Here is a 72089-nt window from a genome sequence, read left to right as displayed (position 1 = left end):
TATATTGTCCAGAATCCTCCAGCCTATTGGAGTTATGTGAATGGGAATCATATTAGAAAGGGAATTGCTTCAGATTCTCTAAATATTTTCATAGCACAGCCACTAGTACTTCCGTGACCAATTCAATTCTGAGCTGTAACTTATTTAAGTTATATTTTCTTTGTAACCCAATTACACAGTTAACAATAATGTCTTGCCATTTAATGAGATTATATAACTGAACCATAATGTTGTGATTCTTTTCAACCTGTTCCAGTCAGGCAGAGCCAGCGATCTGAAACTGACCACAGATGTGTTCCCTCAGAAACCTTTAAAGCATTGCTTTATAATTCACAATGTACGGACATTTTGAACATTACGAACTCAATCAACATCCAGCAGAGTATTTCTTTTCTCAAGCTCTTATGTGAACTGATCTTTTCCTTCTCACCACTAAGCAAATGGGTGGAAACTGGATGTCTCCAGGGAGAGTAAAATGATTATAGTAGAGGGCCGTCCTTTAATCTGTACTAAGTAACTTCCTCTGGAGAGATGGTACTGGGTAGTGAACAAAGAACAGAAGCCTGGGTCATAAATGGCCAGCACTGTTGTCCATATCTACATTAAAGGGCAAAGAGATAACAAGTGGAGTCAGAGGCTCCTGGGTTACCCTTTAGATGTAAGCTCTTTTTTCATTGTTGTTGTTGTTGTTGTTGTAATTTTATTGTTGAGTAAATTTAAAGGGATTTAAAGAAACAAATTCAGTAAATTTTTTAGTGAATCAAAATGTTACTGAATCATATTAGATATATACACATAGCTTTTATTTAATCATAATTCAGAATTTGATCCTTAACCAAAACCAAATCTCCCATTGCATACCTGAAGACCATCAGCAAACCAGATGCACTACCGTGATGCAAAGAGAGACTAGAAGTTCATGACAGCTTGTCTGACTTTTTTTGAGATGGAAGAGCTTGTTTGTTTTGGCTAGACTTAAAACAGAGTTGGTCTGGCAGCACTAGAGCTTCACGAAGCTGAGATTGTGGGTAGAGAGATATTTTTGCTTTAGATTAACAGTGGTCTTGAGGACAAAAACTCATCTTGTGGATTTGTTTTTTGTTTTTTTCGAGAGAAGATAATTAGTAATCACACCTTATGAACAGACTAATCATTAAGGAGCAAGCCATGCAACAGAGTTGGTCACAGTTGTTGTTGTTTTTTCAAACTAAAAACAAGTCAAGACAGGACTGATAGGACACAAGAGATGTTTAGTCATCTCAAAAAATAGATTATTTGATTTTTGAGAGTGTTTTGACAGTCTGTAATTGATGGTTGAGCTTCAGAAAATCAGTAATGAGATGCTTTGACAGTTACATATTTGAAAAACAAAAAGGCGGGAAACCCTAAACAAACACCAATAACAATTTGAACATAAGGATTTTTTTTCTAACATAACGATTTGGTTCTAAAATAGAATTGTCAATACCTATAATAAATAAATAAATACAACTTTAAAGAGTCATCTTTCTAAACGTGTTTCATTTACTGAGAAAGAAGGCAAGTTCAGTTAAACTGAAATGCTTTCCAGTAACTCCATAGCGAGGTCATGAGTTCAGTTCCCGGGGAAATTAACTTTTTTTTCGTAACTGATTACAAAATAAGTCAAAAATTGGTAAACAACTACTGTATGTGCCAAATGTGTCCACCTTCACAGGTTCCAGCAACAGAAGACAACAGATAAAAACGGTCACAGTAAGGTTTCTTTAGGTAATTTACTAACATGAACTAATTATGGACAATACTTGGACATCATTTAATAATCATAGATGAACATTCACTAATGCATTGATAACATCTAAAATTATACTTGGCAACATTACGTCACCTTGGAATTATAAGGTTCTATCTGCGTTCTGAATTATTTTGAGATATTGAGCTTCAAAGTTTTTGCAGTCCATTGCAAACAGTATGTGTGTAACATTTGTTTTTTAAATAAAAAGTCTTAAAATATAAACAACTTATAAAAAAACATCCCATAATGTAAATAAGTTGTCATTTAATAAGAATATGTCAATAACTAAATTTTGGCAAAAATGTCAGATAGAACCTTATAATTCTAAGTGGACGATTAGTTAATGCACCATGAGTTAACGAACTAACAATGAACAACCTTATTTTCATTAACTAACGTTAGCTAACATGAACAAATACTGTAAAAAATATATTGTTCATTGTTTGTTCATGTTAGTGTATGTGTTAACTCAACGTGTTTCTCAACCACGTTCCTGGAGAACCACCAGCTCAACACATTTTCCCTGTCTCCTTATCCAAACACACCTCATTTACCTCATTAGCAGAGACTGAAAGACCTGTAAGTGGTGTGACAGAGGAAGGAGACATCCAAAACATGCAGTGTTGGTGGTCCTCCTTTTATAAAAATTTAAACCGGTGGCTCAGTGGTTAGCACTGTCGCCTCACAGCAAGAAGATCACAGGTTCAAGTCCCGGCTAGGTCAGTTGGCATTTCTGTGTAATCATTGAAACATTGAAATCTTTTATCTGTTAGCAAGCGTAGATAAATATCGTTTCAACCACAACAAGGGCTTCTGGGTAAACAAAAAGTATCGTACATTTACAGCAATCTTTTATAAACAGTGCAATTAGACTGTTTCCCCCTGACCGGTCTTTGTTTAGACTTTAATATGCTGTGGCAGAAATCATAAACAGAGATTTTTTGGACTAAAAAAACACTTGAGCTCCTTTGTCACTAGACAAACTCCAGATGCAGAAGATGCTACAGGCTAAAAGGTAAATGCCTCTCAAACCGAAAGCACGCCACTGGTTAATCAAAACATGCCTCATGACAGATATTCCATTACGCCGTGTCTTATGATTTCATGTGTGTATCTCTGGATAATATTTCAGCAGGAGACATTACTCACCTTTATCAGACAGCAATGTATAGCTAGCGTGAAGCACTGCAGGTGTCGAATGAAATAAAGTATTTTTATGTGGTCAGCAGCACAGACTCTTTTTAAACAAACACTTTCTTCGTGTCTGTATCAAAATGCTTCTCTGTTATTAAGATGATTGATTTTTTCGGTATGTTAGTAGTAAGACATAATTGTTTAGTAAAAAAACGTACACTAATTATTTGCTATACAAAAAATGTATCGAACAACGAGTATATAATACTGATACGTTGTTTTAGTAAAATTACATAGGTGAATAATTCATAATTCATTTTCCTTCAGCTTAGTGCCTTGTTTATCAGGGGTCGCCACAGTGGAATGAACCACCAACTATTTCAGCACATGTTTTACGCAGTAGATGCCCCTCCAGCCGCAACCGAGTACTAGGAAACACCACACTCTCATTCACACACATACTCATACATTATCGCCAATTTTTTTAAACCCAATTCTCTTATAGCGCATGTCTTTGGATCGTGGGGGAAACTGGAGCATCCTGAGGAAACTCCCAACATGCAAGGGAGAACATGGAAACACCACACAGAAATGCCAACTGGCCCAGCCAGGGCTCAAACCAGCGACCTTCTTGCTGTGAGGCAACAGTGCTTACCACTTATAACAATTATTTAATAATATTGTATAGGGGCAACACAGTGGCTCAGTGGTTAGCACTGTCACCTCACAGCAAGAAAGGGACAGAAGGTGGACCAGTTGGCATTCCTGTGTGGAGTTTGCATGTTCTCCCTTGCATGTTGGCGTGGGTTTCCTCAGAATGCTCTAGTTTTCCCCACAATCCAAAGGCATGCAGTATAGGTGAATTGAATAAACTAAATTGACCGTTGTGTGTGTGTGTGTGTGCGTGCGTGCGTGCATGCATGAGTGCGTGAGTGAGTGAGTGTTGTATGGTTGTTTACCAGTACTGGGTTGTGGCTGGAACTGCATCCACTGCGTAAATAATGCTGGAATAGTTAAGGGGCTAAGCCGAAGAAAAATGAATGAATGAATTCATTTATGACCTATGACAACAAAATCTTTGCATGGCTTAATTTTTGACAATATAAATGGATCAAAACTATTTATTAGAATATCATCAAATCATTAGACATATATATAAGATATAATATTTTGTCAGTTTCCTACTCTAAATTTATCAAAACCTCAATCAAAAATAAGTTCTTAAAGCCTTAAGAACTTATTTTGTACAAATTTAAATGTGATTATCAGTATTTTTATTTATTTATTTTGAACCCTCGAATTTCTGATTAGATATCCATGACATTTTAGTCTGTTATTTATTTAACTTATGTATTGTTTTAGATTATGTATAAATCTTAATTTCCAAAATATTACACTCACTCAAAAAATCATTTAGTTATTTTGCTATTTCAAATCTTTATATTTCTTAAAATACGTAATATTTAAGAACTTAAAATTTCATGTTTAATATACTTATACATGCAAACTTCTTTAGATTTAAAAAAAAAAGAGTAAACAATTCTTGTATCTTTTTTTTATATCACTTTGGACTTTAACAAATGAATTGCAAATAAAAATGTGTATTTTAGTATGTCATTCATTCATTCATTCATTTTCTTTTCGACTTAGTCACTTTATTAATCTGGGGTCGCCATAGCAGAATGAACCGCCAACTTATCCAGCACATGTTTTATGCCGCGGATGCCCTTCCAGCCGCAACCCATCTTTGGGAAACACCCACACACACTCATTCACACACTTATACTACGGACAATTTAGCCTACCCAATTCACCTGTACCGCATGTCTTTGGACTGTGGGGGAAACCAGAGCACCCAGAGGAAACCCACGCAAACGCAGGGAGAACATGCAAACTCCACACAGAAACGCCAACTGACCCAGCCGAGGCTTGAACCAGTGACCTTCTTGCTGTGAGGCGACAGCACTACCTACTGCGCCACTGCATCACTATTTTAGTATGTTCTACAAGAAAATACTATTTCAGTCTTTCATACTTAATTTAATGTGTTGTTGGCTGTTTTTTTAGTCATTAATGAGAAATGTAACCAGAAATTCGTGAGTGAAAATTGATTGTACGCTCTAAAAAATGCTGGGTTCCACATATCATTCATGTTTTCCCAACACACTTCGATTAAGTTAATGTAACAAATTCAAGTGAACTGAACATATAACAATTAAGTTTTTCAAAAAAAAAATCCAGAATTGTGTTGTTTCAGCTCATTTTAAATAAGTAGTTTGAACAAGCAGCAAATATAATTTTTTGAGTGTACATCATTTAATTTTAAGTAAAAAATAAAAACTGGCTATACACTACCTGACAAAAGTCTTGTTGTTAATTCCAGTTGTAAGAGCTACAAATAATAACTTGACTTTTAGTTGGTCATTTGGAAAATTGGCAGAAGGTAGATTATGAATCATCTGTTGAACTGCGTCCCAATCATCACAAATACTGCAGAAGACCTATTGGAACTTGCATAGACTCAAGATTCTCACAGAAATCAGTCAAGTTTGGTGAAGGAAAAAACAGGGTTTGGTGTTACATTTAGTATGGGGTGAGCAAGAGATCTGCAGAGTGGATGGCAACATCAACAGCCTGCGGGATCAAGACATTTGTGCTGCCCATCACATTACAAACCACAGGAAAGAGCAAATTCTTCAGCAGGATAGCGCTCCTTCTCATACTTCAGCCTCCACATTAAAGTTCCTGAAAGCAAAAAAGGTCAAGGTGCTCCAGGATTGGCCTGCCCAGTCACCAGACATGAACATTATTGAGCATTTCTGGGGTAAAATGAAGGAGGAGGCATTGAAGATGAATCCAAAAAATCTTGATGAACTCTGTGAGTCCTGCAAGAACGCTTTCTTTGCCATTCCAGATGACTTTATTAATAAGTTATTTGAGTCATTGCAGAGATGTATGGATGCAGTCCTCCAAGCTCATGGGAGTCATACACAATACTAATTCTTTTTTCACTGCACCATGACTTTATATTCTATACTGTACATTACTTCTGTCAAGTGACAAGACTTTTGTCTGAGCAAAAACCTTACTGTCCGAATTAAGTAATTAAAAATCAAGGCATGATCATGTTTTTTGGGTAAAATAAGCAAAATGTAGAGGCCTTTGCCTTTCATTTAAGCCACTTCTGATGCCAAATGATCAACTAGACCTTAAGTTATTATTTGTTGTTCCTAAAACTTGAATAGGCAACAAGACTTTTGTCAGGTAGTGTAAATTAGAATCCCTGTTAATCCACAATACATCACTCTATAATGCTCAATGTAGAAATAGGCACTCATGAGCCAGGACTTGTGTGTATGTGTGGCGTTCCATCTCTCTAATGTGTTTATCCTCTGTTAAGTTACTACTTAAAGCCTCCACTTGTTTAGCTCTCGGCTCGCTGCAGCCACAGTTTTCACAGCACATAAATCAGATGGCAGCATTATCTGTTGGCAGCGGCTGATGGAGGGAGAGCCAGAAAGCGGCTCCTGAAACCAGCAGTGTTTATGAGGACCCTTTGCTACATGTAATTCACCATACACTTCAAGACAAGCAAACAATATGGTGAATTTTTCGATCCTCAAAACTGGAATATGGATGGACGAACCCATTGAACTTTGCTGTTCTGCTTTGTTGGCCCTCTCGCGGGCCTCTTCATACTGTGTGTCTGCTTTAAGAAGATCAGCCAGAAGCTCCTCCACTGGTTTCATAGCGAGAGACAGGAAAACATCTATCTGTAATCCTGAGAGCCAGGAGCAAGAGAGCCATCTGAGAAACCAAGGAAACGCATATTATAAAAACCTGGCTAAGTCAAGCCAAGTTAGTATAGGTTTACCAGGATTCATAGCTTATAGCTTGGGATTGTTTGCTTTGTGGATTTACTTTTGTGTAATGTAATTGCAATTTTGCTGCTTGTTCCATTTATACAATTCTTGACAATGTCATCACAATTTCATTACACTGAGCACTTGTACAAAGCAGAAATTAAAATTGAGAGAACTAATAGAATTTTTTGAATGAACATGAGCTAAAGTCAATGGATTTTGTTTGAATTCCATTAGTTTCTCTGCAGGTTCATTTTCTCATTAACTTCAATGCAGTTTTAGTTCAGCAAAAAGCACTAAGTGTAGACCAGACCCGGTAAGCACGACCCGTACCATAATTAAAACACACAAAACTTTGTGTTTTTCACATTCACTTATGAATCAAATACAATATGGCTTTATGGTGGAATATAGACCCAGTGCATAACACATAACATTTCATTAATATTTTTTCAGGTTTTATGTTGTAACCACAAAAGGCATTCCAAGAATGCTGCAAGGTGGTCATTTAAAAAATACAGAAAAGCATGAAATAATAACAATAATTAAATGTATTAAATTGGGTGGCACGGTGGCGCAGTGGGTAGCACTGTTGCCTCACAGCAAGAAGGTCACTGGTTCAGGTCTCGGCTGGGTCAGTTGGCATTTCTGTGTGGAGTTTGCATGTTCTCCCCGTGTTTGCATAGGTTTCCCCCACAAGTCCAAAGACATGCGCTATAGGTGAACTGGGTAAGCTTATTGTCCGTAGTGTCTGAGTGAAAGAGAATGTATTGCAGCTGAGAGGGCATCCGCTGCATAAAACATGTGCTGGATAAGTTGGCAGTTCATTCTGCTGTGGCGACCCCTGATTAATAAAGGGACTAAACTGAAAAAAAAATGAATGAATTCATAAAATTTATATAGCGTTTTTCTGGACATTCAAATTGTTTTACAGATTTTGGGGAATCCTCAACCATCACCAGTGAAGCAACTTCCTTCCCTTTTTACTTCTTTTTTTCTTTCTCTTTTTGGTGAATATTCTTGCAATGTTCCCAGAATGTTGCAGACTTATTTAATAACTTTCCTTCATGTTTTTTTTAGTTAATTATTTTTGCAACTATAAAATAACACTGCAGAACACTGCTAGATGGTTATTTTATAAACAACCTAAATAAAGCTTAGACGAAATATACACGCATGACTCTTTTTGCAACCAAATGAACATTCCCAGAATATTACAGGGTGTTTTTTTTATCAACCTGATTCATTATATTATTTAAAGTATATACTACAACTAACTTATTTTTAGCTAATTCAATGTTCTCTATATAGTTGTTACTTTATAACAGGTGTTTTTATCACATATCTCAGCAAACTCATTAGTTTTTGGTTGTTTTTAAAGACACAAAGAAAAATGTTATAGGATAGTGTTCTTTTTAGGTTTTGTAAATCACAAACTAATGTTCCCAGTGTGTGCTGGGCAGCACCAAAAATTGTTAACAGAGAATACAGAGGACACAATGTGATCTCACTCCAATTTGAAGTTTTTCATTTAATGGCTAATTTGTATATTCATTGGACCTAATTTAAACGTTTGTGTTTAAGATCTCTTGAACCTATTAATGGGATAGTTGAACAACCCAAAAATGACAATTCTGTCATTATTGACTCACTTTTCACTTGATGCAAACCTGTTTGAGGTTCTTTCTGCTGCTGAACACACACTAAAAAGCTATTTTAAAAAATCTTTAAAACTGATCACCATTGACTTCCATAGTAATGTATTTTCCTAGTCGTCAGTGGTTAAAGGTTTCTAACATTCTTCAAAGTATCTTCTTTTGTGTTCAACATTTTAAAAGCATAACGTAAACACAAAGGTTTGCAACTTCCTTGTGGATGTAAAATAGTGAGGACTTTTTCATTTTGGGCTGGATCAAAATTAAATGAATTATCCTATCATATATACACGGTGAGTTTGACATTTTTGTAAAAATGACTTCATGCTAATTTTGTACAAATTAGCCACAGATTGTCAAAAAGTAAAGCAGTTTCACTTTCCTGTGAAATGGGGATGGATGATGCACTGTTAAAAAAATCTGTTAGTTAACAGCTTCTGTATTTTGTGATTCACAAGTGTTTTCCATTTATTTACGGTTGTGAATTGCATTATGGGACATTGGTCTCTACTCTGTTGGCTTTAATGTTGAAAATTCAACTCTGTTTAAGAGTGTTTTTATTGCCTTTTCATTAGAAATAATATAGAGAGAAATTAGTTTGTATATAATAACAGAAAATGTACTTATAGTTTATTATAAGGCTTTTGTACCATAATATATAGCACCAACCCAGACAATATATCACTTTATACTATTAATAATAGTAATAAAAGTCACTTTTTCTAATTTTTCATGGTTAAAAGTTGTTGTAAGAAAGCATAAATAAATGGTCAAAACAATTAAAATAAATATGTAAAAAAATATATAACAAAATATGTAAAATTGCTAATTTACTAAAAAAAATTACAGTTTTACAGCATTTGCACATGTTGACCAGTAACATTCAACAGTCTGATTCAAATATTAAAAAATAAACAAATAAAAATCACCCTCTGGCTTTTTCCTTCAAAAGCCATTTCAATCAAACCACCGAATGCCACTGGACGTCAGAGGAAATCAACGATTCTATAAACAAAGGTTTCAGCTTCTGTAAAGACTTACGATATTCAGTCATGAGAATGCGAATAAGTGACGTATTTTATTTCATTAAACAACAAAGTATGCAAACAGTCATTTCCATTCCCACGACAGGCCCCTGAAATAAAACGTAAATAGTAAACGCAAGGTCAGACTCTGTTCATTTGTCTACATGCTTTCGCAGAAAAGAGCAAGTGTTTGTGTCTTTAGTCTGTTAGTGTTTTGCCAGTAGTCAAATGCTGCCAGTAGAGTATTTAACTTGATGCCGAAATGAGCTGTTTAGCCTAAATCCTGCTTTAAGTATAGCTTTATCTGCACTTCCCTTTGCTGATGAGAATAATTGATAGCATTTGTTCTTTTAAAAGGACAAACTGCAAACAATTCCTTTTTTTTCCAGCTTTAATCTTGTATCATTTAGCAGTGACTCAGCTATAATTTGATGAAGCTGTAGGCCGTGAACAGCTGACTGACTGCTGAAGCAGGCTTTTATATCACACGCTTGTGCTTTACAGATGTTAACAAGTCTTTGATTGTAGAAGTTTTCATGCTGCGTTGTATGTTCCAAGCACATGTGTTAACAAAAATGAACAACTGTTATTTAGTGCTACTGATTATTACTTCTGTCTCTATGGGTGCTGCTTGTCTGTTCATGTCATTTCTGTTGTTTTGCAGTTAAAGTTGATTATGGATAGCAGTTTATATCTCATTTTTGATTTTAGTATACTGAACTTAATTATGTTTACTTTAAAATATATATAAATTTGACTTTATTTCAGATATAGTTGACAAAGATCTCTCATAGGTGACATGGTGGCTCAGTGGTTAGCACTGTCGCCTCACAGCAAAAATGTTGCTGGTTCGAGTATGGGTCAGTTGGCAGTTCTGTGTGGAGTTTGCATGTTCTCCCCATGTTCGCGTTGGTTTCCTCCACAGGTGCTCCGGTTTCCCCCACAGTCCAAAGACTTGCGACATAGGTGAATTGAATAAACTAAATTATCCGTATATGTGTGTGAATAACTGTGGATGGATGTTTCCCAGTAATGGGTTGGTGGGTATTGGGTTGCAGCTGGAAGGGTATCCGGTGCGTAAAATATATGCTGGATAAATTGGCAATTCATTCTGCTGTGGTGACCCCTGATGAATAAAGGGACTAAGGAAATTTTTATGTTGGTTTTATGTTGTTGAACTTGGAAAAAAAAACACAAAAAAGTAAATAAAAGATTTAAAGAAATTAAAATTCAGCAGGTTGATTTAGACATATTTGACAGTTGATCAAAAATGTGTATGTGCTAAACTAGATTTTAAACATACTTAATATATAATATATTGTCAAACCTTTTTTGGACATTTTGTGTATTTTCTTGGAAATACACCTTTCAAAACTATATTAAAGTTGATATATTACAGAACAAAAGATATATTTTATATATTTTATAATATTAAAATATTAATAAACAATTTGTATAATGCAGTTCTTTCATATCATTCTTTAATTAAAATAATAGATACCTCAGATCTTCATCCACCATTTGTTGGAAATGTGTTTTTTTTAAACCATGAAACACATTTTAGAATATTTTTTGCATATAAAATGTTCAAATTAAATATATTTTCAATTTTAAAAGTATAATTTACTGACCTTCACAGCTGCAATATATATATATATATATATATATATATATATATATATATATATATATATATATATATATATATATATATATATATATATATATATATATATATATATATATATATATATATATATATATATATATATATATATATATATATATATTTTTTTTTTTTTTTTTTTTTTTTTTTTCCCAAATGGTGTTTAACAGATCAAGGACATTGTATGAATTCACAATATGTCTGATGATATTTTTTTCTTCTGGAGAAAGTCTTATTTGTTTTATTTCGGCTAGAATAAATTCAGTTTTTAATTTTTTATGAACCATTTTAAGGTCAAAATTGTAAGACCCCTTTAGGCTTTATTTTTTCTTTTTTTATTTTTAGTCTCAAACTGTAGTTGAAAATAATCATCTTTAAAATTATAATTCAATTTGATCATATACATTTCAGGAGGTTCATTCAGCTGTGGCGACCCCAGATTAATAAAGGGACTAAGCCGAAAAGAAAATGAATGAATGAATGAATTTACATTTCACCTATAAACTCATATTGATTTGATTGCATGTATACCTACAAATATAGCCCTGACTCTCAATTTCAGCATTAGAAAGAGGAAAATCAAAGAGCTGTTATTGCCATAAGAACATTATGAGTTATTGATCTCAGTCTGTGTCCCCCTGTATGATAAAGCTAATGCAGGCCCTGAACAAATAGGCTGTATCGAGCACTTCCAGATCCAGCACTACACTCACAGGCTACACTCTCAATCCATCACTGCACTTTTACTGGCAGCGCCGAGAGCAGATTAACTGAATACCGAGAGGAATATCATGACCCGGCAACTTTACCTAATCTTGACGGAAAAATCAAACAAGCAATTTCTCTCCGCCTGACTAAAGTGTAGTGGAGCGATCAGAGCGCCATCTTTACAAATACCGCTGGCTCTGGCATCAGCTGGTAAAGCACACCTGTTTACAACTGCTTTTCTATTGCTCAATAAAACATATAATGCACGAAGAGTCCTTTATTTCAGTACAGTGTTGCGCAATGTCTGCCATGATTTGAGGAGAGTTAATTCAACCTGGACTCTTTTTTTCAGTGTTTATGAAACTCTGGTGTCCTCGTTTGACTTTTAGTGTAAGAAAAAAAGATTCACTATTCTAGTAGATACATTCTGTTTGTTATATGATAACTGACATTTTTAACCCTGAGGTGTATTTATTCCTATGTCATTTCAATCGTAGTTTTTCTTAAATGTATTTTATCATCTGTTATTCCAGATAGTCATTAAATAAGTTGTTTTTGATTTCCACGAATCATTTATTTATATCATTTATCTTACTTTATGAATAAAAACTTTTTATTTTGTATTCAATCAAAGCACATTTGTATTTAAACATTGTTTTGCACACACTGTAAAAGGAGTTTAGTTGACTTTACTAAAAGTGAGTAAACCCTTATTAAGTAAATTAAATAAGTGCATAATTTAAAAAATGAGTTAAGTGAACTTAACAGTTCTAAGTTACAACAGAATTACGTACTTTTTTAAGCAACCTGTCACTTTTAAAGCAATGGATTTACTCATATTTTTTATTAATTATGGTGGCTTGAGAAAAACAACATACTGTTATACTACATAAACTTATTATTCTTCTTCCGTCTTCTTCTTCTTCCTCTTCCTCTTCTACTTAGACTATTTTAAGAACGCATCTCCCCCTAGAACATTCATGCCACAACCACCAAACTAGCTCCAAACCTCCAAACTATACAGAATTAAGTTTCTATATCTTTTCCAATTGATCCGACTTACGGTTTTCAGAAAACTGTCCCAGAAAAGTCCCATAGACATAACATTGGACCAAAGTTTGTGACCTCATAACTTTGCGCCAGACTGTCATACAGACGTAAAGTTGGGCTCATTTAGCTCAGACTACCAATCTGCTAATCACTGATGAACTTTCAACTAATTACCCACACCCTTGCAACCACTTACAGCCCCCTAGCAACTGTCCATTAGACTTCCATTGTAAAAAAAAAAACTGCCATTGACTATACATTGGACATTCTAACAACATACCAATCCATACTAACAAACATACTAATCATACTAGCCACTAGTCTACAGAACAATCCATCATTATACAATAACTTGCCTAATGGGGTATATTCCAAAGCATGCTAATAGGACTTATTTGCCAGTAACCTGGGTTAATCGTTTCCGTTGAATTGTATGCCAATGCAAATTCGGCGCGTTTAAGGTCTGTTTTCTTTAAAAATCAGCGTTCTCCAGCGATATAAAGTGGGTCTCAGATTGTACAAGAAGCACTGCATTAAATTAAGTTTTTCCAGCCACGTCTTTATAAGATGAGCATTTATTTTACCCCAGAATAATCAATATAGCTTCTGCGCTAGCCTGCTGATTTTGACGGGCGTGTGCGAACAAATGGCTTCTTGTCTCGTTTTACGCTTGAGCAACTAAATGAATGCCAAAGACTGTTTAACTGATTGTATTTGAATTACATTACAACATCGATGCTGTAATAATACCATATAATATGGAAAAAACTCACAATAACAGGTCACCGGAAGTTTATCAGTATGGGAAAAACACTAGCTCGGCATATACCCTATTACCCTAACCTGCCTAGTTAACCTAATAAACCTAGTTAAGCATTTAAATGTCACTAAGCTACATAGAAGTATCTTGAAAAATATATAGTCAAATATTATTTACTGTCATCATGGCAAAGATAAAATATATCAGTTATTAGAAATGAATTATTAAAACTATTATGTTTAGAAATGTGTTGAAAAAATAAACAGGGTGGCTAATAATTCAACTGACTTCAACTGTATATATCTTTTTTGTTACTATATACTATATATGAGAGAAGCCATCTGCAGTAAATGATGATGCATTTCAGTTTGAATTTGATCCAGTTTTGAAAAGTACAGTTTTATGTTGGCTTATATTAAGCAATTATAGAAACGAGTGAGCAAAAAAACACACACAGTCTGGAGCTTTTATAAAAGCATTGGAAAGAAAATATAGAATTTCATGCAACCGCAACTCCATTCTTAATACTCTTTTGGAGAACGTCCTCTGAAAAATATGTCTTAGGAAATCTTGATGATTACCTTCTATTTTATATGATGTCAGCCTGTTGTTTAAGATGAGCTGGATGTCACAGAAATGCAGCTCTTAGGGGGGTATTAAATCTTAAAATAAGTTTAAGTTCATATTTCTCTCAATAAATATTAAAATTAAGTTGCGCAAAAATTATTCAAAAAAATAATAAAACCTATGAATTTCAGAATAAATTATAATTTTGCTTATTGTGATGAAATAAAGATAGCACAAACAGTACAGAAATTTGTATATGAAAGCTATCTTTACAGATCTTTGAGCTCACAGAAACATTTATATTTTAAACACCTGTTAGTGCTTGAATATTTAAAGAAATCCTAGCTAATTAATTTCACATGATTAAAATATACAAAAAGGTAATATATATTTAATTAAAAACATATATAATTAATTTAAAAACATAAACATAAATATATTTTCAACCAAAACCTATTTTGTCAATTTCTTGTATATATTTTTTATATTTAAGTTACTTTAATCAACATTACAATTCTAAAAAAATATTTTACATACTGGAACTAAAGAAAATATTTATAAACATTTATAATAAACTAATAAATTTATACAAATCTTTGATCATACAGAAATGTCAAACTCTTAAAACTCATTTTGAGTGAGATTTGAAGAATATGTCTATAGAATACTGCAGTATTCTGCAAGGTAAGCCTGGTTCTCATTGACTGTGTGGGCCGAAGCCATTATCTACGCATTCCTCACAGGCTCTGTGCAGGTCTTAAGTTTACACGATACACCGGCTGACAATACAAACTCACTGCTGGTCTGAGCAGAAAACTCTACACAACATTTTCTTTAATTCCATTTAAAATCATTGCTCCATTTTCCGATTTGTTTTTAATCACCATGAGCAGAATGTAATCTTGTAGAGTAAAACTGCTCCATAAAAACAGGCATACATATCTTTTTTTTTTTTACCTTAAAATCAGTTTAAACGGTGTTCTTTGATTCATCAGGAAAAGTCCTGTGATGATTAAATGTAGCGAACAGACACTTTCTGAAGCTTGAAGATGTGGCTGAAGTAATGACTATCTCTGCATGCCCTCTTCTGGGTGAACAAAGACCTGCATGACTCAAATGTTATTTAATCAAATGCAAAGAAGAGTTTTCTAAATGAAATGTGTTTCTCTGGCCATTGAAAATGTGAGAGTCAAACTGTATTGATGCTTTGTTGGTGTAAAAAGTTTTTTTGTTAATAAATTAGCATACAGTGAGTGCTATATGCATTTATAGCTACTGGACAAAGGGTTTCTGCAGGTTTAAGGTCATTTAATAATAAGAAAAAGAAAGAAATACCACACTATAAAGAGCTTTATATCAGACTTCATTAGTGACAGCTCAAAATGCCTCCATTGTTTGTTTTTAATGTTTTGACAGAAGTAAAAGAAACTACTTTTTTTCTGATCGCAGTAAAAATATTGTGCTTTAAGTAGTGTACGGTGTGCCAAAAAGTGTACTGAAATAAACAAATCTCTTTTAGAATTTTTTTTTTATTATTCAGCAAAGAAGCAAAATCAAAAGGGACAGTAAATACACTAACAGTGTCAAACTATGTTTAACTCTTGTTTAAATTTACTACCCTTTTGTTATGTTCGTGATGAAAACATGCACTGAGTTAAACTGCTGCAAAAAAATGCATCAGCTAAATATTTATTTTGTGAATTTTTGTGCATCAATCTGTTAATCAACCTCAGTTCTGACCAAAAGTACTAAATTAGTTAGAAAATTACAGGATTTTAACTCTTTAATTTCCAAATTTATAAATGATGTCACTGATTTGGTAAAAAAAAAACACACACACACACAAAATGACATATTTTCTGGATTTCTTCACCTTTTAATACAGTCTTGAACATGTGAACAATTACTAACAACATTGGCTTAGATTAATTGATAGTTTTTCATTTTTTCTCTCTAATTTACTGTTGGTGGTGGTTTTTGCCCCATTGACTTCCATTATAACCACGTTTGGTGGTGCAGAAATACAAGTCTTTTTTACCCCATGTAGTTCTGAGAGCTGAGATTCATATTTTGGCTTTCTCAAACACATCAAGGTAAGCGCGCAAAGGTCACTCTCACACTTTAATACACACACTTTAATTTGCTGTTATACTCCATGTACAATCCAGAATTGAAAATTTTTGCACATGCCTATCTAAAGAGTTAATAGTGCCAACTGATGATCAACCATAAAAAAATGACAAATTTGACCTCTTTCCAACAGGGAAAAAGACCATCAATTAAAAATGCATGATTATATGGTGTCATAGCTTTGAAATCAAAAAGAATGTGGTTATAATGGAATACAATGGGGCAAAAACAGCCAACAGTAAATTAGGGAGAAAAAAATGAAAATTAATCAAAAACAATGCATCAAAGGCAGCGTTGTTTCACATGTCCAAGACTTTGATAAAAGGTTTTTTTTTTAATCCAGTCCACATGTACTTTTTATATTGAAAATATGTCATTTTGAAAATATGCCACAGTTGTAGGCCACATTAAGACTCCCCTACAGTACATAAATTAACTTTTAAATATAGCGTACATTAGTCTAATGAACGAACTTATTAATGAACGCTATCACATCTCAATGTAAAACTATATATTTCATCGAGATAAGCTTCTTGACAGTTTTCTTCTCAGTGGTGAGGGAGCAAACTCGTCGCTCGGTTGATGACGCATTTCCGGGTTCGTGTAGTTTATTGTAACACGTGGAAATCAACAGCGGACTGCAAGACAGCTTTATTTCTTTTTATTTACAGTAATACGAGGCTCCGGGAGTAATCGTTCAAAATGGTTAAGGCAAAATTCAAGGGGAAGAGCTCCATAAATACCTCAAACTCCAGTAGTAATCCCGGTAAGTTAACATAAACCGCTGGAATGTCTGTAAACTGCTAGTCGGCTAATGCTTTAGTTTATACTATGCCAACTCTAGTTAAGAAAAACCGAGAATCATTCTGTAACGTTAATGATATTCTTATGTTATGAATTAATTTGCTTCCCCTTGTGGGGGAAATGTTCAATTTAAACTAATTACTTAACTCGTACTGGATTGCCACAGCAATGTTTACCTCAACTTATTTTTTGAGAAATACTAATGTTATTGGTTGCAGGGAGAATGGAGAATCGTTTTTCCCACAAATGTATACGTAATTTTTAAAATTCTGTTAGATACAATGCAGGTTTTCTTTTTCAAGTCCTCATTTGAGAAGTTATGGCTGTTAAATTGTCAATATCTCTGTGATGTTATTGCTGTCATATATGTAAATTTGATACTTCAGATGTCATTTTGCTCTGAACCCTGATTGATTTCTTGCCATCTTAATCTCTTGCTCCTGTAGTGCACTTGTATTAAACAAAAGGCAGTCAATTACAATACAATTTGTGTTAATGATGCATGGTCAGACTACGTAGAATGTGTCTTTAAGAAGTAAATCATATATTAATTTTGGCAATGATGCATTCAACTGACCTAAAGTGGCAGTAAATAGATTTACAGTAGGGCTGAACTATATTAGAAGAAAAACTGATATTGCAATTATTTTATTTTTCTACGATGCATGTTGTGATATTAAATATAATTTCACCACATGTGAAATGAATAGCTCTATTTGGAAAGAATTCAGAATTTTAGTTACGTTGGGATGATTTTATAAGAGAAGGCGTCTGCATTAAAAATACAATAAATCAATCTTTATAATAAATCAATCTTTATTAAAAAAGATTTGATAAATACACCAGAGCAATGATACTTTACAAATAAAATGCCCAGTGCTTTATGATTTTCTAGATTCAGATGCTCAAATGTAATAATCAAATATAAAATAACATTGTAGTTTTCATCGTGTATATACTCAAATACCATTAATCTTTCTTAAATGTAGAAACGTCATTTCTTGTACTTTAAAATTTTTTTTTTAAAATGCTCAAAGGGTCACTGATCCTAAAAATACACATAGATAGTAAATGTTTTGGTAACTTTATGGTTAAACATTGCAATGACGAATCACAAGTGTTTTCAAATGTAACTCTTGGTCGATTATAATACCGGTTCGACAATGCAGATCCTTCGATTGTGACTATTGCGGACACGCACATTGCAATATCGATGCTGAAACAATATATTGTGCAACCCTAATTTATAGTATCAAAAAAATGTATAATCTGCTCTAACAAATAAATGCTGTTCCTTAGAGTTTCTATTCATCAATGAAACCTATCAAAATGTGTTCAACATCAACTGTGCAACATTTACAATAATAATCGTTTATTATTTTTATCACCTAATGATTATATTCAAATTATTTCTGAAGGTTAATGTTGACAATGTAATGCTATTTCCACTTAAAACATGCTTCAACTTCACTGGAATAATTAGCGTTTTTAAATTAAAAAGAAAAGGTTCATTTAAAATGTATTATAACTTCAAAATAGAGCTGCATGATATCAAACCATTAAACAGTGTTCAAGTACAAAAAAAATAATGAATAATTGAATAATGAAATGTAAAAAATAACACTGTATAGTCTTCATTGTATTAATTCAGTAAAATTATTCTTCACTAAAGTTACAAATGTACTTTTTTGTGCCTGAATGCTTTAAACTCCTTTGAAATGCCTTTAAAACACATGCAAATGATAAAGTTTCAGTCTGTCATCATGGCTGTGACTCCACAAATCTCGTGTATTCTCAACTGTTGTGCTAATCAGCTGTAAAGTTCCCAACTCAATATTGCATATCCTGCGATGTGACTATTGTGGACATGCACATTATGATATCGATGCTGAAACGATATATTGTGCAGCCTTTATAATAATGCCTAATGTTACTATGTAATTAAAATATTTTAATATCACACTATTAATATTTTCCTTTAAAAAAGGATATGCTTTGTGGGTAGACGAAAACAAAAACTTAAAAACATTCCTACTCTAAACCTTTGAACAGTTCGTTGTTGACGATTTGTCATATTGCATAAGACTAGCATGTACACAGAATATCTGATATTGATCATTTTACATAATTCATTTAACAAAACATTTAAAAACATAAAATTGTTCGTTGGCAAGTAGGTTTATATTTTAAAACTGACACAAGGTGCCTGTTTGTTAATCAAGACTCTTTAATTAACCAATCACAGTTATTCATTTTACCCAAAATGACTCTGCTTTACACATTTGCCATGCCACAGACCGAGTCAAGGGAGCTGGAGGAAACAACATGAGGGACCGAGCCACTATAAAGCGCCTGAATATGTACAGACAGAAGCAGAGATGGTAAATATTTGACCTGTTATTTACAGAAATACTAAATGTTGGAGATGGAGAACAGTATTGAACAATTATACATTATATCAAAGTAAAATGACGTGTTTTTTTTTTCATTCATCCACTCACAGTAACAGTCGAGGTAAAGTCATCAAGCCTTTGCAGTACCAGAACACAGTTGCTCCTGGAACTGTGGCAAGAGTTGAGCCCAACATCAAGTGGTTTGGTAAGAGCAGTGGATTTTAGAGGTTTGGCCCTTCGCCATCTTTTCCAGGTATGTTTAAGATCTGAATATATAATTATTTCTTTGTTTTTCTCATTTGCAGCCAACACACGAGTCATCAAGCAGTCGTCCTTGCAGAAGTTTCAGGAAGAAATGAATGCAGTGAAGAAAGATCCATACCGAGTGGTCATGAAACGGAGCAAACTTCCAATGTCCTTGCTGCATGACCGGATAAAGGCACACGTGAGTTTAAAGACACCTTTTGCTTATTTAAGTATACAGAAGTCATTCTTAAATATTTGTAAAGTGCCAATGTATAGTAAACTTACAATGTTTATTTTGCTAGCGCACATTGTTACACGTCAATTAAACCATTAATCCACGGAAAAGAAAAGTTTGTTATGGTAATCTTCAATCAAAGCCTGAATATTTATTTCTACGCTTCTCTTTGTTGACATCATTTTGACTGCTTCAGCCACATTATTCTTAACCTCTCCCCTCTTATGGTTTGCTATGAGGGAATGATGCACAAATAGAAAGCCCCGCCCCCTACTCAATATTTCGTTTTAGTTGGAAGTACGTCAAAATACTGTAATAATACTGAAAGTCTCAGCAACTTGGAATATTGGAAAAATTGGACATTGTGATATTTTAATTTGCTACAATATACATTGCGATTATAAATATAATAATAATAATAATATAGAATTTTAAAAAGTTTTCATGAATTTAGATTGACTGGGTTGATAGGGTGCTATGCAGCCATTGGCATAAAAAATACAGAGTAAAAATAAAAGGTAAATAAACAGCACTTTATGGTTTCTGGGGAGTCTTAACTGTACAAAAATTGAACAATCAAACAAAACAACATGGTCATCACATTATAATATAAACATAATATCTTTATTTTTTATCTTTAATAATTAGTCCAATCATGCGATGTGACTGTTGCGTTACACACGTTGCGATATCGATGCTCAAACGATATATTCAGGGTGTCCGCGAGGTCTTAAAAGGTCTTAAAATGTTTTAAATTTCAAAATCTAAATTTTAGGCCTTAAAAAGTTTTAAATTCTCTAAAATATTGTTGTAGGTCTGAAATAATTTTAAACTGGTTTAATTTTCCTATGTCCATGTAAAGCTACACAATCAGGCCGCCACTCATCCGATCATTATTAATCCATCTGAATAAAAGTTTTAACAAAAGTTTACTTCTTAACGAGGATGGTTTTTAATGTTTGTTGTTTAATGATTTATCTGGGCTATTAGAACAAATATTTAGCGTTAAACCTTGTGTAAGTCTGAAAAATCATTCATAATGGTCTTAAAAAAATCTTAAATTTGACTTGATGAAACCTGTACAAACCCTATATATTGTTCAGCCCTAAATTTCAGTATCAATTGGCACCGAACTAAATACTTTTCACAGCACTAATGCATGCTGTAATGTGATATGAAAATATGTAGATTTATAGGTGAAATAGTGTTTTTTTTATTTAGCATTATGGATATTCTTGTAAATTGAAATAATGTAATTATTCTGTCAATGTAATTTTGCACTTATAGTGGTCATTCTAAATTTAGTTTCATTTAAAATAATTAAAAAAAAGTCTCGAGTATTAATTAAAACCTAGTGGTTTGAAGAAATAGTGGCAAAATATAAATATTTAAAATGACTAGACTAGTAATGTTTTGTACCTGCACTGTAAGTGATTACTGTGAGTGATTAATCTGTTTTACAATTTATTGTTTTGATGCATAAACACTTTTTTTCTGACTGTAATGCTAGAAACTTTCACCCAAAACATCAAATTCTGTCATAATTTACACATCCTCTACTTGTTCCACACCCGTTTGAGATTCTTTCGTCTGTTGAACACAATAAATGATATTTTGAAGAAAGCTGAAAACTTAACCCTTGACTTCCATAGTATCTGTTTTTCCTACGATGGAATCAATAGTTACAGGTTTTCAGCTTTGTTCAAAATGTCTTCTTTTGTGTTCAACAATAAAGAAACTCAAACAGGTTTGGAACAAGTACAGGATGTGTAAATTATGACAGAATTTTCAGTTTTAGGTGAACTATCCCTTTGAGTTTCTAGCATTACTGTCAGACAAAAAGCGGTTATGCCTCCAAACAATAATCTGTATAGCAGGTTAAAGACACACTGAATCTTATTTAGCTTAACAACAGTTTATATATTGGGGCTGTGCGATTTGGGGAAAATATCTAATTGTGATTTAAAAAAAAAAAAGTTTTTTTATTTAACGATGTTGCGATTTCGATTTGATTTGCAATGTAATTTTGTAGTCAAGCTTCAGCTCAATATACTGTATCCTAGCTTCTTACTGCTAAAATGCAGTGAGTGTTAGTTAAAAAAGGAAAAAAAGGGTATTAACTTACTTTTATTCAAATTTGTTTATAAACATTCAGAAATTAAATACAAATGTTTCTCTAGAGTAAACGGTAGAATTATAGTGCTAGTTATCTCCTGGTGCTTTTGTGATGTTTTTTCATATGGTGTAACAGCTGCAAACAACTCTGAAATTGAACTTTGCTGTTGCTAGCTACTAGATTGAATGTCGCTAGCAACAGCTTTAGTTTACTTTTTAGCAGGACGCTTATATGTGGTGCTTTTAGGTGCTGGTTGTATTCCCTCGTGTTGTGGCAACAATTCTGCGACAGCACTTACAAATGAGCTCTTTTGTTTGGTGTCTGTGTGTTTGAAACCAAAATGTTCCCATATTACCAACATGCTGTTTTTCTTTGATATGAATTCATCTATTAATGCTTCTGAAGCGGCAGATGCCGTCATCCCGCTTGTCCACGCTTTCCTGTTTGTTTGTTTTATTGTGGTCGTTCTGCATATTTCAGTTGTGCAATTTTGATTAGGCAGAACGAAAGCGTGCTCACTCAATTGGATAGTAAGACTGGCACACACAAATCGCAGTCACGCATTTGCTCTGGGTGGCGGAAATTAAATAAAACATATATTTCATATCGCAGCCTTTTGCGATTAGCTAATTGCAACGTTTCAAATCGCGTTTTGATTTCGATTAATCGCACAGCCCTATTATATACCAAATAAATCTCAAATTTCAAACAGGAATCATTTACTGACTAATATTAAATTGAAATACTCTTAACGGTGCAGGTACAAAACATTACTTGTTTAGTCATTTTAAATATTTATATTTTGCCATTTTAGTTGAGGCATAGTAAATACATTTTTTGGTGAACTATCCCTTTAATATCTGTAAATATCTATAAAGCCTAAATCTTAATCTTAATTTATACTATCGTATCATTATTTAATAATCTCAGTTAGCTTTTCAAATTTAAGCTTTTGTAATATGTAATATTTTCGTTTGCTTTTATTATACTATTTCACTTGTCAGTTTTCATTATAAAATCATTTATTTCCATTAGTCCCCAAAACAGAATTTCTAGTCATGTTTTTCATATTATGCTAATCTTTTGTTGTGTTTTTATTGCAGGATTTAATTATACATTTAGTTCACAATAATACCTGACTCTCTACCTGTGTAGATTATTCCAAATTAGCCCCATAAACTCAAAAATATCCCTCACAATGAGCTCAATGGGAATAAAAATGCCTCCTCATGAAGCTCATTTCTGACTTGGAACAAGCTGCTGTTCATTTCTGGCAGACCCTCATCAACACTTCCCTTTGCTTATGTCTAATCTCGTGAGAAAGCAGTTTTTCGGCACATTTCTTGGCGTCTTGTGGACGTCATGTCATAGTAATGTGGATTACTATGATGAGAACAAAACAAGAAAGATAGTTATGTAATGTATACGCCGTGGTCTAGTGAGGGCACAGCTTGACTTGCAGTAGAACTCACTTTATTGGCACGCAATGGCTTGCTGTCTGCCAGTAGTAAAGAACAGAGTAAAAATGCAGTGTTTTACTCGGTTCTCCATGTTCCTTCTACAAATCTTGTTGACTCTCTTCAGCATCTAAACTGTTCCATGTGTGAGCGAAAACCTTTTAGTAGTTCAGTGTAATGAGCGTCCTCCTCTGCGTTTGGTCTGTGTCTCAAAACTGTGACACATTTTATTTTTTTGATGTATTTATTTATCCTTTGGCAGAATGCTCTCTTTCCATCCTCTTTTCTCTGATTTGTGATGTTTGAGCAGCTCCTGTTGCTGTAATGTCCATTGTTTGCACACATTTTTTGCTCCTTCTCAGAAATATTTTGAACATGTAGTGATGTGGTGGTTAGCCTCAAATCAGGTTGTTGGTTTTGTTTTTTTTATCATCCACGTCAGTTGTTCCGAAGAAACGCAGTCTTACCAGAAGTACATTTTCTTACGAGAAATGTTACTGGCTTTGACAAGATCTGTAAATTGCTTGTCGTTTTATTCCATCCTCTGTTGCTACAGTGGTATGGCGTTCCTTTTGTTTTGTTGTTGGGTCATTACAGATTTGGCCTAGTGCATGCAACTGTTAGGCATTTTGGTCATTATTCTTGTTTTTTATGTCATTTTTGTTTTGATGTTGACATTTTAATTAAGCTTAATAATGGTAATAGCAGCAGGACTGTTCTAAAGTTTGGGGTTATTATGATTTTTTTATTAAGTCTGTTCTTATCTTGAATTGATTTATTTGGTAAAATTAAAAAAGTCATATCCCAGGATATGCAATGTTGAGTTGGAATTATAATTGACTAGAAACCACAGGTCAAAACACTTGAGATTTGTGGAAATTAGTCATGGACCACTATAAGATTCTGACAGTATGATAACCTCGGATAAAAATATCACGGTTTCACGGTATTGTGATTATTGTTCTAAAATATATTCTTTTTAAATGTCTGAGTATAAAACAAAAACATTTTCCCCTTTTGAATACCATATATTTTAATTTGAAAAACATTTAAAATATTTTGGAGCAGAAAATGTATTAGATTAAATAATTGAAATAAATCATTGCCTTCTGCTCTCTTCATATGTTTTAAAAACACTGATATATTTACTATTTAAAACGGCAGCTTTGGAGATCTTTTCTGCTGTAGATAACAGTAAATAAAATGTAAATAAAAAGTCTTATACATACCGTGGGATTGGTATAGCAGAAAATTTGGCGGTTTTAAAACCTTGACTTTTCCAAACTGTGGTATACCTTGAAAATGGTTATAGTCCCATGCCTATTGGAGACACTGCAGAATTTACCCATTATAGAATGAAAGTTTATCATCTGCAAAGTATTTTAAGGCATGTGGCTTTGAGAGCATTTTAGGAGAGTTTAAACCATTTTAACAGTGCATAAAGACGTTTAATAAAGATTCATTTTATTGAATTATTTATATGATAAAGACTATGCAATGTTGTTTTACATTTGGTTATTTAATTTCTGAAAACCATAAAGCACCGTTTATTTCACATTAACATTTGCTCCAATATGTTTATTAATGCCTGTAGTTTGATTTTTATATGTATATAATAACTTGCATATAATTTTTTTATTTTTCAGTCCCCTACAAAATCATCCCAATAAATCTGAATGAATGACTTTAAAGCTATTGAAGTCATCGGGTGAAATTGTATGTACATCACAGAGAATAAAAAAATAAATAAAATTTCCAATATTGTGCACCCCATATTACGCTTGTCTTCAGGGTCGCGGGATTCTTAAGACATTCTAAAATGCTGAAATAAAATTTCTTAATGTTATAAAGTTGCTTAATGTTTTTGTGTAAAAAGTGATGCATTTTTTATGATTCCTTCATGAATAGAAAGTTTAAAAGAGCAGTGTTTATTCATAATACTTTTTTATAATTGTTTTGTAATGTTTACTTTATATTTAGCAGATGCTTGTATCTAAATCTACTTACAAGTGAGGATTAAGTATGTAAAACTTTCCACAGCTATATGAAAAATTAAAGGTGCTGCATGTAAGTTTTTGACTCTTCTAAAGCATAAAACACCATAATATGTTTGCAGATATTTAAGAAACATGCTAAGTGAACATCCTTGTTTATCTGAAAAGCAATGCTGAAGTCAGTTATTCTGGTTTGAAAATGTGTTTTTCGTGCTGGAACGCTGTCATTGTTTTGGTCATTTAACCTGCTCACTGTCACTTTAGCCAATTATATTTCAGCACCACGGGTTGCCTTCATAGAAGCAGCGTATTTCATTCATTTAGTCAGGAAGGTTCGCAAAGTGTGCGTCCATGACCGAAATGTGAACTCCAGTGGACAGTAACAGCCCCGAAATGAGACGCAGATTCAGAGTTCCACATGAGCTGGTTATTATTATTTATCAAATAATATAAATATTACGAGCGTAAACATTAGGTTAGCAGGTGACAATGTAAACTGTGTAATGTAAATGTAAACTATCCGCTGCTACTTTCAGTAGTATGGCAATAAATGTCATGTAAAATGCATTCAAACTCACATTATTAGCATTTGACACTAAATAAAGCACATGAGGTATACCTGAGGTGATCATTGCCAGTTTTCTGTTTTTTTTTTCCGCTATGGGAAATAGAAGCCATTTCTAAATTAGAAATTTCAAGTGTTTGTTGGGACAAAATCTCCTTTTAGTATGGAAAATATTTCTTCTGTTGCTTGCTATTGCTCATGTCAATGTGGCAACCTGTGCTTGCGTGGACTCTGCAGAGGGAGAGCCAAGTGAAAATGTGTTTTGATCCAGGAGTGCACTACCTAGTTTAACCACTGGGTGTCAAACTTGCATACTGCACCTTTAAGGAAAAAACTGGCTAGACTTTATAATGGTAGTTTTAAAAGGCGACTTCTGTATTTGTAAAAGAGTACAATAAATCTGATGTTTACAAACTTAATTTAAAGCACGATTGACTTTTTGGAATGCTTTGTGTTGCACAAAATTTTATGATGGACCAAAAATGTTTAAATGAGCACAACCTGCTCTCCTATAAATCAGAATCGAGCACCGGTAGCTGTCAAAATGCCTTCAAGAGATGAAATATCAAATGCTTCATCAAACAAATTCCATAAGTTCATACTCAAGGAAATGTGACACAAATTCTCATGAGGTCAGATAATCTTCTACTGGTTCTTGTAGAACTCCAAGGTGCACATTCTAGACACAGAGACGTTTGAGACAACATTTGGACCTAAGGCGCAGAGAAAGAGGCCAAACCTGTCTGTAGGAGAGCTGAAGGAGTTTGCTGAAAAGGCTGAGGTCTCGGCGCAGAGCTACAGTGCTGAGAAAGACCGCGATTTGGTGACTGGGGACAGCGGAGTCAAGTGAGTGCTATGACTTGGTTTTACAGCTGAATTCATCTGGATTACCAGGGAAATCGTGGCTCAGTTGTTGTTTTAAAGCAAAACAAATATGCATACTGGTCATTTTCCAGGTTTTGGTACATTTAGCTTCTTATTAAACACAGAGAGCAAAAGAAATGAGAATTTGGCAAAGTAGTAAAGTGGTTGCTTCTGTCATTTTCCCCTAAACTTGTCAAAAGCAAGTGTTTATGCCTGGAAATTGCATTCATAAAAGTATTTGATTTATTTCTAAAACTGTTTATTAATAAAATTGGTATGGAGTGATTTAGTGATTTGCACACGTCTTCACTTGTTTCAGCACTGAATAAATCCACTGCATATTTACTTGTTGCCACCAAATGTTATAATGTTCATATTTAGTTTCTTTCAGAAGTTTATTGTACTCTTCAAAGGTTTTTTTAGACATAGAAAAAGTTATGTCAGATCATGTGACTTTTTTAATAACAAGCTTAGTATGCAGCGAAGTACATCCCTATTGGAACTCTTATTGTCTAGAAAATATGTATCATGAAATAATTTGATCATTTACTTATCACTGCAGGGAGGAGGCTCGGGAGGAGATCTTCAAGAAGGGGCAGTCAAAACGGATCTGGGGTGAGCTTTATAAGGTAAATCACCGTTCTACATCTTCTTGCTTCTTGAAAGATTTAATAGAATCGATAGTCTTCACAAATTAAACCGCATCCTAAAATGAACCATGTTTTGCACAGGTGATAGACTCTTCGGACGTTATTATCCAGGTGCTGGATGCTCGGGACCCAATGGGCACACGCTCACAAAGCATTGAGTCTTACTTGAAGAAAGAGAAGCCTTGGAAACACCTCATATTTGTGCTAAATAAGTGTGACCTCATTCCCACATGGGTTACGGTAAGAAATGAAAGCAGAGCACTGCACTCTGTGTTCTTATCCTGTTGTGCTGTCCATCTAGGCAGTATTTTATGACATGCTCCTGAAGAGAATGCTGTTCCAAAAGCTTTACAAGACAACTTCGCTAGGCCACACTTAATATTTACTGCAATACATACCATAGCTCTTTGCAATAAACTCGAGGAACCGAAGCCCAAGCACAATGGCAGAACAAGTGTTTGAAAATGTCAATTATAAATCTACTTATTCAATCAATAGCTGGAAAATATCTTATTAAAGAGAATTTTGTGCATTAGTGTTAAAAAACTAATTTTTTAAAGTATTTGTGTGTTCTACTGTGTAAGTGCAGTTGAAGTCAGAATTATTAGCCCCCCCCCCCCCCCTTTGAATTTTTTGTTCTTTTTTAATGTTACTCAAATAATGTTTAACAAAGCAAGGGAATTTTCACAGTATGTCTGATAATATTATTTCTTCTGGAGAAAGTCTTATTTGTTTTATTTTGGCTAGAATAAAAGCAGTTTTTAACTTTCTTAAAACCATTTTAAGGTCAAAATTATTAGCCCCTTTAAGCTATATTTTTTTCGATAGTCTACAGAACAAACCATCATTATAGAATAACTTGACTAATTACCAGAACCTGCCCAATTAGTTAAGCCTTTAAATGTCACTTTAAGCTGTATAGAAGTGTCTTGAAAAATATCTAGTCAAATATTATTTACTGTCATCATGGCAAAGATAAAATAAATCCGTTATTAGAGACGAGTTGTTAAAACTATTATGTCTAGAAATGTGTTGAAAAAAAAAATCTTATTTCCATTAAGCAGAAATTGGGGGAAAGAATTAACAGGGGGGCTAATAATTCTGACTTCAACTGTATACCTATTGGAGTATAATTTTGTTAGCTTTGCAGCATAACACCCTATCCAAAATCCTATTGTTAGTTAAAAAGCTAAAAGTATTAATATTATTTTGGTCTAGCCTCAAACAGTTTTACAGTATTTTACTATCTGCTTGTAGTGTGTTTGTTTACCTTTCGGAGAATCATGCTATCTGGTTAGCAACATGCTAACATCAACTTTTTTTTTTGTTGAATTTAATTTACATTTTCAGAAAATAAAATCAAACTATTTATAAAATATTTCACTGTAACCTAAAACGTACCCTACATTTGTGTTCTGTTTATTTGTATACTTATTAATACGTCCCACTATTAGCTTAGCCACATGCCAGCCTCTGATAAAATCCATTTACATAGGGGAAATAAATCTGAGTAACTTTAATAGCAGTTTCTTAGCAAGTTCCTATATATGCAGAGCAATCCATAACAGTTATGGTTCTTGTTTCAGGATAGCTAGGATGTATGTAACAAACTATTTAGGCAGTAGACAGCAAAGCAGCTCGCTAAGTTTTTGGAACAAGGCCGCTGTCTCCAATGTGTCCTGTTGTACATTCATTTCTTCCGTATCTGGAGTTTGTTTCCTTAACAGACAGGCATGTTTTTCTTCGCTTGCCTGACTTTTGTAATAGTAAACCAGTTAAAGGCCCCTTCCCTTTCACATCTGTAATTCTTGTTGTTTGTAATTTGTGTTATTGGCAGTTCTGAAATGTAGCAACAAGGAACGAGGGAGCTCTACTAGCTGTTTATAAGATGCAGGTCTTTGCATTCAAGCCAAAAAAGCATTTGTCTGCATCCTGCAGATTTATGACTGAGGGCTTTTGTAAACTCAACAGGAGAATGATTGGGACACCCATTAGTTTCCATGTTGAAAGGGAATCACTTATCACTCCGTGGCGGTTCTTTTTGGCTAGCATTTTCATTCTTATCAAAAACCGTTTCATAGATCACTTTTTGTGTTCTAGACACTACATAAATATCAATAAATATAGTTAATTCGACTGACAGGATTTCAAACCAAATATTTATCAACCCTGGGCATGTTTCTGGAATTTGATCTGGAGTTCCCTGAATTTCATTCCACATGTAAATGTGAGGATTTTAAAATACAGAAACTGAAGAGGGTGTGCTGTGTATGGGTCAAAATGACTGATTTTACTTTTACTAAGTTTAATTTTACTAAGTTGAGATGATGGTCCATGAAGATATTTTGTATATTTCCTACTGTTAATATATTAAACTCAATGTTTATTTAGTAATGTGCACTGCAAAGCACTTCGTTTAGATTTCCTCAGTATTCATTTTTTTGAACAATCAGATTCCAAATTGGGGTGGACAGAGTGGCTCAGTGGTTAGCACTGTCACCTCACAGCAAGAAGGTCTCAGTTGGCATTTCTGTGTGGAGTTTGCATGATCTCCCAGTGTTTGACCCCCACAGCCCATGCGCTATAAGTGAATTGACAACTAAATTGTCCATAGTATGTGTGTGTATGGATGATTCCCAGTGATGGGTTGCAGCTGGAAGAGCATCCGCTGCGTAAAACATATGCTGGATAAGTTGGTGGTTCATTCCGCTGTGGCGACCCCTGATTAATAAAGGGGCCAAGCCGAAAAGAAAATGAATGAATGAATGAATAAATAATAATGACAAGCTCTGGACTTTTTTTTACTCTATATTGATTTAAGAGGCAATCACACAGCAGAAATGTGCGACAGTGGCAATCTAAAAGTGTGTTGATATTAGAGATGTATCGAATTAAGGCCACTTAAAATTTATCGGCCGAAAATGTTATGCGATTTAATGGATCCTCTAATTTTTGTGGCTTCAGTCATTATTGGGAAACTCTTTTAAAACTGGAAGCTTTAACAACTTATATTGAACTAAATATTGTTATCGTTCAATATGGAAAAATAATTATCGAGACTGCATTTTTGCCATATCACCCAGCCCTAGTTGCTGCTGGAAGGGCATCCGCTGTGTAAAACATATGCTGGATAAGTTGGCGGTTCATTCCGCTGTGGCGACCCCTGAGGAATAAAGCGACGAAGCAGAAAGAAAATGAATAAATGATTCCAAATGTCCAAATTGCCAAATATTGTTCAATCCTAACAAAATATACACCAATGAAAAGCTTAGATATCCAGCTTTTAGGTGATGTATAAATCTCAATTTCTCACAAAATTACTCTTAAGACTGGTTTTGTTGTCCAGGGTCACGCATATAATATGTAAATTCATACATACAAAGGCAATTGAAATTAGCTTTATCACTTTATTTGATTTTTAAAAATCTGTATTGTAAAATTGAAGGAAGTTTAGCTGTGGTGATGCTAGGGATGCTCATTTCGTTTAATTTTGCTAACCGACAACCGCGGCTCGTTAATCGGATATTAACGGTTAACTGGTCAGATTAATATTAAATTATTATTAAATTTAAAAAAACTGATGTCTATTTTGTGTCTGACACATTAAATATTGCATTTTAAATACTGATTTATTTTAACATGCTAGCATATTAATAACAGAACATAACAACAGAGCATCTTCACGCACATGCAGTGTTTCCAACAGCAGAGAATACCAGAATAAACTAAATAAAATAAATAGGCCTTTATTAGGAAATTATTCTTCACTTAAATTATTCATTTTGATTACAAAACAAAAACGCTGACTGATCCTTTTTAAGAACCGGCATAGGCTGTTTTTTTTTCCAATCATATGTTTTTTTTCTTCCATCCAATAAAAATAGCAGACTTCCTCAAATCGCTCGCTCCACGGAAAATATTCATTTATTTAGTGCCTTGCTGACTGTTATTATTATAGGCTATCACAAAACCTTTTTACATTTTTAATAAAAATCATTATTTTAAAGATTATGTCTTGATGTATGGTTTTCTCTCTCACTCGCGGTTCAAGTGCGCGCGCTGCGTAATGAAAAGACAATGACAACGTGCGCATATGTTGACTTTTTGTAAACAGTTTTGTTGTTTAAATATGATATGGTCAAGCACGGATCTTCTGGTGCGCGCTCAAATAAACGCTGCTGAAGTGCGATTTAGTGTGTTTATGTAGTGAGTATGTCTTCAACATTATTATCATTATTATTCAACATACATTATTATTAGATTTGCTAGGAATATTTCTGAATGTCTCCAACAGACCTGCAAAGTGGCAATAATGCGTCCTGAAGTAAAGTGAAACGGCTATAAACTCCAGCAAGATAAAGTCACTGTATGCAGAACCACAGACCTTTATCTATAAATAAATTCAAATTATGGAAACTGTGTTCATCTTAACTGAAAGCTACGACGTGTTTGCTGGCCTTAAGCATCACGCACTTGTCAGTCAGTCAGCCAGTCAGCACGTAACCTCAAAGGGTTTAACAAATAGGGCACATCACTACTATGGTTACAGAAAAGTTTGCGCTGTTATAATTCACTTACCTTTTAATACGTTTTGGTGCAATTATAATCCGCTATTAAAAACAACAACAATAACTAAATGTTTTGAATGGGATGCTGTAATGTAGCCGTGGAGGGATGCATTTTGGTGTGGCGCCTCGCCATTAAAGAATGAATGTAGCGGAAACCATGCTCTTTAAAAGTTCTCTGTAGTTGTCTTGACAACACAAACACTGCATATCTGGGATGAGCCGCGTGCAAAACACTTGCAGCTTTTAGTAAACCATTCAAAAGATGCCCCTCTTAATGCAAAAAGTGCATTCAATCAGCCCCTTTTGCAGCCAAACTAAAAATATATCAAATTTTTTGAATCGTTTAGCAGATACCATTAATCAGTGACAAACGCACCCTTTCGGTTAACAGTTACTCGATTATTTTGAGCATCCGTAGGTGATACCATGATGGTAGAACAGTGTTTTACTAAATAACCAATACATTTAACAAAATGTCTTTATTTTGTGGAAAACATGGTTATCAAATTTAGAAAACAGCATTGATTGTTGCATGAAGAAATATTACAAATGACATTTTAAAGATTGTAGTGGTAGGAAGTGTAATCTGCAGTTACTTCCATATGTCAGTGACAGGGGTTATAAGCTGACTATAAACTTTGTCAACAAAAAATTTCCTGAGATTTTCAATCCGATTTAGATCAGGACTCTGGGCTGGCCATTTCATTATTTTAATGTTTGCAGCTTCAAGGATATGCTTCACTGTTTTTTTTTTTCTGTATGATAAGAGTTCATTGTCATGCATAAAAAATTGCTGCTTTTTTGAGTAATGAACTTGGAGAGCAGAACCGGTTAGCTGCAGAGTTGAGCTGATTCCCTATTGAAACTCTCTTCATTGGGCTGTCCTCTTGTAGTTTTGTGTTACTTTGATGATCAGTCTTTTTTGGTCGACTTAAATCCTTTAATGACATTGTAAAGGTGCTCTAGAAATCATAGATGTGAATTAACTTATCTTGCTATGACTGAAAGAATCATCTCTTTGGTTTTCATCTGAAACACCTGCTGTCAGTGAACTAGATACAGGAACTAGATACAGGATACTAGAAAACTAGATACAGGGTGTTCGTGGGGTCTTAAAAAGTATTAAAAGTTGATAAACCAATTATGAGAAAATTAAGGCCCTTAAAAAATATTAAAAGTCTTAATGGCGTTGTTACAAGGTCTTAAATTTGTTCAAGCGTTGTCCAAAGTGTTTGACTCCAAAATGGCATGAATATATTTATTTTCCTTCTCATGTTAACAACGGTGTGCTCGATCCACGCGATTGGTTTGGACCAGGCGCGTCTGGCCAAGCTCCTCTGTTCGGGTGATGTCACGTAATTGGCAACAAATGTGGGAAGGTGATGTGACGCTCTTCATATGTAGCGAAACCATAAAGCCAAACCGATGGCAAAATGGGAAAATGCAAGTTTGCCTGGTTGGAGAAAGACGACTTTAAACAGTGGCTGAAGCCTGTCGCTGAAAACAACCGCGTAATTTATTCTTCTTAGTTGTCCTTTTTTATTCTTCCGTTGTATGGTTCTGCTCTATTGATTTATGTTACTACTACAACTGTTTATTAACAACTGTTTATTAAGTTAAAGGTTTGATACTGATTAGAACTTGAAGTGGTGATGAGGTCTTAAAATATTCTGAGAAGGTCTTTAAAAAGTCTTAAAAGGGGATTAAAATTACCTTTAGGATTCCTGCATATACACTGGGATAGTTAAATAGGGTATTTACCAATATTTACCACCATGTGCCAAGATTAACACCAGTAGCTGAAAGGATAAGAAAGTGTTCTCTGATTTTGTTTAGTGCTCCTTTTCAATAGATTATAATTTCAAGGGATAGTTCAGCTTTTAAAGCTATATGTTATGCATACATATTGATCATTCACTCCTGTTAGGTTAACTTTGAATGCGTCTGAGTAGTAACCTAGAAATTTAGGAAATGTTGTTTACTAATTTTGAGCTCCACTGTTTGAGGGATCTATTTAGAAGCTTTTTGTGCATATAAATGAATAAAAAATTCTTCATAGGAACATTTTGGAAAAATCCTATTGCAGACCCCTGTTTTTGTGTTTTATTAATTGCTTCTGTGTGTGTTGTAGAAACATTGGGTTGCAGTTCTTTCCCAGGAATACCCTACTTTGGCCTTTCACGCAAGCCTTACCAACTCCTTCGGCAAGGGCTCACTTATCCAGCTCCTGCGGCAGTTTGGCAAGGTGAGACCTTAAACATTTACAACATCTTTTTATGCCGGTACACATCATCGTGCCTTGGAAACCAAAGCAGAAGTTTTTATATGCACAGCAGTTACTCCACCTCATTTATCTGCTCAAGCCTCTGTTTTTAGGACAAGCTTGATTTCTGCTCCATAATGGCAACAGATGTAGAAAAAGTAGTGGTTTGCTTGGGGAACCAGATGTTCTCTACCTTCCCATAGTATTGGGCTCCTGTCTTCACATCTGCCTCTGAGCTATTTTTGGGAGCACAGCCGTAAACAAAAACTTGGAAATGCTAAAAAGGAGAGTGGGCTTACGTGACATAAATTTTGCTACGAGTTATATGACAAGACAGTCTTTTAGGATTATGAAAACAACAGCACAAAAATATCACTGTTACCATGCGCGATATAAATCTGCAGGTGTAATGACATTTAAGAGGTCTTTGTGGATTGCGTATCAGCTCTTCATTTCTTGGGCCCGCTTTTAAAGTGAGTAGTGAAATCTGAGAGAGAAGGTGCATGTGTGTGTAAATTACAGAGAAAAAGAGTTGGTTCAAGGTCGTCTTGTTTTCCTGACCTCCATACCATGAAACCAAAGTTATGTCATAGGATTTGATAACATATGCGTGCATTTCTTCTGTTTAATTGCTGCTTTTCAAAATGACATTTGTTCGTATTAACATGTCCATATTGATTTTTGCTCAGCTCCATTCCGACAAAAAACAGATCAGTGTTGGTTTCATTGGTTACCCCAACGTTGGAAAGAGCTCTATTATCAATACCCTGCGCTCCAAAAAAGTCTGTAATGTGGCACCCCTTGCTGGTGAAACTAAGGTAAGACCTCACAGGTTGTTTTTTTTTTTGTTGTTGTTGTTAATATGAGCAAGAAAATGCTGAAAGTTTTTTTTTTTTTTTTTTTTTTTCCTTCTCCCCCTTATCCTCTCTTCTTTTCTCTCGAGTGGTTCTTTTCTACGCATATTTAATTATATATTTATTCATTCATTCAGTCATTCAGGGACAATTTCTCGAGTGGTTCTTTTCTACGCATATTTAATTATATATTTATTAATTCATTCATTCATTCAGGGACAATTTACAACATGACATGTGCCAGAGTTAGATATAAAGCTGTTTTACATCTGTAGTTCCTGGGCAGAAAGTTGTAACAAGTTTAACAATATATAAAGAATTGTACAATATACACTTACAGTACAATACATCATAGCCAATAAAATGAAATCAAATCAGTGGTTGCATATTTGATTTACTTTAAGCAAACTTTAAGCACGGTTTTAAAAATATTAAAGGGCACCTATGATGAAAATCATCTTTTGTAAGGTGTTTGGACAGAACTGCAACTGTGTGTAGGTATAGTGTGTCCACAGTCATATTGGGGTGATATAAGTCTAGACAATAAGTCTCTTTTTTTTTTTATTTCCTGATGGTAAAGTAGGGATCCAAATCCCTCCCATTTTGAGGCTGACTGCAACGTAACATAGAAGTGCAGTACAGTCATTTCTGTTGAGCTCGTGAACACAATGGCAAATCAGAAATGTTTAAGAATGTGCTCAACAGCGCTGAAATGTTAGCAGAAAATGGACGCTTTTAAAATTTCTGTATCGATTGGTACCGAATTACAGTATTGTGACAACCCTACTTGTAGAACAATAAGATAACTGCATAAGATATACTGTACATAATGTTTTGGGCAAAACTAACATTTATTTAAAAATGTAGTACAACAACCATCTTCAAGTTTGTGGTAATTATCATTTATAAATGATAATAAATAGTTTTTTTTTTTTTTTTAAGGCCATATCGTCCTGCCCTAGTGCATTGCGTTTTTTTATTTATTTTTTTATTATTATTCAAATGGTCCAATTCTGAGACTGAGTAAGGTTGAATATGCTGGCCAGTTTGTTATTTGCCTAATAAATGACAATAGGCCACAATTTTAAATTTAAAACTTTAACAGATTGCTGTTTTTCCCTGTATCAGTGATGTATCATAAAGTAGCCTAAAAAAAGTAGCCTCTTCATATTTCTTTATTCTTAATCTTGAGAAAATGTTTTTGGTACCTCAAAAAGCTAATTTAACAAAAAACATGTGCTTAAATCAAACTAAAATGCAGCATTTAAACCTCAAAATTGAATAGAAAATGAGGCAAATAGCTGCGAAAAAGTCCACTTTTGATGAAGAAAAAAAAAAGAACCACCCCTTTCACTAAGTGTTTTCATTTTTGGTGATCTGTTTCTATAACATTCACTTTGGTTTATGCCCTGATTGTTACCATCACACTGTTTAAGCCTTCGTTTTGTGTGTGTGAGAGATTTTAAATGATTGTGGATTTATTTTCCAAGTCCACTAGTGAGTGTACGATTACCTACCAGATGCTGACATGTTAATGTTTTGGCTTGGATTTGGCGGCAAGTTCTGTGTATTCGTGTGTTTTTTGCATGAAATTAACTTTTTGTTTTCAAAATTTTCCTCTCATTTTGCAAACATGGAACTGAGAAAAAAGATTTTCCGAGAGAGAATAAAAAAGACATTACAAATGGGGGCCAGATTGAAATCCAATTCTAAACAAAATCTGGACTTCCACACTCTTCTGTTTACGTTTTTAATGATGAATTATAACATTTCAGTTTTCCCCTGTGTGCCCTGATTTAGTTGGACGTTTTCTGTCCCCAGTTTTCCTTTCTTTGTGAAACAATCTTTCTGTTTTGATTATGTGATCGATCGCTTTGATTGATTATAATAGCTTTAAAGTTTTTGTTTTGCCTCATTAACTAGTTTTTCTCAAATGTTGAAATTTGACTGAATCACTGTGTAGGCCCTTCGCCATACAGCAACACTGAGAAACTAGAAACGCAACAAATAATTAAGTTGTTGCAGCCTATTATAAATGACATTGATTTGTATGCAGTTCATTGTATTTTACTGTTTTCAGCCTTGTTGCTTTTTAAATAGATCAGTCCAAGCACAGTGGTCTCAAACTCCAATTCCTGGAGGGCCACAGCTTTGCAACCACCTCCAACTCACACCTGTGTTATAGTCTCTAATAGTCTTGATTAGTTAGATCAGCTGTGTTTGATTAGGTTTGGAGCAAAACTGTGCAGAGCTGCGGCCCTCCAGGAATCGGGTTTGAGACCTATGATCTAAGGACTTTCACATAAATATGGATATGTAGACCTTCTGCTCAGCCATTATACTATAACCAACAGTTTTGTCTCTGCAGGTTTGGCAGTACATCACACTAATGAGACGTATTTTCCTCATCGACTGTCCTGGCGTTGTTTACCCGTCTGACGACAGCGAGACTGACATTGTGCTGAAGGGAGTGGTACGATTGACTCAACTCCTAAAATCAATCATTCACTTTTGGCAATTCACACACTTCATCCACTCCATTTATATGTGTTCCTTCAGGTCCAAGTGGAGAAGATCCGAAATCCAGAGGATCACATTGGAGCAGTGCTGGAGAGAGCCAAAGCAGAGTACATCCAGAAGACATACCGCATTCCCTCATGGAGCTCTGCCGAGGATTTCCTGGAAAAACTCGCCTTTCGCACCGGAAAACTGCTTAAGGTCTGGCCGGGTTCTAGAGTAGCTGATAAAATGAGCTGTCAGCTTGGTCCTCGAGGCACATTTGTTTATTCTTTACTCCAGAGTGTCCAATTGAGAAGTGACAGTTAGCTTATTTTAAGCTGGTGAAAAACATTGTTGAATTGCCCATTTACCATCCTGTCATGCCAAAACCACTAGGATTTAGTTGAAAGATTTGTATTGAAGTGTTTTTGGCTTACATGTTGGTTTTGTTCGGTTTTTTAATCTTTGTCCAAATACTGTACATGTCATTACGGCTGTATATCTGGCAATTTGTTTCGTAATATGTATATTGTGATACTGTAACAGTGTCCACGGGGTCTTAAAAAGTCCTAAATCTCAAAATTTTAGGCCATAAAAGGGCACATAAGATGTAAGTCATATTTTGGAAGCTGTTTGGACAGAACTGTGTGCAGGTATAGTGTCCACAGTCATTGAGGTGAAATAAAACACAATAACTCTGTCTTTTTTTTTATTTCATGACGTTGAAATAGGACCCAAATCCCTCCCATTTTAAGTCCCACTGCAACGTGACGTAGGAGTAAAAAACTGTAGCATTTGCTTCCTTCATGGGTTTCACTGAGCTGTTTATCTGACGCAACCTAGGCAGAGATTGAGGCACACTCTGACAGGCACGTGGGAACGGTGGGCGGAGAGAACTAGCATTATAGGCACAGGCAACAAAAACAGCTACATGTTGTTCAGAGCAGAAAAATCCAATGTTCTGAAAGGTATAATAAATATATAATAATACATTTTGAAAAGATACTTTACAGACACATTGTGGAGACACAAAAGACTTGTCTTACATCTTGAAAAAGGAGGAAAATTGGTGCCCTTTAAATCTACTGAAGTATTGTGTTGTAGGTCTTAAATCTTTTTTTAAACAGATCTTAATTTTCTTTGTTCATGTATTGCTACCCAATCTGACCACCACCCCTACAACAATCCGTCTGAATAAAACTTTCAACTTTTTATTTAAAAAGGTCATTTTTAACTTTAACATATTAGTCTAATATTTTTTTCTTACAATAACATTAGTTTAAAAGTGCTCCACTTAGACAGATTGTTGTGCATGTTTAGTTTATTATAGTTTTTAAAACTTTTTAAACATTTTGTTTTAAAGAAACTTTGTTGGGGAAAAAGCCTAGAGCTTGCTTGTTTTTACACAATATTTAAAATATTTAAAATATTGAATTGTTTTATTATTAAATTATTATTGTATTATTAAATGTATTAATATTCAATTGTTTTGATGGGGCAAATAAAAATCTTTCACATCTTAGCCATTTGAAAAAAAATCCTTAGCGTTTATTGCTTTATGAGTCTAAAACTTCATTCTCAATGTCTTAAAAAATCTTACATTTAACTTGGTGAAACCGGCGTAACCCTGTGTAAGCAAGTTGATATTTTAAGCTATTTCTTTTTTTTTACTTTTCAGAAATATTATAGTTAGTTTTTCAGATTTTATTTTTTAATAAAAAAAACAATAATATTGGTATTCCCTGGCAAATCTCCTGACTTTCTCACAAACAAAAAAAATGTAAAAATAAAACTCAATACAGCATTTTCGATCAGTAAAAAATATTCCAGTATTCATTTACAACACTATATTCTTACACCTTAGATGTCAGCAATGTAATGTATTTTATGTTGTTTCTGAAACAGGGTGGAGAACCAGATCTGCCTACTGTGTCTAAAATGGTTCTGAATGACTGGCAGAGGGGACGCATCCCGTTTTTTGTGAAGCCTCCTGGCGGTGAGATGGATGAAGAGGTAAATAAGCATTTGTTCTTTATTTCACTCAAAGTCTAGATTCATTTCATCAAAACAAGTGCTCAAGCTTAGGAAATTTTGGGGTTAATATTGAAACATGAGTTCCAAGATCATCAGTGGTGCATGTTTTGAGGAAATGAAAAACTTTGTGTTGTTGTGCCAACCTCAGAAGACACTGTTTATATCTAACTTCCTTAATACGTATCGAATTCCTCAAGACAAATCCTTTCTAAGTCACTGTGGCCAACAAAATGACTTGAATTCTGCCAGTCTTTATACTGGCAGGCTTTAACGCATTTTTAAACATTTATAGTCTTAAACCGACGCTTGATCTTTCCTCTCAGAACAAAGCCCAGGCCATGCTGGAAATGCCGGAGATGGAAAGCGAGATGGATGAGTTGGAAAACAGACTTGAAGCTCAGGATGTGGAAGAGGCCTCATCAAGCCAGCAAGAAGAACAAAAGCTGCTGAAAAAGAAGAAAGAAGAGGTGCAGAAACTCTTCAATGATGTCAAGCAGAACTTTGGCAAAATTAACGTCGCCCCAGAGTTCAGCGAGGAAGACCTTGTGCCTGTGGAGATGCCGGACATGATGGATGCTTCCGGCTCAGAAGATGAGGAAAACGAGGAGGAGGAGGAGAATGAGGAGCAAGTGGAAGAGGAGACTGAAAAACAACAGGAAGAAGAATCCTCTGTTTCAGACTCAACACCCAAAGCAGGGAAAAAGAGCACACAGGAAGTGAACAAAGAGATGGATGAGAAGATTGCTAAATTGAAACATTTTCTTGATCGAGCCAAATCAAAGCACTTCTCCGCCATACGGTTTGTTTACTCTTCTATTGGTTTACAAGGGTCTGTTTTGCTGATGAGTTTAGTGTTTAGCTCTTATCTATATTCACAGTGCTATGTGTTGTCTTTGTTTTTTACAGTATTCCTAAAGGCCTCTCTGAAAGGGTGTTTACTGAAACCGTAGCAAAGCAGAACGCTGCAAAGAATCAACAACAGAAAGGTACAGCCGATATCATGAAAAATAAACTATATTATTCTGAAATATTACAATTTAAACTTAAAGTCTGCTTGAAATCCAAATTTACTATATTTATTTAGCTAGCTCACATTGTTATTCTGAAGTTGAATGATTAATAATTTAATCCACTGAATGTCTGACCATTATGGGTTTGGAGCGACGGTCCTTCTGTTCACATCAACCTGAGGGCTTCCCTAGCAACTGCATAATAATATTCCCTCTTACCGTTAGTTTGCTATGAGTGAATGATGTGCAAAAGAAAACCCTGTCCCCTACTCAATATTCCGTTTCCATTGGAAGTACGTCAACATACTAAAATAAACGTCCATTTCACGGACTTTAAAATCTGTTTTTTTATAAATGTTAAAGTATAATTAGGCCCACATGGAATCTGCGCACGCAGAATTCTGCAGATTTTTAGCTCATCATTGATTCTGTTTATTTACTTGTGTAAATGTGTGTACATTTATATTTATTCAGTTTTTAAATTAATTTCAGTATAATTATTGACTGATATGAAAATATTCATATAATCTATTCACAGTTCAGTTTGGAAAGTAATATTTTCTGTCTTTTAGTAGATATATTATATGAGAGACTTGCTTTGTTCACCAACTGAAGTGGATCTAATTGCATTTGCATTGTAAACATTAAATACAAGTTAAAAGGGTATTACTTTTTAGTTCATATATTAAGGTTTTAGTTATACTCCCAAAATAATTCTGCATAAATCTGCTGATTTTTAACAAAGTTCTGTGCAGAAATAGAAAAAAATGTCTGCAGATTCTGTCTGGCCCCTAGTATAATGTATTGCTATGAATTCAAAGCTTAATTTTTAGCACCGCAGCTCAAGTCTTCAGTGTCACATTGTGCTTCGATACATTTTGAGTTGCATTATGTTTTGATCTGTTTCTCGAATTTACGGCCTCGTAAAACAAAAACAGGACACGGCAGATTTTGTTCTTTTTGGCTTTGTGGCGTTACATAAAGACAACGACAAGGTTTGTTTGAGCTCGGGTCAACCATGGCTCATTATTATATGCATATAGTATTACGATGTAATGTCTCGGCTGTGTATTTAAAACATGGCGGTTCCTTTGTTTTCATTCTGGCTAGCTCCAGAGCGAGTGACATTTCCCTGTAAACCAATAGCGTTCAGCTGCGCATCTAGCTTCGCCTTTTTTTACCCTATAGGCCTGCTTGGTATTTTTTTCAAAGGGTTACCAAAAAGTGGTATGGTACGGTTCGCTTTTGAGGTACCTTTTAACAGTGGAAACGACCATAAAAGCGTACCAAACCACACCACACAGTGGAAACGGGCCATAACTGACACTTTCACCATATTTGCACCGGACACGTTCTTAAAATCAGCACCAGAATAACCAAAAAACACTACATTAATGAAGTGTGCTTCACACAGGTGAGTGGGCTTGACAAACCACCTGTAAAAAAACACATCTTGTGTGTATTGCCTCTTCTTGAATTGCTGAATGCCTCAGTTATAAGTCGTTTGGGACAACAGTGTCTGCTAAATGTAAATTTCAAGTTATTATTATCATCATTATTATTCTTTTTTTTAAATTATTAATTCCTTCAGTGTCCTTTTAGTATAACTTTATAGAAATGTAAATGTATATTTATAAATGAAATATTGAAAATAATACTGTCGACCTCAATAATTAATGTCATGAAATATATTAGTATTGATTGCCCACTTTTTATTTCCTAGCTGTAAAACAGGGTAAACGGAGGAGAGCTGTAGAAGATGAGCCTGCACAGCCTGCCAAACTCACTTCTAAAGAGGTATTCACTGCTCCACAAGTTCATCCAAATATCTTAAGTAAAACAAATAGACCAAGCATAACTTTTCCTGTTAAATTTCACTCCAACAGAAACGGAGAATTGAGCGTTCCCAGAAAGTGAAGAAAGTGGGAGTCCGCTATTATGAGACGCACAACGTCAAGAACAAGAATAAGAACAGAAAAATTCCCTCAGATAACAAGAAAGCCAATCGAGCCAAGCGATAAGAGCACATTATCAGATACCCAGTCACATCAATCCCAGTTTCCAGAGTCCTGTTGGTGGCTGATTCGGAAGATCTGGAATCACAGTGATTTGTGTAAAGGTGCAGGTTTGGTTGATCTGTGATGCACTTTAATCATACTGTGATGTCAACCATCATCCTGAACATTACGACTGCACTCTGACAGCTAATTCTCCTCAGCATTGTGCATTTTCAAAAGCTTTTAACTTAAGACAACTTCCTAATTCAGCAGATTTGAAATGTGGATCATGTACTTGAGTGGCATTTTGTCTGGTGAAAAAGCAACACATTCTCAGAACGTATAAATCTTTTATTTGTTAAATTTGTTTGGGTTGGAGTATTATTGTTCTAATAGTATTTAGGATTTATTCTTCAGGGTGATAATGCTCTCCAGTTGCGCCTAAATAAACATAAATGAAAGTGTAAGAGTATGGAAAAATAATGGTGATTTTGATGGTCTATTTTTTATTTTATTTATTTTTTTACCTTGAGTTGTTGATTGGTTCGTTTGAGGAACTGGACTTCTTCCGCATGCTTCTTTTCCTCAATGTCTCTCCGCTCTGCTTCCCGTCTCTCGATTGCGTCACATTTAGCCTTCTGCTCGTTCACCAGCCTCTCCAGGTCTCGCTTCTCGCTCTCCAACTCTGAAATCTACCAGACGTTTGTATCTCACCAAAGGGAAAATCATGTGGGCTTCTCAGATCTTGCTATAAAGATTTTGACTTGCTTTTTTTAGCATAAAATTTGACAAATGTTTTCTTTTTGCCCATACAATCGGTCAGGGGAGCTACTGTTGTTTTAGGTTCCAATGACTTTTAGTTTTGTCAATGTAGGAAGTTGAAACATAATTATTACCCACTGACTACACGGTTTTCCCAGTGCTGGGTTGTAGCTGGAAAGGCAGCCGCTGCGTAAAACATATGCTTGAATAGTTGGTGGTTCATTTTGCTGTGGTGACCCCTGATAAATAAGAGACTAAGCCGTAGGAGAATGAATGAATACACTGTAAAAAATGCAGGATTTAACACAATTTATTAGTGTTGGGACAACATGAATGAAGTTAACCTAACAATATGAAGTAGACTGAACATAAACTGATTAAGTTGTCCTTAAAAAATCTCCAGAATTGTGTTATTTCAGCTCATTTCAAATAAGCAGCACAAATGTTTTTTGAGCGGAATCATGTGGGTTTTATAGAGTTAAAATTAGTATAAAATTAGAGTATAAAATTAAAATATGGTCAACTATCATTTTTCAAATAAATAGTTATGAACACTGAAAAAAATTATTCAAAGATGATTCCTTGGATTTACTCAATTTTTTTACAATGAGTGGTTGTAAACTATTTATTTGGGCTGAATTTAAACGAACAAATTAAGTTGAACATTAGTAAATTTAATTTCTTTGTTTAAATTCAACACAAATAAATAGTTTGCAACAGTTTTGCATGCAACACTTTTTTCAGTGAAGGAAAACACTTGAAAAATCTGTATTTTTGGTTGTATCTGTTTTGAAGTGATTGTAATTTTTGATTAAATCTGTTAGCCACTGATTATATTCCAAATTCAAAAGAAACAACTTTTTCTTGTCATTTAGATTTTTAGTTTTTTTTTAACAAACAAAAAAGGTGCCATGTTTACAAGCGTTTATTTTTATAACTTTTATAACTTGCCAAAGCTTCAGAAGCCATAAAACATAATTTTCAGTCATTTTCTTTAAACGAATACATTATTTGGAAGAAATATTGTTAGACCTTTTATATAATAAAACAAATATTCTCATTTTACTCAAACATAATCCAAAGAAACCTCATCTTCTCCTCTTCACCCATATTTTGAATTTTTTTTCCACAAACATTATTTGCAACATTAAAGTGGACATTTAACAAGTCCTATTGTGTTTTTATATAATGCAGATACCAAACACTACTGAATATTTAAAAATATCTTAATATCTAAGCAGTTTGTCAGAAAGTCCCCAAAAGAACACATTTGTTGCAAATTTACCTTGTTCTCAAAGTCCGACTTCCCCTGCTCCCCCTGCAGTGCTTTCCTCATGCCAAAAGCCACACTGCTCTCATACAGCGTCTGATAAGCAGCGATGGTCATGCGAATCTCATCTCTCACTTGCAGCAGCAGAAGGCCCCGTTCAGCACAGTTGATGGTCACCTGTCTGATGAGCTCATCTAAGAGATATAACACAGCCAATGAAAATATCAAGAACCGCTTCATTTGCATTATGTGTCACTTTTGGATTTACCGAAGCACTGATTGTAGAGCTCTCTGCGCACTGGACAGATGCCTGTCTCTCTGGCCTGCCTCTCCTGCAGTTTTTTGTCTAGTTGTTCTTGCAGGTGAATAACATCCACTCGTGTGCATGGAACGCTGGACACCGGCTGCACCCACAACTGGTTGTCCTCCATCCATTCCCTGCGACAGGACCATTTGTAAGATTTATGTACTATTTGGCGCTTAACAAGATTTGTGTGTGTGTGTGTGTGTGTGTGTGTTTTTGAAAGAAATCTCCTACACAACAAAATCGTCTGAGTAAAATGTACTCAGTTCAGAGAGTATTTGGTCCCTCTATAAATAAGGGCAAACAGGTTGGTATAAAGTAAAGCTGCTGTTTGTGCAGTTGTTTAATGATCCTCTGCTGAGATTTTGAGAGATTCAATGTGTTATATTTTAGCTGACTGAATTCAGTTGTAGTTTTGTGTTTCTCTTCTGTGTTCATCATCAGTGCACAATAATCACTTAATTAATACTTTCATTTTGTCATTAACCTGAGTAACTTTAACTCAATTTAGAGAGGGACCAAATACTATCTAAACTGAGTAAATTTTACTGAGGATTTTGCTACCCAGGCATAATATTATTGTGAAATAATACAATGTAAAAAAAAATCATTTATGCATGTGATGTAAAAGCTGTAAAAGCTCTTCAGAGGTCATTCTATTTAAATGGAGCCAAAGAAAAAAATGGTAATATTTTGGTAATGTATTGTACTGCTTAATATAACTTATGCTGCTTAAATAACTGGTCGGTTAGTCATGACTGAAATTCCACTAGTTGAAACTGAATAGGGGCAATGCGGTGGCGCAGTGGGTAGCACTGTCATCTCACAGCAAGAAGGTCGCTTGTTTGAGCCTTGGCTGTGCCAGTTGGCGTGTCTGTGTGGAGTTTGCATGTTCTCCCTGTGTTTGCGTGGGTTTCCTCTGAGTGCTCTGGTTTCCCCCACAAGTCCAAAGACGTGTTATAGGTTAATTGGGTAAGCTAAATTGGCCGTAGTGTATGTGTGTGAATGAGTTTATGGGTGTTTCCCAGTACAGGGTTGCAGCTGGAAGGGCATCTTCTGCGTAAATCAAATGCTGGATAAGTTGATGGTTCATTCCGCTGTGGCGAGCACAGATTAATAAAGGGACTAAGCCGAGAAAAAAATGAATTAATGAAACTGAATAGTTGAGATTTTGCTGACAGATCACCATGAAAGGCAACAGCAAAAATGTTACAGAATAGTTATTTGTCACTATTGAAATACAAGTACTATCTATTTAATAGGTTATAGTATGTAATAAGTATTAGTAACCCTTGATTAAGGATTGCATGTAATACTTAACAGTGTCTAATGAAAAGAATTTGTATCTGATGAAAAAGTATTATCGGACTAGTATTTGCAAAGTAAATACTGGTAGCAAGTAAAAAAGATGCTAGCATGTTTTAAAGGTTTAAATAAAATGGCTTGACATAAAGCGTTCTTCAAATTCCTTTGCTGTCACAGTAAATCATTTTTGGCTTTTTAACAAATGTTAATTTGAAACTTCAACACCAAATTTACCATGATTAATGGGATAGTTCACCCCAGAATTTTCATTTTTATTATGACCATTTATTCGCACTCAAGCAGTTCCACGCTTTTATGCATTTCTTTTTTCTGTTGAATACAAAACAGGACATCCTAAACGATGTTGGGAAAAAGCACCTATCTATTGACATCCACAGTAGGCACAAAAAAACTATGGAAGTCAATGGCTGTTTTTTCCAAAATTCTTCAATATTCAATTTGTTTATTTCTATAGTGCTTTTACAATGTAGATTGTGTCAAAGTAGCTTAACATAGAAGTTCTAGTGGATTGAAACTGTCAGTTCAGTTTTCCAGTTTTTGTATTTATCAGAACAAACCAAACAGGTTTAATTAGAACATATGAAGCATTAGTAAACAATGACAGAATTTTCATTTTTGGGTGAACTATCCCTTCAAATATACAAATAACTAGCATATTTAGCATTGTAAACTTAAAAAACAGTCTATCTCTTTTTTTTAATACTTAGGTGGCAGGATGGCATTCAGGATCTCTTCGGTTTGCTGTTTGTTGGCCTCTGCGGAGGGACTCTTAGGTTTGGGTGGCGGTGGAACAGGACCGCTTTCTACCATCTGGTGTGAGCTCACTTTCAAAGGACGACTCTGAAGTCAAAAGAGAAAGAAAAGACGGAAAAACAACACTGTAGGTTACACGTCACAGTGGTTGGAACTTGCAGGTTTATTTTATTTATTTATTTTTATGCAACGTTACATATCAGAGCTGTGCTTACCCTCGGAGACTTTCTCTCTGTATTCTTGCTCACTAACACCGGAGATTCATACTTCAGCAAGGAGTCAGACGAAGGAATCATGTTTTTAACGTTAATGGCTCGAGAAACGACACAAAAGTTTCAGGTTTACAATTTGCTATAAGACTTCAGCTCACTCGGCGAGAGGTTTCGTTTTATTGTGTAGGGTTACTATAGCAACCGCGCTTGCCTCTGGATACCTTCAGTGAAGCAGCAGGTCCAAAAGCAGAAACAAACAAACACAACAATGAAGAACTAGATTGCTAGTTTAAACTTTCTTCGTAATAAATGCAATACAAATTATTATTATTGTTATTATTTTTATTATAACCTTTATTTTACCAGGAGAGACATATTGAGATTAAAAGTCTCTTACAAGAGCGTCCTGGCCAAGATAGGCAGTACACAGGTCACATATGGGTCTAACAAACAAAAAACAATTGACAAATAAACTATTCAAAACATCTACAATTTTGTGTTTCAATTTCTAAATAATTTATACTCTTTTAAAAGCATTTAGTAAAGTCAAATCTTTAAACTGCAACTTTGTATATTATTGTATGTATATGTATATATATATTATTAATATGTATATAGGAATGGACAAAGCAGACCAACCTACCTATAGTATACAGCACACAATGATGAGTAAGGGATTTAAAATTTGTTATAAATCTTAGTGCACCATGGTAAACAGTATCCAATGCATGCAGACTTTGAGACGAAGCATGCATATAGATAAAATCACTGTAGTCCAATATCGACATAAATGTTGCATCAAGCAGCTTCTTTTTAGCATCAAAAGAAAGCCAGTTCTTAATTCTAAAATAAAAGCCTAAAATCACTTTTAATTTCTTCACCAATTCCTGATTGTTAGAACTAAAAGAAAGTGTATCATCAATTAAAATTCCAAGATATTTGTACTGGGACACCAATTCAATCTCTGCACCATGAGTAGTAGTAAACCTAGCTTTTGCTTGGTTTGTTTTGAATTTGAAAATAGCATAAGCTTTGTTTTATCGACATTTAAAACTAGTTTTAACTCCTAAAAATAAATAAATTACATTAAAGTACAAGTGCATTAAAAGCAATCTGTTGTTGAGAAAGGGTCAGATTGGGTGTAGATGCAGCCGTGCATGACTGTATCATCAGTGTAATAATGAAATTTCTAATTTTTGATATTTTAACCAGTATTATTTTTATATATGGTAAAAAGAAGAGGCCCCAATACTGAACCCAGTGGAACTCCTTTAGTTTCATTCAAACTACTAGAAACAAGGCTTTTGATTTGTAAAATAATTTTTAAACCAACCAATAGCATGATCAGATGAACCAACTTTTGAGGCGTTGTAACAGCAAGGTATGATCCACTGTATCAAAAGCTTTGGAGAGGTGGATGAACAGGGCTGCACAGTGTTTTTGAGTTTCCTCAAAATCAATAAAATCGTTTAAATATAAATATACGTGCTGTCGTGCTCTACTCTATTTTTCTAAACAATAAAGGAAAAACTAGGCTCATATTTTTTTAATTGAAAAGCATCCTTTTTGCTTTAACCTTGCGACATTTTTAGTAATTTATTTAAAATTTCCCATTTTTTAATTGTTAGAAATGAAACTGTAAGGTTTGGTGTATAATCGCCTGTGAAGTGAATGTGTAAGGCTCAGTACAAGAACAAATATCAAAATATCCTTTAATATATTGTTTATTATTAGAAACAAATAGAAACAGTTATCGAAATTATAGAAAACAAATAATAGAAATTATATATTATAAATAGCTATTATAAATCTTGTTATCACTTAATTAACACTTTAAAAGCCCAAAATCACAAAACGGATATGCATTTATTTGCCTGCGTCTCTTCCTGACTAAAAAAAAATAATGATAATAAATACGGCAACAAATATATTGCTCATTACTTGTTAATGTTTGCAAATGCATTAACTAATATGTTAAACCTGTAAATAAATATACCTATAAACTGTAAACCGAAGCGGAACTAAATCGCGTTCCATAGGGATGGATTTCTTCAGCGTACAAACCTCGAACCGGAAGTGTACATGGAAGTTTCGTAAATGCGGTTTGAATGTGTTTTCGTGCTCTCTTTTGGTATGAACGAGTCTTACTTTTTACGGAGCTAAAAGACAAATTCATTTCACAATGGATAACAGGAGACGACACAGAGACTCTCCTGTCCGGGATGTAAAGACGAAAATTAAGCAAGAAAGAATGAGTCCCGCGCGGCCTCCGCGAGCGCGCAGACACAGTTCAGGCTCCAGCCGAGACAGCAGCAGCCCTGCGCCGCGCCGACGAGACAGCAGGTCAGCCTGACAGCTACCGTCAACAGGAGATCAATCACTTTTTATTGAACTATTCCTTTACAGTATTGTGGTGTTCGTTAACGTTGTTGTTAACCAATTGGTGCTTATTGATTATTACACGTGGAGATGATCAACAAGTCATTTCACGTGTAACGTTAGTCGGGAGTTTTATAAATCATGCTTTCTGAATTTTATTTGCAGATCACCGGTAAGGAGAAAGGACAGATCGCCGGCGAGAAGAGACCGTTCGTCGGGGAGACAGCAGGAGAGGTCGCCTCGTCCCCGGAGGAGCAGAAGCCCGCGTCGCAACACTGAGGCCAGGATAAAACGAGTGAGTAAAGTCGCCTTCATGAACCTAAAAACTGAGCTGAGAAAGCTCAGCTGGATTTACAGGTGTTAAAGACCAAAGAGGCTTATTGAGCAGAAACCTTTGGCGACAACTGCACACAAAAAACACTAAAATGTTATTTGAAAACAGCTAAAAGCAGGATACATTTAATTTACAAATATTTAATAAACAGTTTACAGTTTTTGTTGTTTACAGTTTTTTTAAGACACAACACAAAAATGTTTACTGTCTATTTTTAGTTTAATAAAACAAATTAATCATTTTAAACTTGCATCACATTAAAGTCCCCAAGAAATCAAAACTAACCGTATGATTCTGTTAGCTCACATTGCTAGTTTTGTGGTGAAAAATTCATCTGAGCATGTCATTTAGAAAATAAAGTTGTTTGCCCTTCTAATCTTTAACTGAAATCTGTAAAAGCACTTCCTGTTGGTTTCAGTTAATTTGTCAGATTATGTATATTTTAGAAATTGGGTGTGGCTAACATATATAACCACGCCTCTTCAACCATCAGTTTTGACAACAAATAGAAATGGTGAGGAGGGGATCTCTGTTAGTTTATAATAACTCTCCCCAAACATCTTTCCCGCTGTTTCTGAATAAAATGCCAACTTTAATACATCCATTCAGCTTGTCGTAGAAAAAACAAGCCACACCCACTGTGTGCTCATTTAATGTTTCATTTCTCTAGGAACTGCATCATAACACAAAAAATATAACGGTCACAGCTTCTGGTTCTAGGAGACTTTAAACTAACTTAAAACATTTGTCTTTAAAAACGTAAAAAAAAAAAAAAAACATTAAAGCAAGTTTATCTCATGTTTAGTTGAGATTAAACTTGCTGTCTGTCTTCCCTTTACTAATTATATTTTTTACACTGTATTAATAAATAGTTAAAAAAGAAAATCAATTAATAGCTCAGGTTATTTATTTTTCTTAAGGTTTTTTTTGTTAAGTAAAATTAACAAAAATTATTTTAATTGAAGTTTGGATTTTTTTTGTATTTTGCAAATTTAAGAAACAATTTCCATCTTTTATCGTCTTTGCATCGTCATCATCTAATTAGTATATTTTTCAGTTATATTACAACACTGTAGATCCAATGTTTTAAATATTTGAAAGGAAATGCTGTGAGTGTACATTTTGACACATCACTTGTCTTTAAAATGCTTTCTATGTACAGGGTTCAACACTAAGGATTTTTGGTTCAGATTTTTACTTGCCCTGCCAGAATTTTCACGGACCCCACCAAAAAAAAAGTTAATAGCTATTTCTTTGCCACATATTTTTAATAATTTGTGAAAAGCCAAACATAATTGTATGAATTATTTGCAAATTGTAAATACATTTTAAAATAAAAAAAATTGACATTTGATATCCACAGACAGTCACTAAATATAATTCAGAGAGCTAAGACTTTCTCATACATAGTCTCATGTCAGTTGTCAAGTTTGTAAAAATCTATCTATTGAATTAATCTATTAAAAAAAACAAAAGAAAAACGTTGGCTTGAATTATGCATTATGGGCTTAAATTATGGAGAGAAATAACAGAATATTGAACCAAGACTGCAGTCAGACTATGAAGCAGATCAATGTTGATCTTTCTTTGTAGGTGTCACTGCAGAAATGAAAAAAAAAACAATAGGCCTTATACAAAATATGATAAGATATTCAAATATGGAAAAATGGTTGAATGGTAATTTCTGTCAATTTTCCTAACGCATAAACAGCACTCTCACTTTCATTTTCGTACCAGTAGGAATGAAATCCCGCCCTACTCGTATTTCTCTTCATATAGCCGTATATATGGCTATTACACAACCAAAAACACTGTGATATAGCCTGGTTTGTCAGTTCATGGATCGTATTGCTTTCTTACTATAATGGATCCGCTCTAGAGTTTGTTTTAATCGAGCTGAGACCACCTCATTCAGGCGATCTTGGACCGATTGATTTGCACGAGTGCAATGGCGGGATTCACATATGCCAAACAAACTGTGCTAACTGAGCAAACCAGACAGGTTCAGAAACTAATATCTTGGTGTGAAAGCACCCCAAGACTGTATTTGCACAGGATTGAACAGTCGCAGCCAAATTAAACTTTAGTGACAAGGGAGCACTTGATTGGTCCAGTAATTATCCTGTCCATTGTCCTGAGTGTCTCACGCGCTGGCCTCGGGCCACTGGGCAGTCTTTATTGTCGAGCCCTTTATGTATATAAATTCCGTTTTGTGAATGTAATTTGATGTTGACACAAATTAAATAACACATCATTCATGACCCACGTATTGTTATTGAAAAATGTATGGTGATTGCTTCCAAAATTCTTGTTGATATTATTATTATTATTATTATTATTATTATTATTATTATTATTGAAATCTAACAAAAAGACATATTAAGTGGACACTTTAACAACAAAGATGTTTGTTTTCATTAAAGGAACAAGATGATTCCAGAGGATCTGAAAGTCATCGGCATCGTGAGAGAAGGGATGACTCAAACGACCGCAGGCTGAAAAGGGAGGCCGAGCGACCACGGCAAAGAGATCGAGGCCGAGAACAAGACAGACAAAGGGGAAGAATACGAGATGCCCATATTCAAGAGCAACAGCAGGCTGAGAGGGAACGACACAATGAGCGACGGAGGGAGAATCGTCTCAGACAGGAAGCTCAGAGCAGCGGTGCTGAGGAAATGCTTGAGTTTGGAAGCGAAAACAATGACGAATCAGCCCCTGCAGCCGAGAAGGAAAAGCCCAACTTTGAACTGTCAGGTGCTTTGGTGGAAGATACCAATACATTCAGGGGGGAGGTGATCAAGTATAACGAGCCTCCCGAGGCGCGGATCCCTAAAAGAAGATGGCGTTTGTATCCCTTTAAGAATGACGAACCACTCCCGGTCATGTACATCCACAGGCAGAGTGCGTATCTACTTGGAAGACTGAGGAAGATTGCAGACATTCCTATCGACCATCCGTCTTGTTCCAAACAACATGCTGTTTTTCAATACAGGTCAGAGCAATACAAGATATTATTGAGTAAATGAATTGTGTTAACTTAAAAAGAAAATTGACTATTTAGAGTAATTGAGAGCATTTAATTCATTCAAATATTGGTGCTTTTTTATTGATTGTTTTTATTTTATAATTCTTAATCATATATTTTAAACTGAAACAGCTGGTGATTCTGTTGGACATGTAATTAACTTAAAATGCAAGATTACAAAAAACAAACCATGTTTTTTCTGTGGAAATTGCATAATCATGAATTTTTGAAGTGATGTAATGAGGCTCATGCTCATTACATCACTTCAAAAATTGATGAATATGTGTAAAATGTTCCATGTTCATTCTATAGAAATTTGTGAGCACTTAGAGGGATAGTTTACTCAAATTAAAATTACCTAATCATTTACTCTCCATCCTGTGGTTTTAAGTGAAGTTTCACAAACTAATTTCGAGAGGAGCATGTGATATGATTGACTGCAGCTGGGCACTCATCTACATTCACTAGTTAGCCAATCAGATTAACCCCAACTCACTATAAGCAGCCTAGCTAGAACTACTCTCTTATCTTCGTTTTCTGAAAAAAAAAACCATCCACCCCTTCTCCTCCTTTCTTCCTTTACCACGGGGAGCTCTCGAGAACCACCGATCTCGTACTCCCCTCATATGCTCTAAGGACTAGGCGGGAGCCCTGGGCTCAACTATCTCCTAGCTCAGGGTTCTCTCCCGGTACAGCATGCCAAACCTGCTTACAGTTGTCAAACAATATCTAAGTGTGAACTCTTGAAACCTTTACGAGTTTCTTCTCTTGAACACAAAAGACAACATTTTAAAAGAAGAGTGGTTGCTGAAGTCAAGCTACTGGTATTTTTTAAAATATCTTTTGTGTTTAACAGAGGAAAGAAACTCAAAGGGTTTGAACAAGTTAAGGGTAAGTAAATGATGACAGAATTCAGGTTTTTGAGTGAACTATTCCAAATCAGCAATGTTGAACTGTACATACATCGTATTTTTGTATCAAGTGACATCACCATCTACTGGCCTGACATAAAAATATACATATTAGTTTTTTAAATACGTTTTTGCAGATTCATGTGAACGAAAGTCATTTTAATGCTGTATCAGATGCAGCATGCACTAATAAATTGCGCTATTCACACGTAAATAGACACGTAAAATTTTGAGCTTACTTCATTTGTGTGTCAAATTGACTTCATAATAGATGCGGATTCGCGTCATGGGCAGGTCTTCTGTCTGCACGGTGACTTGCTAACATGGATTTTATTGAGATAGTAGCTGTGCTTTATGTGCTTTAGGAAGGCTGAAAAGCAGCGTAGATTTCTTCAACGCCTTGTCTAAGTCCACTAGATCCTTTCAGAGGTGCACCCAGCTCTGAGTTCATCAACTTTTCCAGAAACTTAACCTGGATAATGGAAGCTTTCAGCGGTGCTTTAGACTAAGCTGAGCCCAGTTTGATGAACTGTCGTCCGGTGTCGGCAAGTGGATTTTCCTTCAGGACACCAACAACAGGCAGTATGTCATAATCACTACAGGAGCAAGCTCCTGATTGGTTGATGCGGCGTGAATGTCCGCTGAAGTTCAGAGCGATTCAGTTATCAAACGCACAAAATGCTCAACTCGGGCCGCTTCATTTGCACAATTCTCGCCGCAGGATGTCTATTCACGTCTTTGCGTTGTGTTAACATGTAAATCACTCACGCTTGATGCTTCATCCGAGTCTGGTGTAAATGCACCATAAGAGCGTTGACAGCCGTGTATGAAACATTTTAAAAATACAAAAGAGAAAGTTTTTTTTTTTGCATTTCTACTGACCAACATTATCGATTTCAATGTTTTTTTTTTTTTTTTAGATTTTTTTTTATCCACCAAAATTTATTTTTTTAACCAATATAAACATTTACCAAGCTATAGCTATGTGTCCGTCCATCGTTTTCAACCTGTGTATAAAATCGTTTCTCATAACAATCGTAGAAAAAAGAAGCTAAATCTGTTATAAGTATTAAATAGGAAGCCACTGTGAAAACACTTTTATTTCTTTATAATAAATGACTTGCACCTCAGATCATGCAGACAACACACAATAACAAACTCGTACATTATTATCTACATTTTGAAGTGTTAATGTTTGTGATAATGTTTGATGATAAAATATTGTGAGATGTTTATGGTTAGCATTTGAACTAAATATAATGCCATTGTTTGAGCTTGGTATTGGCATGCGTTTTCAGTGTTTTATTTACAAACGGTCAGCCGACACACTTTACATTTTGGTTTATAAGCTTGTGTGTTTTGGCATAACACCACAAAGTATGAATATATTGTTTTGAGGCACATTTTCTCAATGTGGCGCATAATTACAGCACACATTAGAGAAGGTGGAGTTCAGTTTGTCAGTATTTGTACACATTAAAGAGATAGTTTGTTCAAAAATGGGAATTTACTTTTTACTCACACTTAAGTGGTTATAAACTTTTAGGAGTTTCTTTCTTCTGTTGAACACAAAAGAAGAGATTTTTGAAGAAAACTGGAAAACTGTAACCATCGACATCCAGAGTAGAAAAAACACACTATGAAAGTCAAAGGTTACAGGTTTAAAGGCTTTTTCAAAACACTTTTTATTCGACTGTTTAAAAAGCAACTCGTATGTTTGAACAAATGAAGCGAGAGTAAATGATGACCGAATTTTAGATATTTGGGTGAACCGTCCCTTTAAACAATACATGTTTATTAGGCTGCACGATATTGGAAAAATGTGATATTGCGATATTTTGTTTGCAATAAATATTATGATATAAATACAGTTTCAAAAGATAGTTTAGTACTATAAAAGAATGAATAACACTATTTTACAGTTTTCGCATGAGTCTAATAGCATTCAGCTAGAAAAGTTTAATAACTACAAATACAAAAAATGCTTTTCTTTGTCTCATTTCTAGTCCAAACATCAAAAATAAATTCTTAGAGCAAGTAAAAATATTGTTTTGTTTCACCTTCAAAAGAAAAGTATAAATTCTGAGTAATTCCTTAAAGCAAGCAAAATTATCTGCCAGTGGGGTGAATGAAATAATCTTGTTTTCACTTTGAATTGTAGATATTTGAACTAGGAACAAGACAAATATGATTTTTTTGTTGTTGCATAAATCATAATTAAATAGAATTCTGTAGCTCCTTGTGAACCATAATTAAGACTCAACATTGCATATATTGCAATCGATGTGACTATTGCGGATGCGCACATTGCGATATCGATGCCGAAACGATATATTGTGCAGCCCTGATGTATACATTGTCAAAGCAAAGTGGACAAGTTCAAAATTACTGATCTTTTTCGCACCTTCAGTCTCATCAATAGATGTTTGATAGTATTTCACTTCAGTGTACATCACAGTCTGGAAGAAAAGACCAGTCGCTACTTTCACTACATCAACTTTAAAAGAATGCATGTTCTCCCTGTGTTCGCGTGGGTTTCCTCCGGGTGCTCCGGTTTCCGCCACAGTCCAAAGACATGTGGTACAGGTGAATTGGGTAGGCTAAATTGTCCGTAGTGTACGAGTGTGGATGAATTTGTATGGATGTTTCCCAGAAATGGGTTGCAGCTGGAAGGGCATCCGCTGCATAAAACATGTGCTGGATAAGTTAGCGGTTCATTCTGCTGTGGCATCCCCGGATTAATAAAGGGACTAAGCTTAAAAGAAAATGAATGAACTTTAAAAGAAGCGTTTTTTTTTTTTTTTTTTTTTAGGCGTGAGTTTCCCAAACTTAATTTGACAAACTTCTTTCATTGTCTCATTCTCATCTCTAGGTTAGTGGAGTTCACACGGGCGGATGGCACTGCAGGCAGGAGAGTGAAGCCGTACATCATCGATCTGGGTTCTGGTAACGGCACATACCTGAACAATCAACGAATCGAACCTCAGCGATACTACGAGCTGAAAGAGAAGGACGTGCTGAAGTTCGGCTTCAGCAGCAGAGAGTATGTGCTCCTTCACGAGTTCTCTGACACAACCGAGGTCGACGCGAAGAAGAAGGAGGAAGAAGAAGAGGAGGATGAAGGCCTGGATGAGTAGCTCTCTCCTCAAAGTTTACCAAAGTAACCTGATTGCGCTGGTCTGAAAGTTTTTTTCAAACAGGACGAGCACGAACTGCTCATTTATTCATGATTTCCTTCTGAACAATGAAACGATGATGCTTCAGCCTGCCCAAGCTGTCTGTATGACTTTATTCTCAGGTGGATAGCTTTTGTATCCCGTCAAACTGTGTACATTGTTGTCCCTAAAAGCAAGTGCTCAAAGCCAGAACTATTGAATCTGTCTTTAAAAACATATATTTTGGATACGCGTGAAAGAGAGTGAATATAATGTTCGTTTTGGTTACTGTAAATATACTGGATGTATCTGAAGTGAGTGCTCGTTTCATGTGTTTTAGTTTGTAGTATTTGTGATTTAGATGCGTACTGTGTTCTGGTCAGTTGAGCCAGTCTCCTAGCGCCAGCATCTTCACGATCATTCAGAAAATACTGAGACTAATTTGAATAGTGCTACAGAACAGATGCCATCTTTCTTTACATATTTTCTATTCTCTCACAGTACATTCATATTTGATGATTAGATGTTTTGTATTGTAAAATAAAGATGGATAATAATGTATGTTTGACTTTGATTGACTGCACATGTGTGAAGGCAAATAATGAACATTGAAATTGATGAAGTGAACTCTTGTCAAATGTGTTGAGACTTCAGAAATTCCCTTTCTCCTCATTTTTATACGGTGATTTTTAAAGCTTAGGTTTTTAATGCTTCAGTTTACACAAATATAAGGAATTTGGTATTTGAATTGCACTCACAATGTAGAGTCTAACATTTGACCGTCAAATACCTTATTTAAATGTATATATTTTTATATTAGATAAAAGTTATAATATGGAGTCAATCTAGGGCCATTTATACTTGCAACATGAAAGTTTTGCAAACAAAAAGTATTGGGCAAATAATTGTAAGAAATAATAAATAAATTAAGTTTTGAGGAAGGAATTTTTCTAACAAAAATCAAGTAGTGCAAAAAAAGTTATATTTGCAATTTTTAAAAATTATTCATATATGTGCTAAAGATTTTTTCCAGTATTGCCTTTACAAAACCTCTCAAGTAAATTGCAATGCTAATTTTGATTTGTAAGTTTTACTGTTTGACTTTAAACATCTGAATATAAAACACAAGGGATTCAGGTATTTTATTGAATCTCGATTAGATTTATGACAGCGATTCATGGCTGATTCATTCCTTTGTGTCAAAGTGTCTCCGGCTTTTCAAATCAGGGTCAGAAACTAAAACGCATTGAATGTGAGGTGCAAGAAGAAAACTGAAAATCAAATCAAGATGAGCGTTGCAATTAACTCGAGAGGTTTTGTAAAGACAAGACTGGAAAAAATATTTAGCAAATATATGTATAATTTTAAAAAATTGCTAATATTCCTTTTTTTTTTTTTTTTGCACAACTTTTTATTTGCAGTTCTTTGTTTTTGCTAGCAAAATTCCTTTTTATTTCTCAAAACTCAATTTTCCCTTTGCAATTTGAGATTTGCATTATTTAACTTTTTTTTTGCTGAATACTTTGCTTATTTACAAAAAGTTGTTTTATGTTGTAAGTATATATGGCCCTAAATTGACTTAATATGTATTATACTCCCGAAGAAAAAGTCATCAGTTCTATTTTGAGGAACCTTTATTTTGAAATCGCCACATCCGGTTTCCATCACGTTTCAAGCGTCATGGTGCAGTGAAGTAACGTTAATTCACTGACTTTTAAGGTTTGTGTTCTTGCGGTTTGTCAATTCTGTGTTTGCTTCGTGACCGTGTGCCCGTTTCTTTTTTCCGTTTACATCAATCGTCGCTTATTGTGGTTTTGTTTTCGTCTCTAAAGTTGTTTGTTTACCGGTAGTTCGCAGACCGCGCGAATCTGCGTCGTGTAACGTCACAGCATCAGCGCTGTAGTTTTTGCATTTAGAAAACAAATAGCGATTGACAATTAAATATCATAACTTAATGGTGGTGTCCATTATTTATCTCAAGTACTTTTTGCTTTCCTTAAAGGGATAGTTCTGCATTTTGTCATCATGGACTCGCTCTCGTTTGGTTCCAGTGAGGTTCTTCTGTGCAGTTTGAAAGCCATATCCATCTCATGTTGGAGTAAAATAATATTTAAGTCGCTGTTTAGTTTCTAAGTGTTTTCTGTAAGTTGGTGACAGGCTGATCACCGAGATGAAACAAGGGTGAACATTTCAGCAAGACAATGATCCAAAACACAGCCAATGAAGCTCTCAGGTGCTTTCTAAAAAAGAAAATCAAGCTGTAGAATGGCCCAGCCAATCACCTGACTTGAATCCAATAGAAAACGCAATATAAAGATCAATTTGTACAGACGAAACCCACAGAACCATCTACAGATTGATTTTCTTTCTCCAAAAGCATTAGAGTGTCCTTGGCTGTGTGTTGGACCACCGTCTTGCTAAAATGTCCACCCTGGGTTCATCATCATCATCCTGATAATGTAGATGCTGGACTGAAGCAGCTGATATTAATTTACAATGAAGAAGGGCAGAGGGTTGCTGAAGAACTACTAAGAGATTTCAGCTGCTGTTTTGGCTTTCACTGCCTTTCTAATACTCCCTTTATTCATGTGTTCAATACATTTCCCTGCGTCATTTCATTTTATTCCACATAACGTAATTTTTAAACTAATATTGTTTTCTTTTCATATATGGATCTCTTTGATTATGATCAACATTTGGTGAAAATTCCAAGTCAACAGCTAAAGAAATATGTTTTCTGAGAAAAAACCGGTGACATTTTGAATACTTATGTTCCCCACTGTATATAACATCATGTTTTATATAAAACTTGAAAATGGTTACTTATTTTGCTAGAAAACTGCTTATACAGTAGCATATATCATCGCAGGAGATGCGTTTTGGAGTGAACTGTCTCTTTAAATTAAATATTGTATTTAAATTAGAACAAATTGCTCTGAATTTATTCACCTTCAGGCCATCTGTTTTTTTTTCTTCACATGACCTCAGTGTGTTATCAGGAGCAACAAGTGTTATTTTTTGCCTGTTTTGTGTGTGTGTGGTTTTTCTTTTCAGAGAGCGACCATAACTGTTGATTTTATAAATGACCAAAGACCATAAATTAAACTAAAAATCTTTCTTAACATTCTACTAAAGAGTCATAACTGTTCATAAGCGTGATCAATTATGCCTTTTATAATCCCTGTCTCTTTCTCTTTTAGATGTAGCCTAATTTGCTTCTTCACATAGAGGTGAACCTGCCTTCATCATGATGTCATCAGATCCTCCATCTCTGCGCTTTGGGCAGGTTGTGATTGGTCCACCTGGTTCAGGTAAAACCACTTATTGTCGGGGCATGCAGGAGTTTCTGAGTCGCCTCGGGCGAAAGGTGGTCATTGTAAACCTGGATCCTGCCAACGAAGGCTTGCCTTATCCGTGTGCCGTGGACATAGCAGAGCTCGTGACTCTGGATGACGTGATGGACGGTCTAAAACTCGGCCCCAATGGTGGTCTCATCTACTCAATGGAATATTTAGAGGCAAATTTGGACTGGTTGGAGAACAAGCTGAAGCTGCACAACGACTGCTACTTTCTATTTGACTGCCCAGGACAGGTGGAACTTTACACTCATCACAATTCTGTGAAGAATATATTTGCACAGCTGTCCAAGTGGAATTTCAGGGTAGGTACTATCCTCTTACGTATTTCTGATTTATTAAGGTGTATTAATTTGTGTGTTTTGATTTGCTTTTGGCAGCTGACCGCAGTGCATCTGGTGGATTCACATTACTGTGCTGATCCGGCTAAGTTCATCTCCGTGCTGTGCACATCTCTGTCCACCATGCTGCATGTTGAATTGCCACATGTAAACGTGCTGTCAAAAATGGACCTCATTGAGCAGTATGGAAAACTTGGTGAGTTGATATACTCAGGATTGATACAGAAATACAGCCAAGCATCTTGAGGATATTCTGGTGATTTGCAAAGAAAGTTTAATGTTATGTTATATTATGATGAATTCAAAAATATCAATATTAGCTATTGGAGAAGCACAGTTTTCTTGCAATTGATATTTCACCAGATGTTGATATCCAAAGAAATGTATGTATGAAAAGAAACAAATCAACTTTACAAATTAGGTTATGTGTAATGAAATAAAATGACACTGGAATAAGTATTGAACACATGAAGAAAGAGAGGTGTAAAAGGCAGTGAAAGCCCCGACAGCAGCTGAAATCTCAGTAGTTCTTCAGCAACCCTCTGCCCTTCTTTATTGTAAACTAATATTGGCTGCTTCAGTCCAACATCTACATTACTAGGAGGATGAAGATGAAACCAAGGTGGATGTTTCAGCAAGACAATGGTCCAAAGCACAGCCAAGGAAACTCTCAAATGCTTTCAGAGAAAGAAAATCAAGCTGTAGATGTTTCTGTGGATTTCGTTTGTCCAAATTGATCTTTATTTTGTGTTTTCTATTGGATTCAGGTCAGGTGATTGGCTGGGCCATTCTACAGCTCGATTTTCTTTCTCTGAAAGCATTTGAGAGTTTCCTTGGCTGTGTTTTGGATCATTATCTTGCTGAAATGTCCACCCTGCTTTCATTTTCATTATTTTGGTAATGAAGATGTTTGACTGAAGCAGCTGATGATAATTTACAGTGATGAAGGGTAGAGGGTTGCTGAATAACTACTGAGAGATTTCAGCTGCTGTCCAGGCTTTCACTGCATTTTTACACCTCCCCTTCTTCATTGTTTCAATACGTTTTCCTGTGTCATTTCAGTATGTATAACTTAAATTGTAAACGAATTAGATTTGTTTTCTTATCATGTATGGATTTCTTTGGTTGTTATCAACATCTGGTGAAAATTTCAAGTCAACAGCACCTTTAGAAATATGTTTTATGAGAAAAATGGGGACGTGTTAAAATCTTATTTCCCCCACTGTATATGTATATATGGGTCAGTGATGCATTTAGGTGTCTGCATCAAATTAAATTCATAAAAGTTATTTTATATACATGGAAAGCATATTAGGCACAAATATTTACTTTATATATTCAAACAAGTTGAAATGCGGCTAAAATGATATTTCTTTGTAACATATTTATGTAAAAATTAAACCACATATATATTATGTAATTATAGATCATTTTGAGGAATGTAAACATTAACAATGGTCCTAATGTATTTCCTGTTTTACATTTTTAATTTCGGTAGCTTCTGGAAATCCAAAAAGGTTCACGTATTGATAAATAATGTTATGATAGCTGTTTTAACAAGAAGATGTGATTGAATTCCCTCTTGTTACAGTTATAAAAAGTATGATAAGAAGCAGGAAGTGTTTGTGGGCCTATGACATTAACGCATTGAAATGGTCTATATGTAATCTAATATTTTGTAATCGTTAAAATATGTAAAAGAATAAGTGATGATTTCAAATATGTTCGATTTTAAACGATTAAAATCTTCTTGCTGTAAAATGGGTCAAATCTAATCTTTTAAAAGGTAATGGAAACACTTTAAAATAATGGTCCATTAGTTAATGTTAGCTAATGTATTTTCTAAAATGAACAAACAATTACATTTGTTGTAATATTTATTCATCTTAGTTAATATCATTTAATGTTGTTTAAGTGAAATAACATTAGTTCATGTTGAGTCACAGTGCACTTGCTAATGTTAGCAAGCACAACTTTGGATTTTAATAATGCATTAGTTAATGTTGAACTATGATTAATAAATATTTTACAAAATTATTCATACTTACTGTTAGTAAGTACATTAGCTAATGGACCATTATTCTAAAGTGTTACCAAGATAATATTTATAAATGCCAGTTACTTAGACTTTTTGAGCACCACTGTGATCCTTAAAATAGTCTTTTCATTTGTCATTATATTACTTTTATAAATGTGCCTGAGCAGATGTTTTGTTTTATATGATAATGTTACACAGAATTACATTTTTGTGTGTGTTTTTTCATCAATTTCTTTATTTATTTGCGTTATTGTGGTAACAATGTTATGATGATTTGCCATTTGAATGTAGCAAACACCCACTGATGTTGCAGAAAATATCTGTGTCATGTTTCCATTTTCTTCTGCCACTGGGCATAATTTTAACCTTGAAATCAGGATCAGACATTAAATAACATCCTAAATGTGAAATGTATGTCTTAATGGCAGATTTGGTGGTGAATTAAAGATAATACAAGGCTCATTCCCTCTGAAACTTGTTGTAGAAACTCTAAATTTACAAAATTCATATTAATTCTCACAGTTTATTCTCGAGCTTTAATTTTATAATCAGAACTCCAAAGTTGAAATGCGTATTTGATTCAACTCTACAATATACATGAGGATCAACTTCTCCATTTAATATCAACTCTCTGTTACAAGCCTTCAATCTGGACTTCTACACTGAGGTCCTGGATCTGTCATATCTGGTGGAGCATCTTTCTGCAGACCCATTCTTCAAGAAGTTTCACCACCTCAATGTGAAGTTGGCTGAAGTGATCCAGGACTACAGCTTGGTGTCTTTTGTACCTCTGAATGTGCAGGTCAGTGCTCACTTTTGCAATTGTAAAGAGATACACACAGATTTGAGGCCTGATCAGTGTTATTTCTTTTCAGGACAAGGAAAGCATGATGCAAGTTCTGAGGACTGTGGACAAAGCCAATGGTTATTGCTTTGGAGATCTGGAGGAGAGGAACCAGCAGGCCATGATGTCTGCTGCTGTTGGAGCCGACTTTCAGTTCAGCACGTATCCTTATCACTCAGTGTTGTTTTCTTTTCTTTTTTCATTGTGCTAATATGCATTCATTTCTGCCATTGCATATGTAGATAATGATCCTTAACCATTATCTCAGAACTCTTGGTGTACAGGAGAAATATCTGGATGCTACTAAGAACCATGTGGAGGATGAAGTTATGGACTTGTAGAACATTTGGTATGAATTAAATAAGGAAAAACAACAAAAAAAGCCATTTTTTAAAAATGTCTTATTATTTTACACATTGCAAATATTACAGATAAACATATGAGCAAAAGCAGGAAGAGATGTTTTCATTTCTGAAAATTAAAATGTTTACATTCACAGAACTGTTGAAATGTTGTCTTTGTGCATAGATCTCAAAAGTCTTATGCTGTGTTCACACCAGATGCGGAACGCGCTATTCGCATGTAAATAGCCGCGTGAACATTTGAGTTTACTCACTTCATTTGTGCGTCAAATTCACTTCAGAACAGACGTGGATTCTTCTGATGGGCAGGGCTTCTGTCTGCCCGGTGACTCTTCGTTGCTAAATGGCTAACATGACTTTTATTAGGAAAATAAGAGTGTTTATGTGCTTTATGAAGGCTGAAGCGTCGATGCGTTTCGGGCCGTGCCTGACTTCACTGGATCATTTCAGAGGTGCATCCAGTTTTGTGAGCTCAAACTCCAGAAACTTAACCTGGATGATGAAGGCTTTCAGCAGTGCTTCTGACTGAGCCGAGCCCAGTTTGATGAACTGTTGTCGGTGTCGACTGGAGGATTTAAGTTAAAGTCTTAACCTGAAATGTGGTTTTAGATGTTTGTGTCAAAATGAATCTACATAAGCAATAATAGGCAAATAATAAAACAAAAACTTTCATTGCAAACCTTTTTTAAGAATATCTACAAAACCATTTTAAATGCAAAAGTCTACTTTAATGTTTCAAAAAAAAAGGGAAAAAATCTAAATAAAATGTCAGAATGGGGTATATACACAGCTAGTGTTTTTCAGCCAAGGATAGACATGAATGGTGAACGGTTTATGTGACTATATTCAAATTTATAAGGTTGCTTTTACAGCATCGATGTTGTAATGTAATTACAATACATTCAGTTACATTCAGATTAAAGCGTTCATTTAGTTGCTCAAGCATAAAACGAGATGAAAGACAGTGTATCCGATAGCGGTGTCAGGATCAGCAGGCGAGCGCAGAAACATATTTTAAAGACATGGTGGGGGAAATGGAATTTAATGCAGTGCTTCTTGTCCAGTCTGAGACCTACTTGAGTGAAGATTGCTGATTTTTAAAGAAATCACACCTAAAACATTGCAATTTTATATTGAAAAGACAGTTCACCGGAAGCGATGGGAAAAATATTGTTCTATCATCATTAAATGTAACAAATGTATTTTTATAAAAAAATCAATATAGATTCTGAGAAGTCAATTCAATTCAATAACTACTTTATTGGCATGACAAATGTTACAAATGTATTGCCAAAGCATTTATAAAGTTAACATAAAAAGTTACATACATGTATAATAAAAACACAGTAAAGAGTAGTAATAATTCAATTCAATTCACCTTTATTTGTATAGCGCTTTTACAATGTAGATTGTGTCAAAGCAGCTTCACATAAAAGGTCACAGTAAATAGGAACAGTGTAGTTAAGTTTGTAGTGTTTAAGTTCAGTTCAGTTTAGCTCAGTTCAGTGTGGTTTAATAATCACTACTGAGAGTCCAAAAACTGAAGAGCAAATCCAACGATGCACAGCTCTACAGATCCCGAACCATGCAAGCCAGTGGCGACAGCGGAGAGGGAAAAACTTCACTAATTGGCGAAAGTGAAGAAAAAACCCTTGAGAGAAACCAGGCTCAGTTGGGCACGACCATTTTAATTTCTCCGCTGGCCAAATGTCTTGTGCAGAGCTGCAGTCTCAGCGGCGGAGGTTTTAAGCTGGCCTCAGCGAAGACTCGTCTGTCCCTGGAGCATCACAGGAATCAGTCTCATGTTCACCACTTTTCCATGACCATCACAGTAGCTGTCCAGGATATGGAAACCTTGGGATCATCTCGTCGTTGGTCTTGGATCAAATCAGTGACTCTGCATAGTCTGAGGGCCTCGGGAAGAGTATCCCCAGGTGGAAATGGAGAATAAAGAGAAGAATAAGCGTAGCTGCTGTTCATAGTGTATATAAACAAGATGCAGAAACCTGTGTGGAAACCTGCTAAGTGGTGCACTTTGTGTAAAGTGTATGCTTTACTAAACATATAGGTCTTCAATCTATTTTTGAATAGGGTGAGTGTGTCTGAGCCTCGGATGTTATCAGGAAGGCTATTCCAGAGTTTAGGAGCTATAAATGAGAAGGCTCGACCTCCTTTACTCGACTTTGCTATTCTAGGTACTACCAGAAGCCCTAAATTTTGAGATCTTAAAGAGCGAATTGGATTGTAGCGAGACAGAAGATTGGTTAGATAAGCAGGAGCTAGATTATTTAGAGCTTTATATGTAAGAAGCAATATTTTAAATTCAATACAAAACTTAACAGGCAGCTAGTGTAAGGAGGATAAAATTGGGGTGATGTGATAAAATTTTCTAGACCTGGTAAGAACTCTGGCAGCTGCATTTTGCACTAGCTGAAGTTTATTAATAGAGGATGCTGGGCAGCCAGCAAACAGAGCATTACAGTAGTCCAGCCTAGAAGTCATAAAAGCATGGACTAGCTTTTCTGCATCTGAGATGGATAGCATACTTCGTAACTTAGCGATATTTCTCAGATGAAAGAAAGCAGTTTTTGTGACATGGGATATATGATTTTTAAAAGTTAAATTGCTGTCTGATATGACACCCAGATCTTTTATAGTAGAGCTAACGCTAACTTTGTATCCCTAATAATAGTATATTAATGTTAATAGTAAAAAGAAGATATTTATATATAATAATTCAAATATAAATAATATATCATATTATTCAATACATCATATCATTATTCAATTTATCATATTATTAATATATCATATTATTCATTCATATCAATACAAAAGTAATAGATCAGAATAAACTGTACATTTAACAATCAACATTTTAGGATAAAACTAATAAAAACAATAATCTGTATATTTACAATGATTTATTTATAATAATCTTGTTGTGTGTGTGTGTGTTTGCAAGCGCTTCACTCATGTTTTTATTGGTCTCCTCTCTTTCTGAGAAGTCTTTATCAGAATCCATACAGACTCAAATCTATTATCATTTAAATGATTAAAAAACAAGAAGCTGACAAATGGATTAAACCGAGTAGTTTGATGGATAGTGGAAAAATATCAATATTTAAAATGACAATAACATGTGATCCTTAAATATAGTCTTTTAACATCATTAAATTATTCTAAATAGACCTGACAAGATTTTGTTTTATACAAACTGAATAATATTTTAATGGGTCTTTTCTGTAAATATAAAAATATGCGATAGTCATGAATTGCTTTGGAAAAAAAGGAGCTACGCTACCGGTCAAAAGTTTGGGATGAGTGGGATTTTTAAATGTTTTAAAATAAGCTTCTCCTGCTCTTTAAAGCTGCATTTATTTAATCAAAAATACAGTACAAATAGTAAAATTGTGAAATGTTCTTGCACTATTAAATAACTGTTCAAAAGTCTTCAGAGTCCCATGGTCCTTCAGAATTCACTCTATCATTATAATTATTATTATTATTTATGGTAATAGCAATACAAGCAATAATGATTGGAGTAATAATTTCATTTAAAAACTACAAACAAGTAATAAATAAATATAAAAAAAAGTATTTAACAATTTAAGAAAATATAAATGAACTTGATGAACAGAATCATTTTATTTAAATTATTAAATGAATAGTTTAAAAAAAACTGACCCTGAACTTTTGACCGGTAGTGTATATCACACTTTTTTATTTTTGATGCCTGATGCTGATTCACTTGCACTTTTCAACTTTGAAACATGTATCCAAGCAAAGTACTGTATATCCACAACAGGGGTGCCCAAACTCTTTCTTATGATGGGCCGAATCCAAACTTGATTGAGGCTAGTGGGCCAATGGTAAATAAACTTGCCATGTAATAACATTTACTAATAACTAGAAAACATTGCTTTATATAAACTAATACAGCATAATATTTTATATTATATTTTATAATAGAATTATTACAGTAAAAACAAATACAATCTCGTTTAAACTAAATGGAGCACTGTTGAATGGAGCACTTGCCTTGATTTGCTCACCATAGACCTCTATCCATCAAGTGACTTTTATTTACTGTACATTTTAAAAAATCAGATTCATGTACAAAATTTAATTGAAACATTTAATTGCAGTTTGCTTTTTTGTAACTCAGCAATAAAACAAACAAACAAAAAAAATGTTACATCAAATTAGTATTGATTACCTCTTTTGAAGGCATTTGCCCCAACCCTCTCCATCCTTCACACGCTCTTTTCAGAGGGGATGGTGGGCCAAATCAAAAGCTGCAATGGGCCAACTTTGGGCATCACTGATCTACAGCAAAATTATTCTTTATGTCAGAATGTCTTCCTCAGTTTCAGAAATATTCATGGCCTCAAGTTTATGTGAGTTTATGGAGTACTTTAGCACCACTAGAGGTCACTGTCATGACGGCTACTTGTTCAGACAATATAGTAGTCAGCTTTTTCCTGGTTTATCATTTAAATTCTGGGAAGTTCAGTCGATTTCGTGTCAAATTCTGAGAGCAGAATAAACACAGTGTAAGTCGGAGAACACACTAAACTAGCAAAGAAATTATTATCGTGTTTTAATGTTTAAACTTGTCGACTCTTTGTTTGTTAATCAATGGGCGGTGTTGTATTTTATTATTTGTCAACAGCATGAAGTGCTGTGGTCGTGTTTATTCGTTTACTCTGGGTTCCTCGTGACACAGGGCGCGTTTTAGCGAACTTGTGGCGGAGAGAAGCTTTACGAGCCGGAACTCGTTTTCCATCATGTGCAGTCTGGACCTTGAAAAGGCCTTCTCACTCGCGGATGAACACAGGAATGCATTGTACACGAGAGGGAGACATGACAACTATGTTAGATAGTGCTCGGTGTTTATACAACTTGTCTTTCTGGTCTGATTTCTCCTAGCTAATATCAGTTTTATATGATATAGTCGTGTAAGCTTGAGTTTGAAAGTGCTACAGTATTCAGTAGGAATAAAAATGCACAACAGTCACCTTAACACATACTTGTGCGAGGCACGGAAGTATTCCGGGAACCAGAAAGAAGTGCTTTGCCTCTTAGCGCACTCAGTTTGAGAATCATAGAAAACATGGAGTGGAGTTAAAAATATCGCAGTCTGAAAACGCTGGTGTTTTGCACAACTCTCTGTGTCATTTAAATGTAACTGTATTTGTTGCTGTGTGCATTTACAAATAAGTAAAACGAAGGTAAAATTTTTAATATTGCAACTAGAGTACAAACAGGCGATGCAAGGCTATTAAAAGCTGTATTTATCGGTAGAAATCCATGTGGAGACACGTCCGCGTTGGCTGAAAATCCACTTCACGTTTTGTGGAATACGCAGGGTAAAAACAGGAGGCAGACAGGGAATGGAGTTGGCAATGTGAAATCTGTTTCTGCTTTACAGGGTCTGAATATGTGCAAGCTTGACTAATACAACTGCTCTAGACATCATGTAGTTATAAAACAAGTTTAGAAATGTTCATTTTTACAGGAACTAGTCGGTGTGGGTGTATTAAATGCTAACAAAAATGTTCCTGTAAAAGAAATACATTTAATCTGTTTTGTTTATTCAGTCTTGGTTTTATTTTCATATTGGTTACATGAGTTAATGTTTTACTGAATGATTGTATGTTTATGTTAAAGGATATATTAAAAATATAATTGACAATCATTTTTATTGTATTTATATGTAATACATTAAACTGCTTCTTTTGGTCTTTGTTCTATATTTCGATTTTTAAAAAATATTTAACATAAACTTGAAATTATTCCGCATAAGATAAAAATCATGGAACCAAAACATATAGGCAAAATGCCAATTAATTAATGCACATCAACAAGATCTGGAAAAATATGAACTTATTTTGTCACTAAATGATGCTAGAGCAAATATAATTTTTTAATGATGTTATTCAATACATAATTAAACATAAACAATCATTCAGTCAGTAGATTACAATGTCATCTGTGGAAAAGTTTCATGTTGTTGTTAACTATATTGATTAATTTTGATCAAAACACAAATGTGAATTTGAGTATTTGCTGCCTTGAAAGAATTAGACTGAATTATGACTGATCTTCTCAAACTGTACTCAATATACAGGTTTGACAAACAATTTGAGAATAGGAAAAAAGATATATGACTAAGATTTAATGACATGTTATTAAGCTCTCAATAATGTTCTGGGAAGATTCGAACACCAAAAAATAGAGAGAGAGAGGGTGTCCACTGGGTCTTAAAAAGTATTAAAAGTTGATAAATGAATGTGGAGAAATGTAAGGCCCTTAATAAGTATTAAAAAGTCTTAAATGCTATTTAGCAAGGTATTAAATATTATATAATTTTGATTGTGCAATGTATGGTTGTATGCTAAAGTTTGTCTGAATTAAATCTGCTAATATCAGGATGCTGAAACCAATAAAATCCTTATAGATTTGTCGTCATGCTGCTTTGTTTACTGCAGTAACCAAGGCAACATTATTTCTGCAGTTCTATAGGCGCCAACCTGAGGAATTAGCTAGATTTAATAGATTTTTACTCAGTATATGCATAATGTTGTAGCTTTGGGTTAATGTCTTACATTAATATTTAGTAAATATACTGTAAGTTCAAATCTCGCTAGTGGTTGAAACCTAAAGTGATTGTAATGTATTAAAATGTATGGAAAGAGTATTAAAAAAGGTCTTCAAAGGTATTGAATTTTACTGTCTGATTGCTGTATATACTCTTTAGAGGTAGCCTACACTGTAAAATCCAAAAAGTTAAGGTAACTCAAACCATTTGAGGAACCCGATTGCAACAAACCATTTAATTTCAAAAACTAATACTAATGAGTGCTGTGAACTTGCTCTATTTGAGTAATCGAAGCAATTTGAGCACAGTAAAACCCAATAAATGAAGAGAACTCAAACCAACTGAGTACCGTAAAACCAAATAAGTTAAGGCAACTCAAACCGTTTGAGAAAACCGATTGCTACAAACCATTTGAGTTAAAAAACTAATCTTTATGAGTACTGTGAGCTTACTTCATTTAAGTTGAAGTTATGAGTTATGTAATTTACACTGTAAAAAGTGATTAGTTATTTAAAGCGAGTAAACCAGTTGCCTTAAAAGAAACAAGTGGACTTTACAAAAATAATGTAAGTAAACCCATTGTAACTTGGAACTGTTAAGTTGACGTCATTTTTATTGTTATTATGCATGTTGTATTCACTTTTTCTTTTAACTAAAAGTAAACTAATCACTTTTTCCAATACACAATGATTATATTTGTTTTTGTCCAGCTTTTCTGTATCTAGCAAAATGACAGTAACTAAAATAAATCTGCTCTTCCAGACTGAGTGTCTTCTAAATTCAATACAGGCTAGATTTTATAGACTTAATGAAGCACCAAATATGTAATATTGTAATAATTACAGTAATTATTTGAAAACAGACGTTCTAAAAAATAGTTAGATTCTAAAAAAGAATAAGTTGACAAGTTACAATGGGTTTATTTACATTATTTTAGTAAAGTCCACTTGTTTCTTTTAAGGCAATTGGTTTACTCGCTTTAAATAACTAATCACTTTTGACTATATGCTCATTACCTTCAACACTGAGTTCAAAACTCACTTCAAATGAGTAGAATTAACTTTAAGTCAATTTTGAGTTAACTACACTCATTTCATTTGATAAAGTTGACTGTTGGGTTTTACAGTGTACTAATTTGATTCCCAAAAGACCAACATTAGGGAAACATTCTGGGAGTATTTTAATAGATACAGTAGATTGCAGTATGTCTCACATAACAGTATATGTAAATA

General features: G+C 34.6%; 4 protein-coding genes across 4 annotated transcripts; 3 read left to right on the top strand and 1 right to left on the bottom strand.

Annotated features, from left to right (window-relative positions):
* The first annotated feature begins 16934 nt into the window (after positions 1 to 16934).
* gnl2 (guanine nucleotide binding protein-like 2 (nucleolar)) lies at positions 16935 to 43244 on the top strand. Its single transcript, XM_056475346.1, has 16 exons — positions 16935 to 17098; positions 19433 to 19517; positions 19640 to 19734; positions 19835 to 19974; positions 26804 to 26988; positions 27569 to 27635; positions 27738 to 27896; positions 34356 to 34469; positions 35177 to 35305; positions 37710 to 37814; positions 37901 to 38059; positions 39746 to 39853; positions 40198 to 40673; positions 40781 to 40860; positions 42608 to 42681; positions 42771 to 43244. Exons 1-16 carry the CDS (start codon positions 17035 to 17037, stop codon positions 42903 to 42905), a joined length of 2175 nt encoding a protein of 724 aa, XP_056331321.1. The 5' UTR covers positions 16935 to 17034; the 3' UTR covers positions 42906 to 43244.
* Positions 43239 to 47678, bottom strand: dnali1 (dynein, axonemal, light intermediate chain 1). The gene is made up of 6 exons (XM_056475347.1): positions 47512 to 47678; positions 47247 to 47383; positions 45182 to 45351; positions 44929 to 45107; positions 43409 to 43573; positions 43239 to 43322 (listed from the first exon to the last, which is right to left on the bottom strand). The coding sequence occupies exons 1-6, from the start codon at positions 47590 to 47592 to the stop codon at positions 43281 to 43283; spliced, it is 774 nt and encodes a 257-aa protein (XP_056331322.1). The 5' UTR covers positions 47593 to 47678; the 3' UTR covers positions 43239 to 43280.
* A 1899-nt stretch (positions 47679 to 49577) lies between these two features.
* On the top strand, positions 49578 to 57873 carry snip1 (Smad nuclear interacting protein). Its single transcript, XM_056475171.1, has 4 exons — positions 49578 to 49851; positions 50053 to 50182; positions 52645 to 53213; positions 57030 to 57873. The coding sequence occupies exons 1-4, from the start codon at positions 49691 to 49693 to the stop codon at positions 57292 to 57294; spliced, it is 1125 nt and encodes a 374-aa protein (XP_056331146.1). The 5' UTR covers positions 49578 to 49690; the 3' UTR covers positions 57295 to 57873.
* A 1084-nt stretch (positions 57874 to 58957) lies between these two features.
* Positions 58958 to 64392, top strand: gpn2 (GPN-loop GTPase 2). The gene is made up of 6 exons (XM_056475473.1): positions 58958 to 59031; positions 60513 to 60973; positions 61049 to 61205; positions 63689 to 63849; positions 63923 to 64053; positions 64160 to 64392. Exons 2-6 carry the CDS (start codon positions 60560 to 60562, stop codon positions 64230 to 64232), a joined length of 936 nt encoding a protein of 311 aa, XP_056331448.1. The 5' UTR covers positions 58958 to 59031; positions 60513 to 60559; the 3' UTR covers positions 64233 to 64392.
* Positions 64393 to 72089: the final 7697 nt, after the last annotated feature.

Source organism: Danio aesculapii, chromosome 16, assembly GCF_903798145.1.
Source record: "Danio aesculapii chromosome 16, fDanAes4.1, whole genome shotgun sequence".
Classification (NCBI taxonomy): Eukaryota; Metazoa; Chordata; class Actinopteri; order Cypriniformes; family Danionidae; genus Danio; species Danio aesculapii.
Note: the sequence above shows the minus strand (reverse complement) of the source record. Positions and strands in the feature narration are given on the sequence as shown.

Bases quoted from the DNA above. Each gene is read 5' to 3' on its own strand.
- snip1 (XM_056475171.1), top strand. From the start codon at position 49,691: ATGGATAACAGGAGACGACACAGAGACTCTCCTGTCCGGGATGTAAAG. The intron at 50,183-52,644 runs GTGAGTAAAGTC...TTTTCATTAAAG, and splicing joins CTGAGGCCAGGATAAAACGA to GAACAAGATGATTCCAGAGG. The intron at 53,214-57,029 runs GTCAGAGCAATA...TCTCATCTCTAG, and splicing joins CATGCTGTTTTTCAATACAG to GTTAGTGGAGTTCACACGGG.
- gpn2 (XM_056475473.1), top strand. From the start codon at position 60,560: ATGATGTCATCAGATCCTCCATCTCTGCGCTTTGGGCAGGTTGTGATT. The intron at 60,974-61,048 runs GTAGGTACTATC...TGCTTTTGGCAG, and splicing joins TGTCCAAGTGGAATTTCAGG to CTGACCGCAGTGCATCTGGT. The intron at 63,850-63,922 runs GTCAGTGCTCAC...ATTTCTTTTCAG, and splicing joins TTGTACCTCTGAATGTGCAG to GACAAGGAAAGCATGATGCA.
- dnali1 (XM_056475347.1), bottom strand. From the start codon at position 47,592: ATGATTCCTTCGTCTGACTCCTTGCTGAAGTATGAATCTCCGGTGTTA. The intron at 45,352-47,246 runs GTATTAAAAAAA...GTCCTGTCGCAG, and splicing joins AATGCCATCCTGCCACCTAA to GGAATGGATGGAGGACAACC. The intron at 43,574-44,928 runs GTAAATTTGCAA...AACGTCTGGTAG, and splicing joins AGTCGGACTTTGAGAACAAG to ATTTCAGAGTTGGAGAGCGA.
- gnl2 (XM_056475346.1), top strand. From the start codon at position 17,035: ATGGTTAAGGCAAAATTCAAGGGGAAGAGCTCCATAAATACCTCAAAC. The intron at 39,854-40,197 runs GTAAATAAGCAT...CTTTCCTCTCAG, and splicing joins GCGGTGAGATGGATGAAGAG to AACAAAGCCCAGGCCATGCT. The intron at 42,682-42,770 runs GTATTCACTGCT...TCACTCCAACAG, and splicing joins CCAAACTCACTTCTAAAGAG to AAACGGAGAATTGAGCGTTC.